The sequence below is a fragment of the Pinus tabuliformis genome, chromosome 7, assembly GCF_031772625.1.
Source record: "Pinus tabuliformis cultivar Carrire ecotype Pingquan chromosome 7, CPIR1, whole genome shotgun sequence".
Lineage (NCBI taxonomy): Eukaryota > Viridiplantae > Streptophyta > Pinopsida > Pinales > Pinaceae > Pinus > Pinus tabuliformis.
In genome coordinates, this window is record NC_142293.1 from 1,516,039,171 (window position 1) to 1,516,111,259 (window position 72,089).

General features: G+C 38.8%; 1 protein-coding gene across 1 annotated transcript; it reads left to right on the forward strand.

The window, feature by feature from the left end:
• The first annotated feature begins 14,568 nt into the window (after positions 1–14,568).
• On the forward strand, positions 14,569–58,446 carry LOC149253605 (uncharacterized). Its single transcript, XM_089454541.1, has 2 exons — positions 14,569–14,715; positions 58,000–58,446. The coding sequence occupies exons 1-2, from the start codon at positions 14,569–14,571 to the stop codon at positions 58,444–58,446; spliced, it is 594 nt and encodes a 197-aa protein (XP_089310667.1).
• Positions 58,447–72,089: the final 13,643 nt, after the last annotated feature.

Consider the following 72,089-nt stretch of genomic DNA (forward strand, 5'->3'; position numbering starts at 1 on the left):
GAACCATTAATTGTCCTCTAAAAAAGATGGAGATGGATAGAATTGTCAAGCCATGAATTAGATGAACACCAAAGGTGATAAGTCATAACATGTGCTTGGGGATCCTCTCCAGATTTGTCGTCAAATTTAGGACAATTGCCGGGAATCTTGGTCGGAACTGGTGGCCAATATGGATTATGAAGTATAGGGTCATTTGTCAACTTCGACACATTGGGCAGTTCCAAAGTCACAAGAAAAGGTAATTGAGGGTTAAAATACATCATGGGCCTTTGATAAGGGTTAGTGTTAGGGTTCCAACCAGAGCCTTGTTGCCCACATGGATTTTGTCCATAAGTGTTATAGTTGGGCAGATTAATGCCATAACTTGGTTGTTGACCTGGATTTTTTCCGCCAGCAAACCATGGGTTACCAGCTTGACCAATAGGGGCATCATATGGCTACTAAATTTTTTGATAAGGATTAACCTGAGGTTGTTGATAGTTCTGATACAGAGCACCCTAAGGTTGCCCTTGGGGTTGCTGAGGTACTTGGAGACTATATTGCGGCTGAGGTCCAAATTGTGCCTGGGGCCCAGGTTGCATCTGATAAATAGGTTGGGCTTGGAATCCAACCTGTGTTTGGGGACCGGGTTGAGTTTGGAGTCTAGCCTCAGTTTGGAGACCGGGTTGAGCTTGGGAACCAGCTTGCATCTGAGTGCTCGGTTGACTAAGAGTTGGATTGACTTGACCAGACTGATGTCCTTGTTGGAATTGGGGTTGACCCAAATGACCAAAAGGTTGGCCTTGTTGAAAATGAGGTTGACCTAACTGACTAGAAGGTTGGCCTTGTTGGAACTGAGGTTGACCTATCTGACCATGTTAATTTTAGGTATGTTCTATGCTAAAGCAATTTATTTAAATTTTCATAGTTAGCAATCACATCAGCATTAAGATAAACTGCAGATAGAACATAAATATAAATAGCAAAAGACAAGCCAAGACAAGAGGACACAAGATGTGGCGCGGGCCAGGGACAAACCCCACAACATGTGGGGAAACCCTTTGATCAAATCTTCTTTTATCTTCAAAGTTCAGCAGAGAAAGAGAGAGAGAGATAGTACATTTACAACAGAAGTCAACACTTTGACTTATCTAGATCTAGCATAGATCATTTCGTATAACGATGAGATCAGTTGAAGACATTCTGCTTCAACTAATTCTCCAAGGTGACTCCTTCACCTATCATTGTGCTGCCTCTCGTCCATTTGCTGCACATAACCGTGTGATATCATGTTGTACCGTCACAGTGTTGAGCCTTGATGACTGAGCTACCCTCATCTACTCTCATCATCATGATGCTCATTATTTATCATGCCCACTGTGCTACATGATCTCATGTATCATCATGCTGCCCATGCTCATGATCTCATTTATCATCATGCTGCCCATGTTCATGATCTCATTCGAACTAGATCATGACTTGGTCACTGATCATTCTTGACACAACTTCTTCCATTATGCTGAGAATGTAACTATTACTGTCATTACTACAACAACACTTGACATTGCTTGAAACCTTCGTCAATGCTTCTCATTGTGCCCAGACTTTCAGTAATTTCCAAAAATCCTTTTCAACATGATTATGTAAGATATATATGCTGAGACTGAGGTTGTACCTTAAGGATCATTGTGATCTCCATTAATCCGAGATAGGGAGAACAGTAAGGGTTCTAAGTTCTTTGTATCACATATACATTGATTGCTTATGAAGTAGATCCAATGAGATTGTGATCTTACCTTCCATCTAGGCTGAGACTGTGATGGTTACTGCCTCTGTCATGAATCTGAGACTATTCATTCTTGTCATTGTTTCTTCTAATTATGCTGAGACTATGTTATTGCTCCTTCTCATCATGATTAAAAGATCTCCTTGGACCGAGGCCTACACCTTTTTAATGCCATGACTATTATTTTCTTTCACTATCACTGTCACCATTGATATTGTGTCTCACCATTAAGTCTGTCTTCTACTCTTGACTATGACCATTGCGGCTCCTATGGCTACTGCAACTCACTACGGCTACTGCGGTTCACTGCGGCTCTTGCAGCTACTACGGCTCACTGCAGCTACTGCGGCTCCTTCCTCCATTGACTGTGGCTAAGGGCATCATGTAGATTTTTTTCATTGCTGTGCATAGTAGCTCCATTGCCAACGTAGATTTCCATGCTGTTCGATTTCAGCATATATATATCTCCATGAATCAAGGTATTACGTTGAATATGACTACAACTAGGGCATTCTTCATTAATGTATCTCCTTCACCAAAAACCCAGGACATGGAGAAGAGATCACATGAAGAATGTGTGTCCAAATGACTTCAAGCTTTGCCAATTTATACTAAAATGTATAGGTTGAATAGAAATGACGTTTGGTCTTCTTGAACCTACACAAGAGCTGGTCGGCTTGATAATAATTTCATAATAAAAATAAATTCATATCTCCATAAATACTTATAGGAATCGGATGATCTTTAGATCAATCCTACACCTCTCGATGAGAGGGATCCAATAAAAATATCAGTTGCCATAAATAAGCTGACCCACATGGAGTTTGGCTCTAGTTTCCAAATTTAACACTCCCTCTCAACTAGGGAGAACTCCATCCGCTGATCCATAAGTCCAACTGTACTATCTCTGCCATCAGTGCCCTGCACTGCTCTCTGCTCAGCTCTACTTATCTCTGCTGGCTCTGCCCATCTTTGCTATCTTTGCTAGCTTTGCTCTGCTCTACTTAGCTCTGTTGGCTCTGCTAGCTCTGCTCTGCTCAACTTTTCTCTGCTGAAGTATGAAGAAGAAGAATTGATCGAGGATGTCTCATACCATTCTCCACTGACCCAAAGTCAGTCTCAGAGTATGTACCACTGGTCCCAGACCAATCTTAACCGACCTGAAGTCAGCGTCATAGTAGGTACAACTCCTACCACTGGTCCCAAACCAGCATCGCAGGCTCAGAGAGTGTACCACTAGTCCTAGACCAGTCTCAACCGACCCGAAGTCAGCATCATAGTATGTACCACTCTCACTGGTCCCAGACCAGTCCTGCATTGAGACGAAGTCAGTCTCAGAGTGTGTACCACTCCTACCACTGGTCCCAGACCAGTATCACAGTCTTAGAGAGTGTACCACTGGTCCCAGACCAGTCTCAACTGACCCGAAGTCAGTGTCATAGTATGTACCACTCTCACTGGTCCCAGACTAGTACTACACTGACACGAAGTCAGTCTCAGAGTGCGTACCACTCCTACCACTGATCCTAGACCAGTATCACAGTCTTAGAGAGTGTACCACTGGTCCCAGACTAGTCTCAACCGACCCGAAGTCAGTGTCATAGTATGTACCACTCTCACTGGTCCCAGACTAGTACTGCACTAACACGAAGTTAGTCTCAGAGTGCATCATGGAAAATTTTAGGGGCTAATGTTCGCCCAGTGGGCTAATTTTCCATGATTTTTCCAAAAAAAAGATTCGCCAATTTCCAATTTTATAAAAGACGATTCACCCAAATTTTAGAATATAAAATTATTTTACCTTAAAATTCGCCAACATTATATAGAGACTATATAAAAAATAACTATAAATTTGAATAATTTTACAAATATATCAATAAACATTTATAATTTGCATATTAGGGATTAGCGAGATTCGCCAATGTTTTAAACTTCAAGAAAATTTTCCATCCTTAAAATTTTCCTTGGAGTGCATACCACTCCTACCACTGGTCCCAGACCAGTATTATTGATCCCAAATCAATGGAGGTCATCCTAGTGTAGGGAGTACGGTAGATACAACAATGCATCCATCGATACTACTATGGTCCCTAACTTCATTTCCCTGCTCATTGATCAGATGAGAGGTACTTCCCATGAGTCTCAGACTACATGGGTAGGATGCCTTGACAAGAGAACTTAATCAATCCCGTCCTCACAGGAGAACACATCAATCCTACTACAATCGCCATGGAGAACAAATCAATCTAGGCCTCATAGGAGAACACATCAATCCTGATACAATCGCCATGGAGAACACATAAATCTAGGCCTCACATGAGAACACATCAATCCTACTACAATAGCCATGTAGAACACATCAATCCAAGCCTCACAGGGGAACATATCAATCCTGCTACAATCGCCATGGAGAACACATCATCCAGGCCTCACAGGAGAACTAATCATCCTGCTACACAAGAGGGCGAATCATCCTGTTCCACAAGAGAGCGAATCATCTTGTCTCACAAGAGAGCGAATCATCTTGTCCCAGTGCGCACCACCAAGGGAGGATGAGTCACCTTGCGGTCATACGTTGCTCCAGTAAGAACCGCAAGCCCCTAGAGCTCCCAGAGCTCAATGTATGCAACATGTAGGACCCTTGTACAAGGGTCTCTTGACAAATCCAAGTCGTTCGGGAAAATCATAGATTTGATCTTCCCCTGGGGCTTTAGACAAAGTGCAACGACCTGTACATCATCTCAGTGTGATGGAGCCTCCTTGCTCATCGACTTACCATATCCTGGGTAAGGTAGTATCTGATGTCTATCTTCTGGAGAAATCGTTGAACAGAGGATTCCTCAATAATCGAATCCCACCTCTGGTTGCTACGGAGAATCACAATGGTATTCATCATGTGTACAAACAACTCACCGAGGATCTTCCCCAACCAGGCAGCTTCATACGAGATCATACTTGTAGATATGTATCTGGTCTCGACGGTGCTTATAACAACCGACTTCTACTTCCTGCTCATCCATGATATCGAAGCAAAATCCAAAGAGGAACAACGCTGAGAAGTGCTCCAATGATCCTCCACACTGCTTGCCCAATCAACATTCGAATAATCATGCAGTTTCATATTTCAGGCAGTGTATATCAATCCATGAGAGATTGTGCCCTGAAGACATCTCAGAGGATTCTTGGCACCAATCCAGTGAGGCTCAACCAAATATGAGCTCCCTGTGCTAACTGCAAAACATATGTCCAGACAGAAGTTCACGAAGAACTTTCCCAAGTCTAGTTCGACATCATTACTGTATAACTTCCTCGAGGTAGTCACAGGCTTGCAGTTTATCATTTCGCATCCGAAATCCAACTCCCTCTTACTTCTGCAAATGAGAGGGTCTGCAACTGTCAGAAATGGTCTGTCCGCATAAGGTTCCGGTATGAGAGGTCTATCATCCACAACCTATGGATAATGGTTTGGATCGGTTTCACTCCTTAGTGAATCTCAACTTCATCAAACAACTATCAGTCCTCTCATACTATGCCCAGGGTGTTTTGCTTCAAGCCATAGAGGGCTTTCTTCCACCTATATACATGAGATTCCTGTTCATGAATCTTAAACTCCATGGGTTGTTTCAAACCTGTGGACTTGCTACATGAGGGGAATGGTCCCCTTGTAGGATTTTCCTTCGGTACATCTCAGACATGTACTTTCATGCTCTCTTTGAATTCACGCTTCCCTGTCACCATCTGACTTACAAACCTCCGGTGTTGTATTAATGGACATGGTCCCTAGTGGACTTCCTGTAACTTAATATAGCCATGAAATCAAAACCATCTTTGAAAATTCTATTTTCGAACACGTACCTTTCCATTGACGAATGCCACCTTAAAAAATTCGACTTCCATTCCTGGGGTTCCTTGCTTCCTTGAAGAGTCGGTCATGTCCTTGATGACCTGCATCTCTTCCATTTAGACACTCCTTCGCATAAGGGCCGAACTTATAACCAAGACATCTATCTTTCCTTCCACCCTTAGATCCAAACTTCCCAATGAAGTGATCTTTAGGTAGGCCATCAAAAGTTCCACTATGCCATTCTGATAATATGCTCTGCTTCGACTTCACCCTTTTTGAATTATGAGGAACCCATTGATCCTTTTGTCTTGTCCCAACTGTCTTTGGTGATTTCTCTTTCACTCTTGCTTGCGCATTGTCTTCACCTTAGCTCTGATCCCATGTTAATTTTAGGTATGTTCTATGCTAAAGCAATTTATTTAAATTTTCACAGTTAGCAATCACATCAGCATTAAGATAAACAACAGATAGAACATAAATATAAATAGTAGAAGACAAGCCAAGACAAGAGGACACAAGATGTGGTGCGAGCCAGGGACAAACCCCACAATGTGTGTGGAAACCCTTTGATCGAATCTTCTTTTATCTTCAAATTTCAGCAGAGAAAGAGAGAGAGATAGTACATTTACAACAGAAGTCAACACTTTGACTTATCTAGATCTAGCATAGATCATTTCGTATAACGATGAGATCAGTTGAAGACATTCTGCTTCAACTGATTCTCCAAGGTGACTCCTTCACCTATCATCGTGTAAGGGTTCTAAGTTCTTTGTATCACATATACATTGATTGCTTATGAAGTAGATCCAACGAGATTGTGATATTACCTTCCATCTAGGCTGAGACTGTGATGGTTACTGCCTCTGTCATGAATTTGAGACTGTTCATTCTTGTCATTGTTTCTTCTAATTCTGCTGAGACTATGTTATTGCTCCTTCTCATCATTATTATAAGATCTCCTTGGACCGAGGCCTACACTGTTTTAATGCCAAGACTATTATGTTCTTTCACTATCATTGTCACCATTGATATTGTGTCTCACCATTAAGTCTGTCTTCTACTCTTGACTATGGCCACTGCTGCTCCTGCAGCTACTGCGGCTCACTGCGGCTACTACAGCTACTACGGCTTTTGTGGCTCGTGCGGCTACTGTGGCTCACTGTGGCTGCTGCAGCTCACTATGGCTACTGTGGCTCCTTCATTGATTGTGGCTAAGGGCATCACGTAGATTTTTTTCATTGCTGTGCGTAGTAGCTCCATTTCCAACGTAGATTTCCATGCTGTGCGATTTCAGCGTATATATATCTCCATGAATCAGGGTATTACATTGGCTGTGACTGCAGCTAGGGTATTCTTCATTAGTGTATCTCCTTCACCAAAAACCTAGGATGTGGAGAGGAGATCGCATGAAGAATGTGTGTCCAAATGACTTCAAGTCTTTGCCAATTTATACTAAAACGTATAGGTTGAATAGACATGACGTTTGGTCTTCTTGAGCCTACGCAAGACCTGGTCAGCTTGATAATAATTTCATAATCAAAATAAATTCATATCTCCATAAATACTTATCAGAATTAGATGATCTTTAGATCAATCCTACACCTCTCGACGAGAGGGATCCAATAAAAATATCATCTGCCATAAATAAACTGACTCACATGGAGTTTGGCCCTAGTTTCCAAATTTAACAGACCAGAAGGTTGGCCTTGTTGGAACTGAGATTGACCTATCTGACCAAAAGGTTGGCGTTGCTGGGCAAGAGGTTGGCCTTGCTGAAACTGAGGCTGTCCTACCTAAGTAGAGGGTTGTCATTGACTCTTCAAGTAGATTGCTTGGTCATTTTCTATTCCATTTGTGGTGTTTATCTACATGTTGTTTTCAGGTATAAGTGACTAGAAGAACAAGAGCTGGAGCAACATGATGAGGACTTCATCAAATGTCGAACTGAAGGTAGGCCTTCATAACACCAAATTTATAAGGAAATTTTCTTTGTTATTGTCTTTGTAGTGACTAGACCCACTCTAGGGCTAGAGGGGTTACCTCTGTCTGCAGAGGGAACTTACTTGTGTCACAAGTTGGCGACTCCACTTGGGAACATATGACTCTCTCTTTTGTCCAAAAGGATTGATGCTAGAAAGTTCTCAAACCAACTCTACTCAAACATCTCTCAAACCAAAATACATGTGAGGCTACTTCCACACTCCAATAACACTCTCTACCTCTACTCCTCTCTTAGAAACCTAAAGCTACCAAATTACATCTAGCTCTCATCCAGTTACATCCAAGCTAGCTGATCTCATTCATGGAGGAGATATTTATAGGAGGGAGAGGTCCCATAAGAGATGGAAGGAAGATCTTATCTCTTAGGGAGGTTACACAAAAGGTGGAACAACTATCCCAGAGGAGAGAGGCGAGCTCAACTGACCCAACAACCAGCCCTAGGACTGCCCATGAAGCAATTTCATCTCGAATTTTCGACGAGTTGTTAAAAAACTTTCCAAATATGGCTCATCACAGGTGAAACATAGGGACAGAGCGAAGACTTCGCTAGGGCTAGTGTTAACTTGACCATCTTCACAGGAGGAATAACTTCTGACCCGCGACGACCCAGAAACTTAAGAAAAAAGGGGTCTACTTCAGGGATAATGAACTGAGACATTCTTCCTGAGATTACAAGGAAGGTTTTGACACATCATTGGCAACATGACACATAATAGATGTCAGTAACATGGACCGGCAGTATCTGGGATCAGGGAATGCAGAGTCAGTGACAAATTACTGTGTAATAGGTACCACAAATCAAACATTATGTTTTGGAGGTTAAAACATTGCTCTATAGGGATATGTTGATGGAGATATGGCATGTGACAAAGATAACAGGAGGAAAACCACATGGTATGTGTTTACTGTAGGTGGAAAAAATTTCAGTTGGGTTTCAAAATTGCAAAACATTATTTCACTTTCAACAACGGAAGCAAAGTATGTTGCTGATACAGAGGCTAGTAAATAAATGATTTGGTTACAAAGTTTTATGAATTAGTTGGAAAAGAATCATGAAATGGGCAGGTTATATAGTGACAGCCATAGTGCCATTCATCTTGCAAAGAATTCAACCTTTCATTCTAAGACTAAACATATACAACTCAGGTATCATTTCATATGGTCAGTTTTGGATGATGGATAGTTGAAGTTGGAAAAGATACACACTAGCCAGAATCCTATAAATATGTTGACAAAGGTTGTAACTAGGGAGAAATTGAGCTGCTACTCAGTTTCAATTGGCCTTCAAGAATGATGATGAAGATGAGAAACAACCAGGTCCAAAGTGGAAGCATTGTCCAACAAGTGAAGCAATGATGGAGTTGATATAATCAGTCTCCAAGTGGGAGATTGTTGGATGTGGAGCCTGATTATCTTCCTGATTCATAGGTCTTGTTTTAGTCACATTTGGATCCTAATCCATGACGGGGGGTGTGGGGGGGGATTCCCCCCCCCCCCACTATTGCTGCCTAGGGGTCCAGGGGGGTGGAGGGGGGAGAGCTACATGTTTGGAGCCCCCCCCGGCAGGGGGGGTCTAAAATAGATGAAAAATTGCCTTATAAAATATTGTGATTTCATAGTCAATCTGAGTTGTTCATTAGGCAGATGATATGATAGTAGAAGTTATGTTAATTTTGGGTTTTTTGCCCTAGAAGGAAACACTCGGTTTATATGAGGGAATTGTATTGCGACTGTGTATTATTATTCTGAGTGAGAAAGAGAGAAGAGACTGTGTGAGTGCGAATAGGAAATTACAACAGATCTGCTGTAGGTTGTATCTCTTCATTTTGCTGGATAATATAAAAGTAAGGAATGACTGTTTCTCCGTGGACATAGCCCAATTTTGGTGAAACACGTATATCAATGTCTCTCTTGTTATATGCGTTTCCACAATATTTTGTGTATTTAATTGCTCCGTTAATTAATTTCTAACACATATAGCATGAGAAGGATTTCCTTGACCTCCTTTCTGTCTAACAAAACTTTGCTCTAAATAATTTTCATATGTTAGTGGGTGTCCATGGTGTGCATATATCATTAGGGAAATTTTGAGGTCTAAAATGGGTCTCAAAACAAAAATGTACAACACAAATCAACTTTATAAGAACTAATAGGATTCAATATGATGATGTCAACCATGGGGGATGATTCACAATTTTTGGAGTAAAAAGATAGAAATAATAATATTTTTTTTTTCAACTTGTATATTTAACTTATCTCCCTAGGATTTTACTCAAATTTCAAGTGGGAGCACCCATTGGATGAAAAATTTAATTTTGCATCCAAGGAGTAACCATGTTGAATACTTTTGATGGACCCTACTACAAAATATGCAACATGGGTACTCATTGGATGAAAAATTAAATTATGCATCCAATGAGTTCTCCCATATTGAGTAAAATCATAGGGAGATAAGTTGAAAATACGATTTGAAAATTTACTTCTTTTTTTTTTCCCTCCAAAACTTGATGAGGTAATTTAATATTATTTTATTATTTCCACTATTATTTTATAATATTCCTTAGGGGACCCATTTTAGACCTCAAAATTTATCTAATGTCACTAAACTTTCTTTTGATGTGCCTTATGTCAGGCACCTAGGCTGCAAGGGTATGTGGTTGTTTAATTGGTTCAAAAGTTGCAACATCTCCTATAACCTTTGAATCAATCAAACAATCACATTCTCTTGTACAATGGATGCCTGACATAGGGTACTTCAAAAGGAGGTTTAATGAATACATGCATACTATCATGGATACTTACTGGCATAAAAAGTCTTTTGAGTAGAGTTTTGTTGGATAGAAATAAGGCCAAGGAGGAAATGCATCTCATGTTTAACGAACTACAATTATTATTGAAAAATTTGGATAGGTGCCCAAAATGGATTCAAGATCACCTTGATCTACCTTTGAATTTGGGAAGTTCACTTGGCAACAATAATGTGCTAAAAACAGTAGAGATATTAGATACCTTAATTATATATGATTTCTCATGGAATTTCTAGCTACTTTAGTTCTCTTTCTTGGTTTTGTGTTATATGGTCAATTAGGATGCAATGGTCTAAAACCATGCATTGGTGTTTTTGATGATATTTATTTACGGTGTCTGCAATTTTTCTCATAACATTTGAATATTTTAGACAACCACATTCTCTTGCTATGTTTACCTTTGCTATAGTGATTTATGACTAAATAGTCTAGGGTGCTTGAGTCCTATATCAATGTGCAAAAGATTTATCTTGTTATTTGGCTTGCAAACCTCCATTGCCTTTGGAGTAATCCACCTGTCTTTTTCTTTGAGCTCTTTGTTGAGGCATTGATGACAAAAATTGGGTAAGGCACAAATTCCTTGAAAGATGGAAGCTTAGTTTGGTGGTAGAGGGGAGCGGCGAGTGGAAAACATGCTATAGGGGGGTATAAATAAGTTTAGGTTGCAAGAGCTTATATATGAGAAAGAAAAAGCCATAAATATGCATTAAGATAAAAAAGATGTAGAGAGCAAGAGTAAAATTTAAGAAGTAAGACAAGCCCAATTAAATTTGACTAGAATGGGTTGGGTAAGGAGCACTAGAGGAGAAAAATAACAGCAAAAAGAGGAAACATAACAATCCATACTTGGAGGACACACGATGGAAAGCTAAATAGATAGCAAGGAAAAGTGTGCTTTCCATTTAAAAGGCACTACTAGTAAAACCTAGAGGCCACCTTTCGTTGCTTTAAAACATGCCATAAGGGAAGGTCCATGTAGAGAAATTGTAATTATCTTTTGTGGGAGGGTAGATGGAGAAAATGGTGAATGATAACATCATATAGCCAAAAATAGATATAATATATTCTTGAGATCTCCATCTTATTTGTGCATTCATTTTTCAATAATTTTTAGGTTGATTTGACATCGTGTTGATGGAATGTTGCACAAGAAGTCGTGCAATAACATGTATCCATCATGTTCATTCGAGACGGTGCATGACCATGTCCTCATCCATTATTAATTGGTGGAATGGATCCCATGCACCCTCCCACCTAGTGTGCCTCAATCACCCCATCTGAGGGATGGTTTATCTTACCTTAGTAGGGTGTTGTGTTTGGACTTTTAATTCAGCACATGCGTATTATTATTTGAATTAAAATCCTCTCTTAAAGGAATATTTATTCCACCTTTATGAAAAATTAGGCCTTCAAAAGTCTTATTAAAGTTGGAAAATATTATCTTATTATTTTATTATTTATTATTGTCTTATTATTTAATTAGTTTGAAACCTTGTAGGTGCTTCAATTAAAGGTTATAGTGGAAATGGTGGAAATTAACCGCATATTATACTAGGTAATCATCAATTCCTTTAGTCATATATATACACCTAACCCTTAACTAGAGGTTATAGTGGTAGTGGTGGAAATTATATATATATATAACCTTCAACTAGAGGTTATAGTAGCAGGTAGCTATATATATAAGAGCTAGAGTAAGGTTGCTAGTAGTAGGCCAACCCACATATATACTCCTTAAAACAAATATTCAGAGGCACAAATCCATTATGACAATATTTATCAAAACGTTATAGCTCATCATGTCACTAGTGGGGATTTAAGCCTGGGTGGGGATGATAATGCCCATTCCACCCAAAAGTCCAAGAGAAACCCAATTGAAAATATAACACACACATCAACAAGAACAAGAATAATATTTACATTCCTTTAAATCTACATAGTTTATGTGTCTATTACATGGTTATGACCATACAACATTTGAGGCCAGAAACAAATAAAGCCTTGTAACACTGTTTTCTTATAGAATCCTTCTTTCTTGATTTCTTCTTGGTTTGTGAACTCAATGACATTAAAATCTAGAAGTAGGCATCTCACTGCTTGATAGGGCTAGTTCAGTTGTGGAGGTTTTCAATTCACTATCATTGGATGATATCCATGACTACTGTTGTGGTTGAAACATATTGATTGTATTTCATCTCTAGAGTATAAATTTCCTCTTGTAGTTTATTTATTTTGTCCAAAGAACTTTGATTTTTTCATTTTTTGGATTAGGCATTTGAAGCACCGATTCCATTCCTTTTGCATACTAATTCTACTGATCAATTTAGGTTGGTATATTCCCATGCACAATGTAAAGAAATTCAAATTTGGTTTACTTCCCCTTGCATATGAGAGCCAATATTCTTGATTTAGACATAAGACTTGAAATCCCACGAGTCAGGTACTTGCAATCCAGTGACAAGCTAGGGGATGCTTTCCTTTGTCTTGGTAGATTTATCTAATTTCCATATTAATCCACACAATATCCCAACTACTTATTTGATATTTTTTTGTTGTCGGTCGATCTAGGGTGTGCCTGTCCATGGGAAGCAACGTGCCAATGTTAATTGTAACTATCTTGACATCACATGGGTGTTGAGCTGACTTCATGGGGGTGTACATTTGACCCATTCCAACCATCTCTTATGTGTGTATAAATAATGGAGAGAAGGGGAAAAATTTGAGTGCATATTTCAAATCAATGATTTCCCATGCAAGATGTGGAGGGGAAAGAGATCCATTTGGGGATAAGTCTCATTTCTTTTAAAACTATATTTCATGGGATTATGCATGTTTTGATGAAATGTTTCCTTCTAATAATATTTTGAGAGGCAACCCAACTCCTTTGCTAGCAAATCACTAGTTGATTGTTCTACTACCTAAAAATGTTTATAGTTCGTACTTTTCAATCCTAGATAAGAGTTTTTTGTTTTTGTTTTTGTTTAATATAGCCCATAGATGAATATCTTTGGGAGTGATTTATTTCATAAACTTTAAGGGATAAGTTAGGAATTTTTCAAGATGGTCAAAATTTGAATCTACTTGTTTGTTTGATCTTTTCTCGAACCCTCAGCGGAAAGTTGGTTCTATCTTTTCATTGGAGCGAAGAATAAACCTTCCTTCTCTTGCAACCCCTTGAACAATCCAATATATTACAATATTCAATATTTGAATATTCAAAAGTTATTCATTTACATTGGATCTCTTTTCAATGTATTTTTTAAAAAGTATATTATTTCTTTTAAATTAATTATTATTAATCTTGTTTAGAAGTAGGTTTTTAATTTCCCTATTTTTACATTTTTTTTAAATGCGTTTTAAAAAAATGTTATTTTTCAAATGTAAAAATAATATTCAAAATAGATCTTAAATCAGATTTTATAATCTCATTTTATTAATTTATGTTTTTAAAATTTATTAGTCCCTACCTCGCTAGGGACTATAACATTTGCCTCGCAGTCAAGTTGTGTTGACTGTGCATTATTTGGTTGTGTTTTGCAATTTTAACCAAAGTTTTGGGAAAATACTTAATATTTCTATTTTTTCATAATTTCAAAAATAATTTTTGATTTTTTAGTAAATGTTATCTCTAATTTCCACTACTACATTTGGGCGGAAATTTTGACGGAGAAACCTATGGAACAATTTTAGTGTTGTTGTTTTTGTTTTCGTTTTGTTTTTTGTTTTTTTTGTTTTTTTTTTTGTTTTTGCTTTTTTGTTTTTGTTTTTTTTTGCTCCTGACTCCCATTGAATATCTGACGAAAGTTCTTAAACTGTCGAATATTCGACAAAATGTCCTATCCCGTCGATTATCCGACGTTTTCCTATAATCCCTCTTGTCGTCAAATAACCCATGATAGTTATTTTAGCATCAAATATCTTATGCTAAATCCAATATTAAAATGTGTTTTCCAATTTCCGACAAATGGGAAATAACCGTAGCATAATGTTCAATTCCACCATAAATGGCTTTTTGCACTAACAACGTCTAATATGGGACCACTTTACGTTGACTAGTTCAACTAATCAAAATAAATATAACATTAATATTATAATCAAATATATATTATTAATATATGTAATATAATTGTATTAGAGGTGGCTCTGAGGCGATGGTGAAGATCTGCGATGATGAAGGGTATGAGGTGATGGAGGTATGTGGCGATGGAGGGTCTGAGGTGATGGAGGTCTCTGGCGATGGAGGGTCTGAGATGATGGCGAAGGTCTGTGGTGATGAAGGGTCTACAGAGATGGTGAAGGTATGTGGTTCTCTTCTACAAGAGGATGTGAATCAGATCACTAATTGGTATCAAAGGATGGAGAGCACTAGGGCTTCGCTGCTCTCTACAACTGAGGGGATTGCCGACATTGAGGCTACGTCTCTCATCTAGTATGTTGAAGGACAGGTCCAGAACCATTGCATAGTGCCAAATGGGTTAGGGAACCTTGGGATCTCTTTCTGATTTCTTTCGATCATCAGATATGAACTGTCTATTGTCCATGAAAGAGAGGGGAATTTTTATCTTTTTTATCCCTTTTTTTTTGGGCTAGATCTGCAACAATAGAGTCGCAACATTGCTCACAAGGATATCCTCACTGCATTTCATGGGGTTGGATATATGCATATGTGACCACACACGCCGGAGATCCCAACAAATCTCTGGGTGTGTTCTCCTTGTCGACACTGATGGCCAATTTCCCCAGGCATTACCAGAAACACAAAAAGCCCATATAAAGATAAGCCGATATATCAATAGATTTGTCCTTATAGAGGCCGAATGGATTAGATCCAAATATTTTTTTGCTGCTATCTCCTGTCTCAGTAGATCAACTACAAGAACCTAAAAAAGGGATCAAATACAACACAACGGTATCAATCTTGGTAGTAGTGTATCCAATATACCACAAATCTCCCATGTCGAATCTAGGAATTTCTAGGAAAGTCGGATCAAGACCAAATCTGAGGCTAACGGAACCCTTCACTACGGCTCTGCCCTTAATCATAGGAGATCACAGAGAAATATGGAACACACAGTCACTGATATGCCCACATTGCAGCCTCCGTTGAAGGAAACATAATCGCCATAAACCACTGATCCAAAACCCGTACCTTACGCCCCCCAGGATCAGGAAGAACTAGATCAAGAAGAACATAACACTGTCCATTTTTTTTAAAAACCCCTGCTAGTAAATCAACATCAGTTTGGGTATAGGCATCTGACAAGGTTTTTCAATTGAAGCAGAACATCATGCTCAATCTGGGCTATCCAACACACCTGAAAAACCTGATCTGTGGTGGTAGATCTTTGCAGGATGATCAGAGTCTTCATGAATACAACATTCTTCCCACAACCACCATCATCCTAAATCTGAGACTGAGATGCAGAGAAACAAGATCAAGTAAGTCAAAGGCAACACGAGGGGTTGCTGGCTCTAGCTTACCCAAGGGTACATAACCAAACCAAGAACATATAAAGGGTGGTCTCTCCTACAAGATCATTCTTACAGTTGAACCAGCAACTACATCAAATCCAGAACAAGCACTCAACACTCTGAGTCCCTACATAGTGGAGCAATTGAAACATGTCCCAGAACTGATCATAGATATTCCAAAAAAAAGATCTCTACATAAATTATGAAGCTTAAGCCATCATCTACATATTTAATAGTTTTTGGCCAAAACCAATGGATCTTTTCCATTAGATCTTCACAAATTGGACAACTAACTGCAACTACACCTTTTCTCCAAATGATTCTTCATCATAAATTTTGCATCATTGGAGGATTGAGAAATTATCCTTCAGGAAGGCCCATGGTTTTGGGGATTGACGAGACTTTTCATTACTCCATGGTTCCCAAATTTTGATGCAAACACCATGATTGTATCAAGAATGACGGTTTGGGTTAGTATTCATAACCCCCCCTACATTTCTGGCATAACCAAGTACTAGAAGGCATTGGGAATATTTTAAAACAATACATAAATACATACACACAAAGAATGGAGGAACGAATCTATAATTTCACACGAATATGTGTATAAGCGGATCTCAGTAAAGGCCTTCCAGATCACATTCTATTAACAAACAACAAGAAAATTTGGGCTCAGTTCCTATATTTCAAGAACACAACCTTCCATTAGGGGAATTTTGAGGTCTAACATGGACCTCCTAAGGAAATTATAAAATAATAGTGGAAATAATAAAATAAGATTAGATTACATCTTCAAATTTTAGAGGAAAAAAGAAAAAACCTATTTTTTCAACTTATCTCCCTATGGGTTTACTCAAATTTCAAGCGAAAACACTCGTTGGATGCAAAATTTGATTCTTCATCCAAGGAGTACCCATTTTGCATACTTTCGATGGACCCTACTACATGAAAAATGAGAAATACATGAAAAACGTGTTTGCAATCACATGTTTTCATATATTTCTCATTTTTCATGTAGTAGGGTCTATCGAAAGTATGCAACATGGGTACTCCTTGGATGGTGAATTAAATTTTGCATCCAACAAGTACTCCCGCTCGAAATTTGAGTAAAACCTTAGGGAGATAAGTTGAAAATACAAGTTGAAAAAGTAGTTTTATTATTTTTTAATCTTTTTACCTTTTTACTCCAAAAATGGTGAATCATCCCCCATGGTTAACATCATCATCTTGAATCCTATTGGTTCTTATAAAGTTTAGTTTGGTTGTACATTTTTCTTAGGAGGCCCATTTTAGACCTCAAAAGTCCCCTAATGAGATGCCGAATATGCCGGAAAACTTGACATCTACAAAACACATGCCCCGATGCCAAGAAAGAATCATGAAGAAAGAAGAAACTAGGAAAGCAACCCAAAGGATGGAAATTTCCCTCAAATGAGTCAGATGAGGAAGAGGACGAAGCAGAAAAGGCTCCCATTCCTAATGTGGAAAATCAAAATACGCAAGGAAAAGAAGGAAAGGAGGAAGCTTCACAAGAACAAGCTGATTTACAGGTCACTACGGCACAACTAGCTAGGATACCTGAAGCAAAGGATTCTAGTGGATACAAATGTCATCATGCAACTAAAAATTCTGATTTAGACAAGGAAATTTCAAGAATAGAAGAAAGAAATCAACTAGCCATTGTCTCATCCACTCCATCTCAAGGAGAATAGCCAAAGGTTGTTAACCTTTTCTCTTCAATATGTTTAGTTGATTAATTAGTATGAACTTATGATCAATAGTTTTTGACTAGATGATGGAATGCTTGCAAGCGTTTACAACATGTAATTTTGTTTTCATTAATAAAATTATGATTTTTCCTTGGGAAACAAAATATATGTAATATTAACATTAATGTAATATTATATGTATGCCCTAACATCATATAACTTTGACATAGTTGTTATATATATTAGTTGTGATTGTTTTGAAAGATTGTAGGCTTATTTTGAGGTTAATTTTTGAACAAAATCATCACTGAAAGTTTGGTGACAAAAAATGTCACATAGAAATCCTCAAGGAGACCAAGAATGTGGGGGATCAACATCGAGGGCTTATGTGGATGGAAAATGTTATTGCCCTTGTAGAAATTGCAAGAGTTTAAGGTCAAAGAGAATTCTAATAAAATCAAATAAAAAACATTGTAGAGACTATGGACATGCTAAAGGCAGACATGAATATCATCCATTTGTAAGTTATTTATTATATCTTTGTATTGTAGATCATTTTTATAAATGTTTATACGTGTACTGTATTTTAGATTGTATGTCTTTGTATTGTAAATTGTATTATCTTTCTATTGTAAATGTAATTTATAATATTATTTTGGGAGGTGTTTGAACTATGTTGTCATCTTGATGTGGACTAGAAATATTATTTGATTATTTTCATTATGGTCGATTAAGGGGTTAGGTCAAATTAGGGGTTAATTAATTTACGATTATGGATAAGGGGTTAATTACTTTATGGGCTTAGGGATAAGGTTTTGTGTCAGATAATCGACATATGTACCATAGAATATATGATGATTACTAAATTGTCGACTATTCAACATAATTCTAACGGTGATTTGATGAGCGCCAATCTGTCGGATAATTGATGCTAATAAGTCACATATCCATTTGTACTAGTGTTCCCATTGGCTGAGGAAGCTCTAATGGGACATAATTCCCTTGGAGGGCATTTTATTTTTGTTTTTTTACAGTGTCTAACAATTAATTTTAAAATTAAAATAAAAGTAAGTTTATAAGTGGCCATTGCGTTGGTGAGTGCTCTAACACTGGCACTGTTATGTTAGTGCTCTACTCAATGATGCAAGAATTGATGCGATTGCAGACACTGTTATGTTAGTGCTCTAATCAATGGTGCCAATTGATGCAGTTGTAAGTTGTTTGCATAGGCCCCCAGGGAGGAGGGGGTGGCAGATGAACAAATGTAAAATTAATATTATTATATTTCCATATGTGGAGGATAGAGTATGTGTGGTAGAACTGGGGTCCTTTGCATAATGAGTGCTATGACATTGATCAACGATGCTATAGTTGGTGTGGCTTTTTTTTGCGAAAATTTTACTGTGTAGAGGACAAAGTATGTGTGGGAGACCTGGGGGTCCTTTGCATAAACGGGGGAGTAGAGGGAACTAGTATAATTTTTTTAACAATTATCATAATCATTGGACTATAAAAGATACTCTTATTATGAAATATTAAATAAATTGTGTTTTCAGCGTTATGTTAGTTCTTTTCTCAATGATTTGAGAATTGATGCAGTTGCAAGTTTTTGTGTAGGCCCTGGGAAGGGGGTTTGGGAGAATTGGGGATTATTTGCATAGGTGGGGGTACTAAATAAACTGTGTTTTCAATCCATGTGTAGAAGAAGCGTTGTGTAGTAAAACGAAGTGTTCCAATTCAATATTTGCACTGAAAGGAGCTGGTACATGGTATTAGTTGCATTCTTGGTTCCCCAAATGTGCGGAAAGATTTGTGCAAGGTTTATTAAAATAATAAACATACAATTTTTTTTTAATTATTATTTAGGAACGTATTTTGCGATATAAAAGTAATTGTTTGGAGGGAGCTGTGCAAAGGTGGTTGTGCAAAGTTGACTATTTGGAGGAAGCGCATTAAAATTGGAAACTAGGGCGAAATTCCACTTTGGAAAACACATTTGATGGATATGACTATTGCATTGAATTCCTCTTTTTGAGAGGACCAAAATCAACCTAAATATAATCAAAGTTGGATAAGGGAAAGTGTATTTTTGAATTTTAAGCCCACATGTGCATATTTGATTAGGTTGGCCCTAAAGAAAATTAGACATCCTTTGAAGGCTATAAATATAAGTGACTTCAACCTCATTTGGACATTATCATGAGACATTATTCTATTCTCCTTTTTTTAAGCTTGCATAGGTTTGAGGAAAATCCAGGGAGGAATGGGTTCGCAAGAAGGTGAAATTGTAGGGTCCAAAGATCACATCTCTATTTTAGGGTTTTGGGCCTCAGTCACAGGCATGTCACAGAGAGATATCAGTTGTAGTCACTCACTAGCTAGATCATCTTTGCATCTAAAGCCTTTTAGTTTCACACACAACATGTCCTCCATGTGACTGAAAACTAGGGTTTGGTTTTTCAGTTGTCTAAAGTTTTCGCTCATTGATCACAATGTTCGATAGTTGACCACAGACAATGGAAGTTCATTACAGGCTTCCGAATCAGTGTTTTTGAGTATGATCATGGTTGGGTTCATCTCATGGATATTTTTTAGTTGATTTTTGCTAGATAGTTGTATGGATGAAATATGGATCATTGTACTCTATTTTGCTGAATCATTTGATGACAATCTAATAAGAAGAGGAATTTGAAAGGGTTTTCCCCATACTAGGTTTTTCTATGGTCTCTCTATGTGTGGACGCTTTTCTTCTATTATTCCTTTATGTTATGTTGCATTAATCATGATGATATTGTTCTTTCTACATAGTTATATATGTTTCTAAATAATGATGTAAATACGAATAACTTAATAAAAGTATTTTCCATAATTATTCACTGAACCAACACGTATTCACTACATTTACTATGTATACTTTCCTTGCTATAAACCAAATCTTAATTTTTGGAAGTAATTTCAGATCCTATATGTCAATTTGTGCCTTGGATGCCTTGTTTCCTTTGTCGGATTACCCAAATATTAAATTAACTTTGTAAACTAAAATAAGTAAATTAGGTAATGGTTTATCTGTTGTTTTGCGTTAAACTAAAACTAACATTCCAAAATTATTATAAGCTTTCCTACATAATAAAATCTTCGATTGCAAACTCTGTAATAATCTTAACAAAACTTTGAGTATCCAGAAAATTTATAGGATCACTACATTGCCAAAAATAATATTTCTCTGAACATCACCAGAAGACTATGATTGAATAACACTATCCATTTCCATGTTTCATTTTCATACAAGCACAACATAAAAGAAATAAGTTTGAAACTATTTAGTCAAGAAATAACATTCAAAATAGATTGAATATGGCATCGAAGAAACAAAAACGAGTCCATTCACATAGCTATCACTTTGCTTGCAACCTAATGCATGGCCTGTGTGATAGTGCATTATTTATAGGTGTGGAATTGAAGGTTTATAACTAACGTTTCTAACTGAGGACAACAAAGCTCTCCATAGATCAACTACCTACAACCCCTTTCAGGTGGGTCTGTGATTTCAACCATTGTGTCTCATTGATCTCGCACTGCCCCTTGCAACTACTTAGGCATAATCTACAATAATTACATAATAAAATATGTTATAAACACCATTGTTATAATGCACAAATAACAAGTTTGAATATGCAATATTAAATTTGATAAATGAAAATTGATACTGTATATTGGCAACAAAGTGATTGTGTAGGATTGTATGTTAGTTTTGAACTTTTCTACAGTCATACTCTACACTCATGCATGTGTTCTGAGAAAAAATCTACAAAATCATTTAGTGCAGAATGTAGGGGTCTACAGAATCAAAGCTTGAAATCTTCCTCCGCACAATGGACTTCCTCTGTACTTCACACATCTGCTTAATTTCAACAACATAATGATAAACAAATCTTGTATAGAATGATCCAATTTTCTCTACACTCTACATAACCTTTACTCAATTGACTATTGATATTCGAGAATAGAGAAATGTGCATGATTTATAATTAAAATATTGGGAAAAGAAAATATGAATTACTTAATACTAAAAATTAGCAATAAAATCATTATTTATAATTAAAATATTAGAAATAATATTGTATAGGTCCACCGCTTGCCTCGGTGTTATTGCGAACAACAAATATGGATTATTTAATACTAAAATATTAGCAATAAAAGCCTTCAATGCAGAGTCCGAAGATCCACACAATGAAATATTCCAAGCTTCCTCCGCTCAATGAACTTTGTTTGCACTTCCACACATGTGCATAATTTCAGAAAGATAACCATAAACAAAGCTTCCTCATCCAATTGGAATAATGTTATTGGTGAAGTTTTACTGGTGATTGTAATAAATGCGGGAGGCACATGCTGTAGATGTAAAAGATGTGGAAATACAAAATCACATTATGTAGAATTGGAATAAATAATAAGAAGAAGAAGAAGAAGAAGAAAAAAAAGACGCTTTCATTGTGCGGACAATGGTTTTCTCAGTTTCGTACACTGCATAATGCCATTAACTATTCGGTATCTTATTGGCGAATCGACAGATAGACACATAATCGAGAATGTAAATGATATTACCTCTAAAATAACATCGATATAGTAGTGGATGTGATTGTTGACAACTTGTAAGCTCGCTATCATTATTAGAAAAAAAATCACATTTAATTTGTTTCATACATGGAGTAATTGGTTTCCGAATTTTGAGATTTGCTTTTAAACTATTTATGTTATTTTTCGAAAATGTATGCTTTTATGTTTTTGAATTGTTATTTATTGAAATTTTTATGTCAAACATATTTCACACTCATAATAGTAACAAATAGTGGAAACAGAAAAAACAAAAAATTTAGTACTATCAACAAATACTCCAATATCAAAAATCCCAATATGGGCATATGGGAATATGGGATTCCAACATCTTGTATGGGTTATCATTACAAGATATTGCATAATGGATATGAAATGATTGTGCGGCGTTGTATATTATCTTTGAATTTTTCTACACTTAGTTTTTGCACTCACACACATGTTTCAAGAAAAAATATACAAAAGTCTTTAGTGAAAAGTACACAGATACACACAATGAAAGCTTGAAAGCTTCCTCGACATAATGAAATTCCTCCACACTTCTGCACATGTGCCTAATTTCAGCAAGATAACCAAAAATAAAATTTATGCTCAATGATCCAAACATTGATACGGTTACAGGTTCTTTACATTCCAAAATAATTCAACCTTTACTCAATTGACTAGTGATATTGCGAAATACAGAAATTTGGATTATTTATAACTAAATTATTGTGAAGAGAAAATATGGATTATTCAATACTAAAATATTAGCGATAAAACCATTACTTATAATCAAAACATTAACAATAATATGATATAGGTGCACTAGATTTCTTGTTCTTATTGCAAAAAATGGGGTCCTTTGCATAGATAGGGGTGCTCTAACAATGACACTAAGCGTTCAGTATGAAAGACAGAGATTCACACCATGAAATATTGAAAGCTTCCTCTGCACTTTCACACATATTCCCAATGTAAAGAAAATTTCCATAAACAAAGCATGTCGCCAAAGATGCAATAATTGATGCGCTTGATAAACAAGCAATACCTCTATATTATGAAAAGTAATTTGGAGTGCTCTTCCATCAAAAGTTAATATGGAGATATGAATTATTTATGACTAAAATACTAGCAAAAATATCGTATAAGTCCAATTCTTGCTTCCATGTTACTGCGAACAAGTATGCATTATTTAATACTAAAATATTAGTAATAGAATCCTTTAGTGCGAAGTGTGGAGATCTGCACAATGATATATTTCTCCACACAATGTATTTCCTCTGTACTTCCATACATGTGCCTAATTTGAAACACATTCACAAATACGAAGATATGCATTATTTACAATTAAAATATTATCAATAATATAAGTATAAAATATACATTATTTAATACTAAAATATTAGTAATAAAAGTCTTTAGTGCGAAGTGCAGAGATCCGCACAATGAAAGCTTCCTCTGCACTTCCGCACATGTGCCTAATTTGAAACATATTCGGAAATATGAAGATATGCATTATTTATAATTAAAATATTATCAATAATATAAGCATAAACAATCTGATTGCAAACAACAAATATGGATTGTGTTTTAATATTAAAATATCAATAAATATTCGCAAAATGAACCTTGTCTGCACTTCCACACATATGCCTAATTTCAGAAACATAACTATAAACACAACTTCTACTCAATGAAATGCAGTTTTGTATGAAAAATTGTCCACACTCAATACAACCGTTATTTAATTGGTTGTTGATACCTATAAAAGACAGAGATCATGAATTTTAATTTGTTTAACTATGAACAAATTTTGAAATAATATTATCATGTTTCATTGTGCGGAGATTTTACTGTGTGCATGACAGGGTAAGTAACTAAAACATTAGCAATATTTTATGTCACTCTTCATTGCACACAATGTCAGAAACATTTGTAAATGAAACAAGATAACAATATATGCCACAAAAAGAAAAGAAAAGGAAGATTAGTATTGGTAGTGCATTGTGTTGTGGGTGTGCGGAGGTTATGAAAAGAACAAATGCATGTGCAGAATGAGAGATGCGTGGAATTTGTGCGACTGAAACGCGTTATTGAGTATAGAAGTAGCTATCTATGGAAGTACCTAGAGCTTTTGAGTGTGCGTAAAGAATTGGGGCTCCTTTGCATATAAGAGAGTGCTAAATAAACCGTGTTGTGTGGTAAAACGAAGTGAGACAATTCTTTGCAAACAAAAAATATGGATTATGTTTTAATACTAAAATATTAGCAATGAAAACCTTCAATGTGGAGTGCGAAGATCCACACAATGAAAACTTGAAAGCTTATTCTGCACAATGAATCAATTAAATAGTAATAGTATGCATTATTTAGAATTAAAATACTATCAATAATATAAGCATAACCAATGTTATTGCGAACAACAAATATGGATTATTTTTTGATATCAAAATATTAGCAATCAAAGCCTTAAGTGCGAATTGTGGAGATCCACACAATGAAAGCCTAAAAGCTTCCCTTGCATAGTGAACCTTCTTCACATTTTTGAATATCCCGTAACAAAGATTTTGCTCAATGAAATGCGGTTTTGTACTAAATCAATTAAATAACAATAGTATACATTATTTACAATTAAAATATTGTCAATAATATAAGCATAAAAAATTTTATTGCGAACAAAAAATATGGATTATGTTTTAGTACTAAAATATTAGCAATGAAAGCCTTCAATACAGAGTGTAGAGATCCGCATAATGAAAACTTGAAAGCTTCTTCTACACAATCATACTTTCTCTGCACATCCCATAAACAAATCTTCTGCTCAATGAAATGCAATTTTGTACATAATTGTATGGGTGCTTTGCACAACCTTTACTTAATTGACTATTGGTATCTATAAAAGACCAATATCTCTGAAGGGTTCTTTGAGCAAAAGGGAATACAAAGATATTCATTATTTATAACTAAAATATTACTAATATTATTAGTAATAAAAGTGTTTAGTGCAAGGTGAAAATATCCGCACAAAGAGAACTTCCACACAAGAGCCTAAACAAAGAGATATTCAAAAATACGAAGACAATAATTATTTACAATTAAAATATTCCCAATAATATTGTACGGGTCAACCGCTTACTAAAATATTAACAATAAAAGCCTTTAATGTGAAAGTATTTATCAACTAATAACAAATTCCACTGTTAATGGTTGATCAAAAGGAATTATTGAGTACAAAAGTAGCTACCTGCGGAAGTGGCTAGGGATTTCACTCTGCAAGAAACCTTTCTTCGCACAATGGACTTCTTGCGCACTTCCTCACAAGAGCCTAAACAAAGAGATATTTAGAAATACAAAGATAAACATTATTTACAACTAAAATATTATCAATAATATCATATATGTTAATCATCAGTTATTAAAATATTAGCAATAAAATCCTTTAATGTGAACATATTTATCAATTAATAAGATAGACTAAAAAGCATTATTGTATATGGAAGTAGCTATCTACAGAAGCAACCAAAATTTTCACTTTGTAAAAAGCTTCATGCAAAGAAAATCAATTAAATAATGATAAAGACAAAAACTATATTGCATCACAACTATTAATATTATTATTAATATTCTTAAAATATATTCAAATAAATTTTAAATTAAAAAATTAATTAACTCACCTATTAATGTATCCCTTCAAACCTTATTATGTTTAAAGTATTTCCTAGGCTAAAAAAATAATTATTTTCATTTGAATTAAAATTTGTCTTCATAGATGAATATCTCAATCAATAATACCCAAGACATTCCCCAACTTCAAAAAATACATTAACCAAATTATATTCATTTGAATTAAAATTTGACTTCATAGATGACTATGTCAATCAAATATATCAAATAAATTTCTATTTGAAAAAGGTTGCTTAACAAAATTATATTCATTTGAATTAAAATTTGACTTCGTAGATGAATATCTCAATCAATATACAAAGGCTTTCCCTAACTTAAAAAAAAGTGGTTTAACTAATTTAATGTTTGGATAGTTAGTTTGCTTGATATTTTATGTTGTTAATTAGCTAATTAAAATACTAGATTTTTATTAATTTGTGATTATTACAAGTCTTATTAGTGTGGTTAGTAAATTAAAAAGTGTGATTAAATTATTAAATATTTTTTTTATTATCAATTTTATAAACATTTGGTAATTTTTTTTAATCATAATTTTGTGTATTCGAAAAACCAAAACATTATTGCGCAATTAAAATACTAACTTATATTATACTAATATGAATATAATTTTGATTTTTTATTTGAACACAATCTTAATCCTAAAAGTGTGAAATTTATTCTTATTTTCTAATATTTGTAATACAATTTTATTTTATTATTTTAAAATAAATATTATTTAAATCAAATATAATTATAATTTTGAGTCTTTTGAGGTAGTTTAATTGGTGATGACTATGAAAATAAATTGTTATGTGCGAAGAGGTTCAAGGTTCAACTTCTCCATTTCGCCTGTACTTGCGGAAGAGGCATATCCATAAGTACCTAGAGGGAATCAATCTCGTGTCATGCAAGTTTTAGTACAAGACCAACTTAGTTTCTAATCTCTCTCTCTCTCTCTCTCTCTCTCTATATATATATATATATATATATAGGATCCTTTGATTAATTAGAAAAAAGTTACATATGGATTGGATTTCGAAAAGAGGACCAAGATCTTGGAGATTCTTTATACCTAGATTTTGGCTAAGACTGGCAAATTACCTATCAATTAGAAACTAACTATTACAATCATCACTAAGAAAACTCCTTGAAGATTCGAGGATTCAAGGGAGGATATGCCTTCTGACATTGGCATGATTTTCCTTGAGTTGACTCATTCTTCATAGTCTGCTTGGATCAATGCCTTATCGCTCTTGCGACCTTGGTTTTTGGATTCTTTGTCTTTCCTGGAGACCACCTTGAAATCTTTCGGGTGAACCCAAAGACAAGACTTTGAAGAACTCAAGCTTGACTAGTCTTCTTCCTTGCACCAGAAATAGGCCTTACAAAGAATCCTTGTGTGATGAGATGACATGTACTTCATATCTTTTCCGTGTCATTCTTCTGCAAGGGAAATCAACTATGGATCATCTAGATCCATATCTTTCGGTAGGGATTGAGCTTCAACTTCTTCTGATAGAGAGAAAACAATTTCTTGCAGTAATGGGTTTTGTTGGTACTCTTCTAGAAACTGTCACATGGGCTCTGGAGGATTTAATAAGGGCTCATGGGTTATTCCTTCTATTGGTTGTAGGTTTAATTGAATATTATCTTTCTCCATAGACTCCTTTGGAAATGCGAGAGAATTTAACCTATTTCCACATATAGGGATTTGGTTAGGATTTGAGGCACCTTGAGAACTCAAATTTTTTCTTCCTTTGGGGATGCTTCCCAAATCATCTTGCTCTTTTTAGAGGGGTGTTCTTCAGGTGATTCCTTTGCATTCATAGAAAAATCCCTAATAAAATGTCTGCATTCATAATAATGTTTGCATCTAAAGGGGCATGTTCATAATAGAAAGGCTACTCCCAAATACTATCATAATAATAAAGTTCTATTGAAGTTGGAAGAGGTTGAGAGATATTCATATAAACACAAATATAATGTACACTTCCCTCTATTACTAGCCTCTGATACCTTGACAAAGCTACCAATGACATTTTTTATGCCTTTAAGGGTTTCCTCCTCCCGATATCCCTATATTCCAAGCTGGAGAAAATGACATTGAAGAATCATTTTTTCCCCTTGTTACACAACATTTTGTCACTGTCCCTATACTCCCCATTCCTTGATCTTGGAGGACCTCTACAATGAACCCTACATGCTCTCCCTTCACGAAGAAACTCCCATTGTGTCCCTCTTCATGAGCAGAACAATTCCCTTTCACACCATTTCCCCCAAATCTTCTATTTTTTCTAGTTTACAAGACCGGTGCTAATGACCCTTGTCCTCCTCGCGTCGATATGCGGGGATTAACACTGTCCCTAGAACTGACCGGAGCGACTGAGCTTTTTTCTAGTTGCGCCAGTCCTCTTATGGAAAGTTTTTTAAATAAGAAGCTGAAGCTTCCAACGCTAGAAGCTTCGTAACAGAAGTATGGTAAATGTTTTGGCTGGAAGGGGTCAAGGATGTTAGTTTGGGATCCTTTCCCCTATAAGGATGAAACTAATTCAAGAGATAAGACCTTCTCCCATGAGAAGAGGATCCATCTCCCATCCATTCATGCTATATAAACTTTCATTTCTCCCAAGCACAAGCTAGTGGTGAAGTGTTAATGTTGGTGTGCTAGTGCTAATTAAGTTTGGAGTAAGCAACAAGCTATTCATAGTTGTATCTCTCTAGTTGTGTGAGGGAGAAGTGTGAATTTGGTTTAGTGTGAAGCCTAAAGGGAAGAGCCTTAAAACTATAATTGTTTGGGCCATCATGGAATGCTAACGAAAGTGCGTGGGAACTTGGTTTTGTCGGAGGAGAATGACAATGCCAAGGCAATGGTTGTAACCTCTTCTTGATTCAATATATATGCAACTATCAATTGATTTCCTACATGATGTATCATTTTTCATGTTCATGGCTTAATGTTTCTTGACTTGTTAAGTAGGCTGAATTACAATTTGTCTATTATCACAGTTGTTGTTTGCTATTGTTTAATTGTTTCAGGTGTTCGAAGAAGGGAACAAGAGATAGCTGGAGCGAGCAAGCAAGGTCATCACCAAACGGGATAAGTGTACTAAGAGGTAGGCCCTCTTAATTGGTTCTAACCTAAGGAAATCTTCCATATAATGTATTGGTTGTCATAGACCCATTATCGGGCTAGAGGAATTGTTTGTGTCCACACTCAAAATTTTACTTCACCACACCCCTCGCTCTAGTTTTACTTTACACTAGAGGTTCCATTTATTTTGGATCCATCGAATCAAATACTTTTCATAATGAAATAGTCCGATAAAAAAGAATATAAAAACCATTTTTAAACTCTTCAAAACTCTCAAACACCATTTTAGAACCACCAAATATAGGTTATACCTTATGCTCGGTCCTGGTGTTTACCAAATCCAATTCTCATTTGGCGATTATACAATGGATAAATGGGAAGATCCTTTAAATCACATCTCAAAAATAATATAGGCAACACTTTATATAATTGCAGTGTCTAATTTACTATCATTAAACATTATCATAAATCTATTTTGACCAAAGCAAAATTCTGACCACTACCCTACATTACTTCTTTCACATCATCATAAAAGTCATGAAAATTGAAAAATACCTTAATAAAATGCGATCATGAAAATGGATATAATCTTGAGTCTTGGAAATCAATAATTTATGGAGTCATTCATTAAGTTTCCTTCTTCCTACCCTCTTCAATGTTCTTTCTTTTTTGTTTCTCTCGTCATTTACCTCTCTATATTTTCTTATTTTAATCCCATTAATTCCTTTCTTGTTAATTCTTTTTGTGTTTCTATAACCTTGCCTTCCTCCACCCCAAGTCTACTCTTTCTCTATCCATTTCCCTTTTTTTCTTCTCCTTAAAGTTTTTATATGTTTCTTTTCTTGAATAAACATTTTCTCTCTTTATTTAATTTTTACCATCAAACCTTTTTATCACCTTTCACTTTTTTAGCTATTTAAATTATTTAATTTTAAACTCAAACTTTTTTTTATTTTTTCATTAATTTGATTAATAAACTTTTCCTTATTTTTATCCATTGTAAATTTTCTTTTATTTTTTCATCTCATTAATTTTCAAGAATGTTTCCTCCATCTTTGTCAATTTAATTCAATTTATTCTTTTAATACCATTTGTAATTAATTTTGTTTTTTCCAATTCCATATTTATTTGCCCATCTTCTTAATGGCTATTATCACTTTCTCTTTAAATCTACAACTTGAAAATCTCTTTAGACATGTTTTTCTTCTTGTCTTGATAACAAGGTAGAGTGTCCACCCATAAAATTTGATGTTTCCCACTCATACACAATTTATTTCAAAACATAAACAAACATGAAATTAAAATTAAAATTAATCGGTAATTTCACTTGGTTTAGGATACACAAACCCTCTTGAGAAATAAACAAACATGATATTTAAGACGTTAAAATGACCACTCAAGGATAACATTTGGTTTGGGCTATATCAAACCTTAACATTTTGGATTTTTTTAGTGTGTCTTTTATATTACCACAAGTTTCAAACCTTGATTTTCTTACAAAAAATCCAATCACACTAATAATATTCAAGTATAAACTAATGCAACCATATAAATTAAATAGTTGGTAAATGTGGATAAGAAACAAAATACTTAACTCATAATACATCTTACATTACCAATATATAAAAAAATCATAAAATTATATATATATATATATATATATATATATATATATATATATATATATATATATATATATATATATATATATTAATGCAACCATGGTCACGTCCACGAGAAATAACTGCTACATGTTCACGGGCAATAATATTACATTACCAATATATATATAAAATCATAAAAAATAATCAATATATATATATTTTAAGGCAATCATGGTTCATGGTCTACATGTCCACGGGCACTGATATACACAGATCTACCAAAGACGGCCAAATATATTGGTCCTAACCCCAAGGGCATCAAAGATATTTGACCTCGTGACCTCCCAATAGGCAAAGTACTTGGCAACGAAGGCTCGACCAATTGAGCTATCCCTTAGGGCTTAATTAAATTATAGCTTATTTTCATTATTATTATTATTATTTTCCTGTAGAAAAAGTCGTACTTTTATTCATAAGACAAAATTACATTTTGTAGATGCTAAAGAGCATATGCAGATGATCTGTTCTTGTTTTCACAGAAACCAAAATAATGAAAAATAAAAATAAAAATGCTATTCTTTTCTCCCTTTCTTTTTCTCCACCTTTCACCATCCTCTAGTGTTGGGGGTAGCAGTTATAATGGATAGCTGATTTTCGGTTATAGTTGTGGGAGAGTCCTTGTCTGACTCAGATCCTTCTGATCCATGAGTTCTCATGTTGCCAGATATTTCCTTTCCTATTGGCTAGAAAGCTTGTTGCTGCAAAGGGTTACTGGGGGCATCCTCTTTCTTCAGTGAGCTGTTATGGACTTTTTGTTCATCCATTTCTGCTTTATATCCTGTAGTCTCTATTGTGTCTTCTTCTTCATCCAATGGCTCTGTATGTTTCCATCCTTTAGGCTTCCTCTATTGCTTCTTGTTCCATTCGGGGGTGTTTCTTTCCTATGGACAAGCACTGAGGAGGTGGCCTGTTTGTAGACATCCACGACATCAGAATGTTGTGTTTTCGTAATCCAAGGGTCGAATCCACTGTGTGTTATTGAAGTTCAGTGTTATGCTTTCTGGTAGTCCCTAGCTGAGATCTAATTCAACACATATTCTGGCGAAAGTAAATATTCCTTTTGTGAGTCTGTCTCCATCAGTCTTTAGAAATTTTCCCAAGGTATTCCCAATGGTAATTAATACCTTGTGGTGCCAGAAGTGTAATGGAAGGTTGTGGAACCTAACCCAGACTGGCATCTTTGATACCACCTTTGTGTTGGAATCAAAATCTAGAAACCAAGGGGTCATGAAGAGCCCTGCGCTGCCCCAGAACCATGGTCCCTTGTTGAGGATATATTCCTTTTCCTGTTTTGTATTAAATCTTACTATAAAAAAACCCTTGGGGCATAAGTATATTTTGCAATTTGGTGTCCATGTAGTGTGAATCCAGTGGTGAAGAACATCAGATTTAGGCCAAAATCCGTTAAATCTATAAATAACTGAGTGGGCATAAAGATTTGAGTACAAAGCATTTACCTCAGGCATTGCAATGGTGAGAGCAGGATTCTCCGTTTTTTGCTCTACAATATAAGGCCCGAGAAGTTCAAGCATTGTTGCTGGTTTGGTCTGCACTTTCCCTTTACCCTTGACAACATCTTTGAAGGATCCTGTTTTCTTTGAGCTGGTCCCAGAACATCCACCCCGCAGGTGGAGTTTGATGATGATGGTCGAGTCTGAAGTTATATTACATCTTGAAGGGTGCAGTTATCTTGTAGGTTGTGTCCCATATGGGTCAGATTTTGCTCATGCACTGGTATATCAAGGAATTTTGGTATTTTATATCTTAGATCTTGGATCCTACAGCCATTCCAAAGCCTCAAGCAGTAATGCCTGCCTTCCAGAGTTTTGATAAAGAACTGTGTGAGATCCGTCACTGTAGGGTGTGAATTCGACTTAGGATGACCTCGTTATGTTTCCCAGGTCGTCCTGTTCCAAACCACTAGATCTCCACCGTTCTGCTTGCCTTTTAGGCCTTCTTCTGCATTTTGGGCCTATGATTCAGGGCAGAGAGGTATCTTGGCAGTTGCATGCCCCCAGATCTATACTGTGTGTTAGGACTGTGATCCAGGGAAAAATGGAGTCTTTGTGTGAGCAGGCCTCCAGATCTGGGCTTGATGTGGGTTGTTATGTCTGTTGTGTGCCAGATATATTAGATCAATGGCAGATCTGAGGTTAATATACCCTTCTGTGGTGAGAGGGATCAACCCGGATCCATGCAAAAGCCTTACAGGGACTGCGATATCAGATTTTGATTTGTGGAGAAGGTACGAGGAGGACAGGTTGTCCCAGGTCTCAGATCTGGTAGTATATTGACTAGTAGATCTAACATCTTCGTAGATGTCCCCTTTCCTCCTCTCGTAGCTTTTGTTGCTCAGAGAACCCAGTATAGCTGCGTGTCGCTAGAGGTGTCGTGCTCTGTCCCACTCTGTGATGGGCTTGGACACTGCGACGCCATTGGATCTGCTTTTGTTCGTTGCCTCCCGTCCTCCATCAATGCATATGAGGGCACGCGAGGGTTCATGGCTCAGTCGCTAGGGTTCTTGGAGTTCAACCGCAAAGCCTAGTTGAATTAGTCTTCATGCCATTATCATCATCATCATTATTATTATTATTATTATTAATAAAGATGAATTCCATTATATTTTAAAAAATATGATACAATCTTAATTATGTAGATTCACCTCTACTTTATTTTATATATATATATATATATATATATATATATATAGATATATTAACAATAGTGAGAAATATTTTATGAAACCTGCACTTGAATTGCAACAAAAACTAAGAAGTTTACAAAATTTATAAAACAAAACTTTATGACAACATAAATATTTCTCGGAAGTTCCATCTCCATGATGGCAAAACTAGAAACTACAACATTTATATTGACCTATTTACAAGTATATATCTTGCAAAATTGACCGCAAAGGAACACACTTTTATAGTATTTTTTCATTTGCTAGGAGGGGAATTCCTTGACACTGAGTCCTCCAATTCAATGTTTATAATTCCTTTTGCTAGTTGTGGTCCCATGTTGAGCTTGCCCTATTCATGTTATCCACTCGATGTCTAAGAGCATCAATTTCATCATTCTGATGATCCATTTGATATTGCATGGAAATAAACTTATCTGCGTGATTCACTACCTAGAGGGAGAGCTACCAGATAACCTGCAAAAACAAGTGACAGTCTATATTACTGGCTACACACAGGTGATGGCAATGAGGATACTCTAGGGGATATTCCGCATAATCATTATGCCTGTGAGGTTCCTTTAAATCCCAATTGTCATTCCTTCGCTTATTCTCGAGCTTTTCCCTTTGCAAGATAAGTTTAGAGCCTAGCAAGAAATTCCAAAAAAAATGCAGATATACAACTCCTAAAAAATTTGCAGACCAAATTGGAAAGTTTAACCAAGTTTGGAAGTAAAATATTACTCAATTTGATGCCTCTATCCAATACTACCTATGTGGAATTTCAATTTTATTTTTACTAGAGGTGGCTTCGACACAATCTAGGATGAAGCGTGGTTGTAGGTCTAAAATTATTAGGGCTAGAGAAGCTGTACCTTAGTCCTTGCTTCTCCTTCCAAAAACAAAGACTCTAAGGAGGGAGAAGAGTTAGCTTGGCTTCCTTACCCTATGAGTGACAAGCCATTATTGGAAGATAAATACTGAGCTTGGTGGACTTGGTTCCCTCCTCCATCCTCCATGAATGCTTGTTCGCATGGCCTCAATCCCTTTCGCCGAAGTTGTTGTTTTTTTGTTTTTTTTTTTTCAAGTATGAAAAAAGATTATGTTTTTATATATCAAGTAAAAATAATACATATAAATGATATTGTATAATGTCAACATCATCATAGTTCATTTCTTGTACTGTCACAATAACAGTCCATTCATTTTCTAGCTATACATTTCATCTATCTAAGTATGTGTCTATGTACATAGAGGTAGTAAACAAAAAAATTGTACCAAATATTGTTCCATTTTGATAAAAATGAATCCCCCATATATCTATTGTAATGTATGCTATGTACATATAAAATCAAAACAATAGTCACAAAGCCACCATCTGAATATAACAAAAAACCAAATATTAGCATTTAAGATCCCATGCAAGTGTTGTTGTTATCCCGGAAGTGGAAGCATCCCCACATCTACTATGTTGTCATCCAACTTTATTTCGATATGTATCCTGTTCAAAGCATCCTGTAACCCCATCTTGGACATGCAATCCACATTTTGATTAAATTCCCGTCCAATATGCAACATTGTTGAGTCTCTGAAAGAGGCCCAAAGATTCTCATTCTGTCTGAGCCATCCGTGTAGCATTGGTTGATATATTTTTGTGCTGCCCTGCACATGTTCAATGATTGTCTAAGAATCACCAAATATGTGGATGGAGGGAATGTTAAGAAAGGTAGAAAACCTAAGAAGACCTCATAGGGCCATTGCTTCATCCTTCATATTCGTGCCCCTACCAGCACACCAATGGACCCAGTATTCTTATTCCTTTGATATTATGATAAAAAATCCACACCCACAAATGCCCCTTTGTGCCGCACCATAAAAAAACCCACTGGATACTCAATCCCACTATTTATAGCCTTCTTAGGGCCACTAACCTGTGCATTTCCAAAGGTATACCATCTTATCATACGATAAATAACCTACTTATCATTTTCCTTATAGTTCTCAAATATAATTCTATTACGCCATCGCCATATTTCCCAAAATAAAGCTAACGATATTGTCCGCCATGGGGATATTTGTTTACTCCACCAGATCAAGCAATCAATGATGTTATCATATTGGTTGTATGTAAAACCAATCTAACTAGCAATATAACTCCAAAATTATACAAGTTATAGGGCACTTTAAAACTATATGAATATTATCCTCCTCCACATTCCTACATAGTAAACATAACCATGGCCCCTGCTAGTTCCTCTTTTGTAGGTTTTCCCATGTTAGGTTCTTTTCTTTTTTCCAAACAAGATAGAAAAATAATATGATATTAATGGGAATCTTTGTTTTCCAGAATTTATAAAAACAACATATCTATGTGTTGTGCACCTCCTGGTATCAGAGGGTATTATATACGTCTGCCACCACTATGTCTCCTTCCTTCATCTTGCTAACCCATGTAATATGATCTCTACCCGCTTCTCCCCCGACTCCAACTAATTTCATCTCGGTCTTGATCTGCTCCTATTCCCGTGCCATCTGGCTCTCCAGGCCCAACTCCCTCGACCTTTTCCATATTGGAATGTAACCATGCCATTCACGAATGACCTGGTTCCAGAAGAAGATACGACTATTAATGCATTGTATAAGGCCATATGATATGCTTATGTCCCTTCCCATTCCACGAATATGGTCCAGTCCAATCATGACCTGGTTCCCTGACCCAAGTATCCAACACAGTTTCTACAAAAGACATTTTTTGATTTTGTTTAAACTAAGCCATATGGCCTATCCCAAGGTAGTCCCAATGTATCCTCTATGCATCCAAACAATAAACTCTTTGTCCTTCAAGTACTTATGTCTTATAATATTACCCCATATGTTGGCCCCAAATGAACCTCTCCACAATGTCTTCTGAAGCAATGGCCATCCAAATCGCCTTAGGTTCAATATACCCTATCCACCTAGTCTTTTGGGCATATAAATGTAATCCAACTTAACCAGATGGTATTTGGTAGTGTGGGTGGCTCCAGACCAGATATATTGTGTCATAATCCAGTTCAGATACTTAATAATAGAGTGAGGGAGATAGTATAAATGGGCCCAGTATACTCCCAACTGCGTGATCATCAATTGGGTGAGGGTAATACGACCACCTAGTGATAAGCATCTTAATTTCCACCCAATGATATTTTTATAGAATCTATCAACAAGCCACATCCAATCATTAATCCTGTACCGACAGGGATTGATATGATAACCTAGGTATTTCATGTGCCCCGCCAATGCTGCAACCCCTACCCCGAAAATTCTATGGATGTATGCAATGTCTTCCATATCACATGTGCCATATAGAATGATAGACTTCTGTAGATTCATGATAAGGCCCGTGGAATTTCCAAATTTTGCAAAGATATGAAATAAAGCCAACCATGCAAACCTATTGATCATCCCCATGATCAGCACATCGTCAACAAAGAAACTATGGGAAATCTTGATATCTCATCCCAAGACCAGCACACCAAAGTTACCCCCAACCACAACTTTTTTGATATGTAAACTGAGCCCATCCTTTACCAATATAAATAATAATGGCGAAAGTGAGAAACCTTGTCTGAGGCCCCCGCCCAACCTCAAAAAAACAAGTGGGGTAGCCATTAATAACCACAACATACCTTACATTTGTGACGCAAGCCATGATCCACTCAGCACGCCTGGCCTGGACACCAATTTTATGTAGAACCATCCTCAGATATCCCCAAGCAAGGCAGTCACATGCCTTCTATAAGTCAACCTTCATAACAACATCATTTAATTTTTTGACATGGATCAAATGTATGCATTCCTGGGTAATAGCCACCGCATCATGAATTTGTCTGTTCTGTAAAAACCCAAACTGCTCAAGAGATATGTACCTTGATAGAGTGTGCTTAATCCTAGTCGCAATAGTCTTAGAAATAATCTTATATATAAGATTACACAGAGAAATGGGACGATAATCCGAGAAAGTATCAAAGGAAGCCCTCTTTTGGATAAGAGAAATGTAGGTTGAATTTATATGAAGATGGATATAGCCCCTGATTCTAGATTCTTCCACCATACCAAGAAGACCCCCCTGAAATATGTCAAAGAAATGTGTGAATGATTCGTCCGTCCAACCATCAAGTCCCGGGCTCTTGTCTCCTTTTAATGATTTGAGCACCCCCAGAATTTCCTCCCCCGTGACCGCCTTGAATAGGGCCATGTTTTCATCCTTATGGAACGTGTTGGGATATACATCCACCCCCAAAATATGGTCCTCAACATAGTCTAGCTCCCTGTAGCTATAGGCCCATTCAAAATGTTGTACAACTGCTCTACATATATCCTACTGCGTCTGAACCCAGTTCCCCTCTATGTCAGAAATATCCCAAATGGAGTTTATATTTCTTCTATGATTGGAAAACTTGTGATTTTTTTGTGTTTCTATCCACTTCCCGAATCCAAATGGCCCTACTCTTTAGGCACCATGTCATCTCCCAAATTTGAAGGATTTGTTTTCTTTTAAGCTCTAGAGAATGTATCTTGTCCCAAACAATAGTCGGGGGGTTATGCATTAACAATAGTGGGCACAAGTTATCCAAGGCCGCCAATATATCATTTAAATCTTTTTTCAGTTGTGTGCACTTCCTCCTCTCCCATGCTTTAACCTAAACCTTAAGGGCCCGAAGCTTCTCCAGTATATTCACCATGGGAGATATATCTCGTTCCTTATCCCTATTCCAGGCATCCTGCACCAATTTATCAAAATCCGGGTCCTCCAACCATACACGGTTAAACTTTTGACATCCCATATATGAGATCCCCACACCTCCAGTTAAGAATAATGGGTCGATGGTCATAAATAAAATTGTTCACAATGTCTGATTAGACAGAATCGAGCCTCTCTACTACTTGTCCATGTAGTAGAAATTGATCCAGTATTTTAGCCACATATCCATCATCCGCTCTCCCATTGTCCCAAGTAGGAAAAGTCATAGAGGGGCATATGTCCATGAAGTTATAATCGATGATTATATCTTTAATCTGGTCAGCCATGGCATCAACATTTCTAGACCTTCCCCATACCTCATCCAAACCAATGGTACAATTCAGATCCCTAACAATGACCAGTGAAACCAGTCCCAAAACCTCTGATGCTACTAGCTTTCTCCAAAAAATGTCCCAGTCCCTGTACGGGGCATATATATTCAATATATGAATTTTCCTTGGTAAACCTCTGCTATTTATAGCAAGAAGAATGCCCGCAAAACATGAAAAGCCTTCATAGTGACCCATCGTGGATCCCATAGAGAAACTAGATCCCCCAAAAGGCCTACAACATCTATGGCTGCCATATGCTAGTTAGGGAGAATCTTCCTGAAATATTTTATCACCTAATCAGCCAAATGCATAGTCTCCTGAAGAAGGATGATATAAGGGTGAGTCAAAAGGAAAAGATCTTTGAGGGCCAAAAATTTAGGAGTAGCCCCCAGACCCTTGATATTTATAGAAAGGATAAAATTCATGACAGCCCATGAGTGAGCATATTTGCTCTAAGGGCCCGAGGAGAGATGGATGAGGTGATAGGTACATCAATCAAAGTATGAGGGTCAGACAGGCTAAATGGAAGAGGTTGAGTGCGTCCTCTAAAATTTCTACTGTCCTGACTCTGTTTCCCGCGGACAGTGATGTTTCCGCTGAGGTAGGGCTGAGTGGGGAGATGATGAGCGAGGTGGCTTATGAATCGTGAGAGTACGAAGGTCCAAGGTCTTCTTTTGGAGCAGGAAATCTGAATCTCTATCCACCGAATTGGTAGGAGAATATATGGGTGATCTAGGAGAAGTAGGTCGGGTCCTAGAGACAGGAGAAGGATGTGAGGCGATTGGGGGGGGGGCGAGGGGCGGGGGAGGTGCAGGGATATACATAATATGTGAAGAGGGTGTGTAATATGTCGTCATATGGGGTGGTACAATATTCGAATGAGGTGGGTCAACATAGGAAAGAAGGGGAATCCTATCCGACGAGGACGGTGTGGTGTCATCAATCGCAGGTGTACCAGAACCTTTTGAAGTCCAGGGGATGAAGGCACGAAAATAGGGGTGGACTCAACACATTTCACAGGTGGAAAATCGGAGGATGGGAAAGGTATGCAATAAGACGATGTACCTGATGTGACATGTGCATGGCCCGGATGATTAGTCACTGCTCGTCCAATCACTGGTATATCATAACGACCACCAACCTTAACCTTCACACCAACATAATTCCATCGATGTGTCATATGACATCCACCCATCTTGCGTAGACACTGAGCCATAAGATGCCCAATATGATGACAAACAAGACAATGGAATGGAACACCCTAGAAATCCAGCCTCTGCACTAGATGGGTGCCTTCCCATTGTAGTTCGATGTTGATCTGAATTGGATCCATAGAAGACTATCAAAGAACCATGACTATATCAGGTCGAACAAATTTCTAAAGAATTACAGAATAGTGATCAAAAACACCTTGAACCAGTGGCAATGGCATCCAACGTGGAACGACGAGGACCTCGGTCAAAGCGCACTGACCGAGGCCCATGGAGACTGCGTGAGAGGCCGAATTAGCCCCTAGGAGCCCTGGATCGGAAAATGGAGGTGATTTTAATCACGCATCGCTGGGCGAACAGGGCCAAAATGGAAAAGCTTGAGCACTTGGTCACATGGGGGAGCTGGAGGACCGCGGGTGGAAAAGGGAAAAAGCGCTAATCGTATAAGGCGGGACCCATGCTCTGGAAACGGTGGTTTTGATCAGGGCGCCCTTAAACAGTAAGAGGTTTTGGACAAAAGCGGAGTGATTCCATACAATGATCAACGCGTGACAGGCGTAGGTGAGAGAAAACCACCGTTGATCGCACTCAATCAGTCGAGCAAGTCAACCGCGTGAAACGTGTGTATGGCGTCGGATCTGGAGGGCCCAGATCGAACAGCTGAGATCACACTTGATGGAAGAAGCGAAATCGACATGGAATTAAGCCGCATTTTAGAGGGGATTTGAAATCCATTTGACCGCCACGGTGGAGGAAGAACGCATCCACGACGTAACTAAAGAAATGAACCGACGAAGCATGTTGGAACCATTTAGAGGAAGACAAGTGGCAACTCCTTGAGCGCTGATGATGATGTTGAACAGGGAACTCCAAGTGCAACTGCAGAAGGTGAATTGACAAAGGCGGAAAAGGAACTGAACATGCATAGGGATCGAATGGCTAACGCCATGAACAAAGGCAGTCGAATCAGGGAGTTGAGTTAGACACAGAGAGACAGAAGTCGAGAGGTGAAGAAGTGGAACAGTGAACCCTGAAAGGAGGACTGAACATAGAGAACAGTAAAGCAGAGCAGAGGAGACAGAGGGCCGAGCTGATTAGCAGCAGCATCGAGCACCAGAGAGCTTGAAGATTCAAGCCATCCCATAGAGGATCTGTCCGAGCTGAGCACCACATTGGGCTCTTGCCATTGTAGACCAGAAGGTCATGGAGTTGGTAGGAGGAAGAAGAGTCTGTGTACTCCAGTGGCTTGGGAAATCCAAGGACCACCTGTCAAGCAAAGCCTGCTTTAGGTGAACTCACATTGTCCCTGTATTGTAAATTCTCTGCCCAAAGGCACAATAAAACAAGGCCACCATTGAAATCTAGACCGGAGACGTAGCCCTGGAGCATAGGGTGAAATCCTTATTAAAATTGCTTGTGTCTTTGTGTTTGCTTACTGTATTTCTCTGTTGTCTTTCCATTTTATTGTCTGTGTATTGGCAATCTGATCGATCCGTTGCTTTAATAACACAGAACACACACCAACACATGAGTCTGTAATACCTTAGTTTAATAAATCTTCAAATGATGTCATTCATAGTGTAAATATCAGATCAAGAGGTATCAGAGCTCAAGGTTGTAAGATTAGACAAGCTTGTGTTGGTTTAGCTGTGAATGCTCACAAGATCAAAGCTCAAATTAGGAGAAGGAGAGTTGGTGGAAACTAATCTTGAAATTGGGAGAGTCTATTCTCGAAGGACAATGTCAGAAGAAGGTTCCCTAGGGCCAGACCCTCAATTCATAGAGAGCTTTCTAGCTATAAAGTCTATGGTAGAAGAAATGTACAGAGACTTTAGAAAGCAAAAGGTGGAAGATGCATCAGGCTCTAAACAAGATAAAGAAGAAGAAGAGTCTCACTTCCATGACAACTCCAAAGGAAAGGGGAAAGAGGAAAGCTTTCTCACACCTCCTAATAGCCCTGTGCATAATAATGATATAGATGAGGTATTTGTACAAGCTACTCATCTAGAAGCTAGAGGAAAGAATGGAAGTCCAGAAGTTGGGGGGACCATCCCAACCCACTGTAAGCAAGAGTAAGGAGAAAATAAAATAGAAGTGGAAGGCAAGGAACGCTAACACTGCACAGAAAGCTAAAGCTTCATGCATTCACTGTAAAAAGAAGGGGCATGATGATGATCATTGTTGGATTCTGCATCCAGAGCTGAGGCCTAAGAAGTCTGAGGGCAAGAAGAAGAAGACAACTGTAGCTATTCAGAAAGATTTGGGGTCAGACTTGGGAGATGAAACAACTATAGCAGCCACAAGTATAAAAGGTAAGAATTTTGAAGCATATACTAGTAATTATGCTCAATCTGTTATTGATGAAGAAAATGAGAGAAAAAGACATTAACTTTTCCATATTCGAGTTATTTCCAAAAATCAAAAGATTGATACTTTGTTTGATAGTGGCTTACAAGTAAATTTAATTTCTGAAGCAATTGTAAAGAAATTGGGATTAGCAACTACGCCTCACAAGAAACCATACCTATTAGGATGGTTGAATCATAAAGCACAACTACAAGTGACTAGACAGTGCAAACTCAAGTTTTCTTTTGGGTCAGCATTTGTAGATGAGGTTGAGTTAGACATAATTCCTTTGGATATGTGTGGAATTGTTTTAGGAAGTCCTTACTTGTATGATAGAAAGGCTATTTTCTATAGAGCAGAGAACAAGTATCTACTTGTCAAAGATGGAATCGAATACTTTGTAAGAGCTCATAAGCTCAAGAATAATTATACTCTCATAAACTCAGGACAGATGAAAAGAATGATTAATTCATGCAAACAATTCTTACTAATGGCTGTAAAGGAAAAGAAACCTGATAAAACCAATGTATTTGAGGGCCGTAATGCTGAACAACAAGATGATATAAAAAAGGTTGTTTCAGAGGATGATGTTTTGTTTCAAGAACCTAAAGGTCTGCCACCCAAAAGGGGAATAGTACATGATATTATTTTGCAGCAAGATGTTCCATTGCCTAACATTGGGATGTACAGGTTGTCTGCTTTAGAGAATATTGAAATCAAGAAGCAGGTGCAGGAGTTGCTCGAGAAGGGCTTCATTAGGCCTAGTACATCACCATGTGGGTCACCAATTGTTTTGGTGAGAAAGAAAGATGGCTCTTGGAGAATGTGCATAGATTACCGAGCACTGAATAAGATAACAATCAAGAATCATTATCCCCTTCCTCGCATAGATGATCTTTTAGATCAATTAAAGGAAGCCGTTTATTTCACCAAGTTGGATTTGCACAGTGGATACCATCAAATCAAAGTTGCAGAGCAAGATGCATGGAAGACTGGTTTCAAAACAAAGCAGGGATTGTATGAATGGCTGGTTATGCCTTTTGGCTTGACCAATGCTCCTGCTACTTTCATGAGATTAATGAATGATGTACTCAGACCTTTTCTTGATGATTTTGTCACTGTGTATCTGGATGACATTATGATTTTTAGTAAAATGTGGGAAGAACATTTAAAGCATGTTAAACAGATATTGGATGTTTTGAAAAGAGAAAAACTTTATGTTAAACTCTCAAAATGTGAATTTGGAAAAACATCTCTAAATTACTTGGGTCATATAGTAGGGGGAGGTGAATTGAAAATAGATCCCTCTAAAGTGGCAGTCATTGTGAACTGGCCTAAACCCAGGTCTGCTACAAAGGTGAGAAGCTTCTTAGGAGCAACACAATATTGGAGCAAGTTTATTTCTAACTTCTCCTCGATTAGAACTCCCTTACATGCTGTAACAAGATTGAATAAGGTGTTTCAGTGGGGAGGCAAACATCAGAAAGCCTTCAACACCTTGAAAGAAAAAATTAGTACAACACCTGTACTAGCACTGCCTGATTTACAAAGACCATTTGAGATCCAAACTGATGCCAGTGACTATGCCATGGGAGCAGTGTTGACACAGCACGGTAAACCCATATGTTATCATTCTGAGACTTTTAATCCTGCAGTAGTTAACTATCCTACATATGATAAAGAATTGTATGCATTAGTTTAGAGTGTGAAAAAGTGGAAGCATTACTTAATGGGAAAAGAGACAATAATACATATTGATCATCAACCACTTCAATATCTACACTACCAAACTAAGCTGTAGCAATCAAGACATTACATATGGATGGGTTTTCTACAACAGTTTCATTTAGTCATCAGATATAAAAAGGGCATACATAACAAGGTTGTAGACATGTTATCTAGACCCATTATAATAGCATCTACCATACTTAAGCATAATTCAGTGCTATATGAAAGCTACATAGAACAATATGCTTAGAATATGGACTTTAAAGATGTATATGCAACTTTGAGTCAAGGAAAAAGAGTAGAAGAATTGGACTATCATATAAAGGACTGAATCTTATATCATTCTGGGAAACTCTACATTCCACAAACCGAAAGAGTAAAAATAATTAGGGAAGCACACATTTATCTGATATCAGGTCACTTTAGGGTAAGTAAAACAGTTACACAGCTGCAAAGATTATGCTATTGGCCGAAAATGAATGAGACAGTTTCTAGGTATGTAAGAGGGTGTGCCATGTGTGCTAAAAGCAAGCCCAGCAATAGAAAACTTGGCTTGTACACTCGCTTGCCAGTTCCTTCTCACCCTTGGGTAAGTGTTTCCATGGATTTTGTTGGAGGACTGCCTAAATCTAGGAAAGGTCATGATTATCTATATGTTGTTGTGGATAGGTTCAACAAAATGTGCATTTTGATACCTTGTAGTAAACAGATTACAGCTGAACAGACTGCAAAATTGTTCTTTGAACATGTATGGGTTCATTTTGGATTACCCACTTCCATTGTATCTGATTGAGACACCCGATTTGTGGGGAAGTTTTAGTTGAGTCTGTGGGAACTGATGGACACCAAACTGAAGAAAAACATGACTTTTCATCCACAAACAGATGGCCAGACAGAAGTAGTAAACATGACAATGATCTAGTTACTGAGAGGATATTGCAGTAAACATCCTAAGCTTTGGGATGAACACTTTTGTTATGTGCAGCATGCTTACAACAGAGCCAAACACTCCTCTACACAGAGATCTCCTTTTGAGACCTGTTTTGGTTTCATACCAAGGTCTCCTTTGGATTTTGTCTTTGGTAAAGACACCATGGTTGAAGGACATAGTGATGTGGACAAGGAAACTAGGTTCATTGAACAGATCCAGGAGATCCACCAGGCAGTATAGGAACAACTGGAAAGGATCCAGGCCAAGTACAAGGCTAGGCATGATAAGCATCGGATGGAGCATAGTTTTCAAGTTGGAGACCAAGTCTAGTTGTATATCAGCAAGGACATAATGCAAGGTGAAGGTAAAAAGCTAAAACCTATCAGGTATGGACCTTTTAGGATACTTGAGAAGATTGGTGAAAATGATTTTCGCCTTGATTTACCAGCTTACATGCACATCTACTCAGTCATAAATGCAGATTGCTTGAGATTGTTTGAACTTTCAATGATTGAGGACCCTGAAGAGCAAGGTCAATTACCTTCTATTGATGACCTGCTACCTGAGTATCTTAATGAGTTGCAGGAAGACACAGTGCTGGACAGGAAGGTGAGGACAACGCGTAGGGGAGATGCTGAGTACCTCAAGATTGGGCTCAAAGGTTCAAATCCGAGCATCGCAAAGTGGATTGAGATTGGACAAGTGAAGAAACAATATCCTCACTTAGTCGATGCTTAAAAACCAACTTTCGGTGGTCCAAAAGCTTTTTCAGTGGGAAGGTCGTGATTCGAATTGGATCCATAGAAGACTGTCAAAGAACCATGACTGTATCAGGTCGAACAAATCTATAAAGAATTCTAGAACAACGATCAAAAACACCTTGAACAAGTGGCAATGGCATCCAACGTGGAACGACGAGGACCTTGGTCAAAGCGCGCTGACCGAGGCCCATGGAGACTGCACGGGAGGCCGAATTAGCCCCTGGGAGCCCCGAATCGGGAAACGGAGGTGATTTTTGAGGCACGATCGCGCATCACTAGGTGAACAGGGCCAAAATGGAAAATTCCAAGCACTCGGTCGCGTGGGGGAACCGGAGGACCGCGGGCGGAAAAGGGAAAAAGTGCTAATCATACAAGGCGGGACCCGTGCTCTGGAAACTGACGGTTTTGATCGGGGCATCCTTAAACGGTAAGAGGTTTTGGACGAAAGCGGAGCGATTCCATACAACGATCGATGTGTGGCAGGCGAAGGTGAGAGAAAACTGTCATTGATCACGCGCTATGGGTCGAGCAAGTCAACCACGCAAAACGTGCGTATGGCGTTGGATCTAGAGGGCCCAGATTGGATGGCTGAGATCGCGCCCGATGGAAGAAGCAGAATCGACAGGGAATTAAGCCACGTTTTAGAGGGGATTTGAAATTCATTTGACCACCACGGTGGAGGAAGAATGCATCCATGACATAACTGAAGAAACGAACTGACGAAGCATGCTGGCACCATTTAGAGGAAGACAAGTGGCAACTCCTTGAGCACTGATGATGACGCCGAACAGGGAACTCCAAGCGCAGCCACAGAAGGTGAATCGACAGAGGCGGAAGAGGAACCAAACAGGCATAGGGATTGAATGGCTAAAGCCATGAATAGAGGCAGTCGAATCAGGGAGTCGAGTTAGACACAGAGAGACAGAAGTCGAGAGACGAAGAAGTGGAACAGTGAACCCTGAGAGGAGGACTGAACACAAAGAACAGTAAAACAGAGCAGAGGAGACAGAGGGCCGAGTTGATTAGCAGTAGCATCGAGCACTAGAAAGCTTGAAGATTCAAGCCATCCCATAGAGGATCTGTCCAGGCTAAGCACCACATTGGGCTCTTGCCATTGTAGACCAGAAGGTCACAAAGCTGGTAGGAGGAAGAAGAGTCTGTGTACTCCAGTGGCTTGGGAAATCTGAGGACCACCCTGCCAAGCAAACCCTGCTTCAGGTGAATTCACATTGAGTCCCTATATTTTAAATTCTCTGCCCAAAGGCACAATAAAACAAGGCCACCACTGAAAGCTAGACCGAAGACGTAGCCCTGGAGCATAGGGTGAACTCCTTATTAAAATTGCTTGTGTCTTTGTGTTTGCTTACTATATTTCTCTGTTGTCTTTCCATTTTGTTGTTTGTGTATTGGCAATCTGATCGATCCGTTTCTTCAATAACACAGAACACACACCAACACATGAGTCTGTAATACCTTAGTTTAATAAATCTTCAACTGATGTCATTCATAGGGTGAATATCAGTTCAGATGTGGTCTGGGAAACCCCCAATGTATTCCTTTTCTATTAGAATCCATGCAATTCTTTTATCCCGAGCAGCCAAACACTGTGGGTCGACGTAAACAAACTTCCCAATCGCATTGCCAATGTCCATGAATAATTGCTGAGTCCAGAATTCAATAAGAAAACCAGGCAATTTAACCCAAGTAAGTTTTTTTTTAGGCATCTCCTTCAGGGTATTGAAACCAACATACCAAGAATGTAAATCCAAGAAACTCCACCCATTGATCCATGGAAGTGCCTTAATTTTGAATAGATCGTCCTGGCTGAGGAAATGAAAGCTGTACCATCCGCTCATCAAACACACCATCGAAGGCATATAACCCAACAAAGACTTCCATATGGTTTCTACCCAGCTCCGCATTTCGTCCACACCCAATTCAACAAAATGCCATTTACCAACAAGCACCCTCTTCTATAGACAGTTAACTTGGTTGATCAATACATCATGGACGAAATAGACAATAGACGCCAGGGTGGTAATTTTAATAGAGCGATGCTTATTCCAGGCATGCTTGTCTCTATCGTCCTGTATCTCCCCATGTGATCGGGGATTGCATGTCCACCACCTGGAAGGTCCATCAGGGCACCCACCGAGCGCCAAGTATCCTGGTCGATAGGTCCACCATCCCGATCTGACCGAGAGAATAACCGATAGTTCGATTTAGCCTTCAGCGTGGTCCGTATGTAGGCCTCGTGTGCCAATGTGTCAGACTCAAAAGGATCCATCATGTACCAAATGCAAATGGAAACAAGGGGGCGCAAAATCTAAGGATTTAAAAATAAGAAAACAATCATAAAAACATGTCAATGTAGTAGGTCAGTCCACAGGTAGATCCAACAGAAAATCCCAACAGGAATGTCTTGGGATCCCCAATCATTGGGCATATTGTCAGAACCCATGCTATATTATACCTGCATAACGGCAAACGAAATGGGAAGGAAATAGAAGTGTGCATATAAAATATGGGTAACCCAATTTAGAGCTACAACACGCACTTACCAATGCCCAAAATGTCATAATCATCATGCCAGAGAATACTGAGGATGGTGACCCATGTCATATCAATTAAGTATATCCCAACGCCCTCCTACAAAAAATTCAAATAATGTCGAAAAATAGTTAATTGGCCACCGGAAGACCCAATTCCTCCCAGTGCATCAGAAACCATTACAGATCATGCAAGAAATACAACACCCGACCAGAGCCAAGGGAGGAAAAACTAGAAATGTTTATCCTTCGCAACGACAACAACAATAACAGCGCAAACAAGTCCACCCCCTGTTACACAACTGGAACCCAAATTCCTTGCAAGGCCTAGAAATAATGAACGAATTAACCCAATGTTGCGAGAGTGCATAGTAGTTTATAGGGATCAAGCAAGATCCCATTCCTTGGTTATGGTTTGGGCAGGCCAGAGAAAGGATATCAGTCCAGATAGGCATTTGGACACCTGAAAGTGGAAGGGATAAGGGTCCGAATTATGAAAATTAGGATGTAGATGGCTATAATGAAAATCATTAGAATGTGCATAATCTTCGATTGTAAAATGGAGAACAAAACATCCACGTTAAAAACGAGCATTCTAGATCCAGTTTAGGAAATGTAGAACCAACCTAAATAAACCAAAATATATCCCCACGTCCTAAGGACGATAGACAAAGGGAAAATAAAAATGGTCAAATGCAAATCCCAAATCGAAACAAACCAAGAGAAAAAATGTCGATATATGAGAAATCTAAGTCCAGTATACTATGATCCCACCACTAGGTAGCAATAAAAAGCCCGCATGTAACCACCCCAGCTAATATCTAAGCGACCTATCAGTCCTATCAACCCAGGATTCCAAACATGATACAGGTATGAATACAGTACCCATGACATAGTAGGCCAAGATACCACAGCCTGTTCGGAAGTGTAGATGTACATACCAGGTTGTCTGTGATGGATTGCGAGGTGTGAGATTCTGCCACCCATCTAAACGAAAGAAAGAAAGAAAGAAAGCCAAGCTAAGCTCCTTCAATATCAGGTGCTCCATTTCACATCACTATACAACTCCACAGGTCTATGCAGCTACTCAGGCTCTGATTTACTCCATGCAACTTGGCACGCATGCTCCATGCAACTCTACACAAATTTTCTCACAGTAACAGAGCATAAAACTGGTGGGAGCACATTGGGGAGGCATCAGTGTCGAGGAAAGAAAATGTTTACTCTTTCGCTGGGAGGATGTGAGACTCACACTTGGGATTTAATGACCATGATTGTCCGAGCAGACTTACTGATACCTGAGTACAAGAGGGCGCATGGCTATAATTCTAGCCTGACACCCCCTCCCATATAACATCTCCAATTAAGGTACTCACATTCAATAACATTGAATACACCCAAATTGGAATAATGCCCTTGAGTTTTATTAGAAAATAGAGAGAAAGTAGAGAGATCCATTAAACACAGCACCCAACACAATATGTTTTATTGATCTCACAGATATTACATATATAGGAATACATGATCTTTCTAGATCTGAGAATGGTGGATCTAGATTACTAAAAATAGCTAGTACACCTATTAACCTAGGAACTCACACAATACAACTTTGGACAACTTGGAAGTCATGGAAGCATTACTTCCAACACCCTCCCTTAATGCTTACATGTATAAATTATAAAAAAACCCATATTATAACAATAAATAAATCTTTTTCAGATTTGTCTAATATGGTCATCATCAACACCCACATCCACTCTGGAATCTCGCAAACACTGCTCTTTCACCACCATATCTTCGAGCTATCACTTGACCTCCATTTAAAACATAACCGCCTCTAACCATCGTTTATGGACTTTACAACATTGACAACTCAGCACGTCGGGGCTTCCGTGATAAGAGCCATCAAGTAATGAGCCATCCTATGGACCAACCACCATCTGTAGGATATTTCGCTTTCAGATATCCGTCAGTTGATAGGATTGAGGTTTGGATACTGAATGTTCTCAAGCGTTGATCAATCAACTTGAACTTACATGAACTGATGTTTTGGACACCGGTGCTTCTAGTTTAAGAACCACCAACCCTTTTTATAACCAAAATTACTAACACACAAGAATTGACGTTTCAGACACAAGTGCTTCCAGTTTAAGAACCATCAATCCTTTTAAAAACACACCACCAAAACAATCTCACATTTTTTTTAATCTTCATTATAACATATAAAATAATAATATAACAAAACCACTTCAAACCACGAATCCCCACACAAACAGTCCTTCCACTTCCCAGCTTTTTCCCTTCTGGCCCACGCCACCAAACTCTTCGCCTTTGCCTCGCCTTGACATCAGGTAAAGGAATATAAATTTGTTTGTCAAAACGACCAAGAGTTCTCTCGGTGCAGCATTTCTGCGGGCGATCTCCTATTTTGATTGTTGTGCATTCAAAGGCTCATCCTCCACAGTGAATGGGCACAAACTGAACGAGATGAAAAAAAAACTTATCATTTGCTGAACGCTGAAATCTGGCCATTGCTTGAGTAATTCCGAGTCAAATAATCTCTGGTAGCCATAATTTTGTTTCCATGAGCCCGTTTAACAACAGATCTATACGACGCGTCCAATCTGCGGCCTTATGACGCAAAAAAATCTCATGACTGATTCTGTTGTAAAATAAACCCTCCACCGTAGCTGTCCACAATGGTTTTTGACTATGACGATGCAGTTTCACTGATCCGTTGGGATTCCACCTCCAGAATAATTGATTTGTCTGATAGGAGTGCTTTCTGATGGGGTTTGAGTTCTTCAGCAAATGCATGGACGGATGAGGCTGATACTATGAAGAAAATCACCGCACTTTGACCTGATTACTGTAATCCTTTGACAACAGCACGTGAATGATGTTCTTGGACACCGATTTCACACCCCGATTTCTTCTCACGATCACGCCCAACAATCTTGCTTGGACTCTAGATCTACACACGCAACAATAATTTTACACACAGAAACACTAAAATCAAACACTCTCTTACCTTATTTATTTACATAGAAATAAACTCAAGGCTTCTCTCACATTTTCCTGGCCCTCCCTTGAGGGAGTCAGGCCAGAATCAGCTCTGATACCATATTAGAAAATAGAGAGAAAGCAGAGAGATCCATTAAACACAACACCCAACACAATATGTCTTATTCATCTCACAGATATTACATATATAAGAATACATGATCTTTTGGTAGATCTAGATTACTAAAAATAGCTAGTATACTTATTAACTTAGGAATGCACACAATACAACTCATGACAACTTGGAAGTCATGGAAGCATTACTTCCAACAAGTTTATGAATTGAACTATGTTCGCACAGTGGTTAAATCTGAAGTATTTGAGATCTGGAATCATAGAGATATATGATGAATATTTTACACTTTATGGGATGATTTTCCAGCGCCCTTTCCCATTAACTTCTATATGACTTTTTTCAGACCGTGGGCTTGATTAGCTTGTTGGTCTGCCATTTTATTTTGGCTTTTTAGGATGTGATAAAATCTTTTATGCTGAAAAGATTCCAACCTGCTCTTGATCCTTTGCAAAAGTAGGTTTAGTTTGTCGGTTTTGGAGGGTGTGTGTTTTTGAAAAAGATGAATGGATGTGAGAGAGTTTCTTTTAATAGTAATTCTAGAGATTCTGAGGTCTTTGGTTAAGGACAATTTTAGGAAAACACCATACCATTCTGCGATGTTATTGGCTTCTTTGCCAAGCCCCCATGAAAACCCAATTTCTTGATGCTCAATGGGGTCCCCTAGGATCCCTCCCCCTCTTTCCATCCATGTTTATTTTAGAGATTTTTAACATACAAGATTTGTTATAATATCATGACTTACTAATATTCCAAACAAAAGAAACCCCATTTCATGTTAATATGACACTTCCATATCACATTTTTTTTTCTTTTCTAAATTAATATATTTAATTAGAATAACAAAAAGGCAAATAAATCTAGATATTTAGTTTGTGATTATTATATAAAATATTTTATATAGATTAAATCCTTACTATTTATCTAACAATTATTGATAATTAAATTAATTTTTTGTAAATTTTATTTTAAAATAAGTCTATAAACATATTTATAAAATGTTATTTATCATTAAAAAAAATATTTTTTTAAACACACATGGACAGCAAGAGAGATACGAAAGATAAAACATGCAATACAATTTTATTAACATGAGATATACATTTATAGTACAATACGTGACTCTTGGGTTTCAGATCCCAAGGTCTCTTGGGCTGCTTTGGTCTATTCGGCTTCCACACTAACCCATTTAGGATTAGGTGTCCAACATTCCCCCCCTTAATCCGAAGGGTTATGTATGAGTCCAAGAAGAGAGCTGTAATACAAAATGTGCAAAAAATGCATGGCAGCACTAGGCTGAATGTGCTCTATGAAATGTTGGTATAAAGGGCAGTGGTTTAAGAATGACCACCAACACTGGAACGCTTAGTGCAGTTCCCGGAACTCTTCCAAAACTGGCAAGAAACTGAAGTTTTCTGCTAGAGGAAGTGATCCTATTCTTTTAAAGAGGGAAACCTTCAACCATAAAAGGGAGGTCTCACCCCGCATAAAAGGTAAAACTTCAACCTGAAAGGGGAAGTCTCAACCTGTGATGGTTTAAGGATGACCAACAACTCTGGAATGCTTAATGCAATTCCTGGAACTCTTCCAAAACTGGCAAGAAGCTGGAGTCTTCTGCTAGAGGAAGTGTTCTCAATTGTGTTTCTGGAATGCTTCCGAAACTGGCAAGAAGCTGAAGTCTTCTGCTAGAGGAAGTGTCCCAGATTGCCAACTGAAGGCATGTTCAGGGGCATCTTTGTCTTTGGCTACAACTCTGAAACTGGTGTGGCAGGTTGTGGCTCAGGCTCGCTTGATGTGACTTTGAAGCTTGTAGATGACCATCATTTCCCCCCCTATCAGATACAAGGTGAGATGATGGAGAAAACTCGACTGTAGGACTGTTCAATATTCTGGAACACGTTCTGACATGTGTTTGGAATATCTTCTTGGCTGTTGATGCCCATTGCCAAGAAGCGATCCATCCAAGATGAATCTTTGTTCTTGCAGGACGTTTGTTTTTGAAGCATCTGTGTGAAGAATGGCTAGTTTTATGACAGTGCTTACATGGATGAAGATCAAAACAGTGATCTTTCAAATGGCCAACTCAGTCACAGTGTTGGCATTTCACGATCTGTTGTTGTTGTTGTGGAAGAGGGGCAGAATCTGGAACAGCTGGAGGTGAACTGTCATGAGGAGCAGGTGAACTGTCATGAATGAATCCAGCACTCTGAAACTGAATGGGCTTGGCATAGTCTGGAATATGAAAGGACAAGTCCTTGTCATATCCAAGACCAGTTCTGTGCTTGTTGTGGACAAGTTGTTCCCAAGGTCTAATGATGGGCTTGGGAAGTGCAGACTGAGTTTCTGCATCTACATATACAATTGCTGCTTTATTTGAATGAACTGTAACATTATTGACTTGCTGCTGATGGGTGGTTGTTTCAATGTTTTGAACAAAAACAGGTTCAGGATGATGTCTATTTTGATGTAGCTCTTCTTGCTGTAGCTGTGATTCAAGCTGCAAAAAATCAATCTTTCCCTGTGCATTTTGTGGACATGTCTGAATTTCTGAAAGAGATCCTATGCTGATTTGTAATGTGTCATCAACAGTAGATTGTATAAGAGTTTTCATGAATTCTAATACTTCACTGATTCTGGCCATTTTTCTTCAATGTCAGATTTACACCTTAAAAACTGATCACAATTATTACTTAGTGCAGAAAAGTAACCGTACACAGCAATATCTTGAAGGAAACAACCAAGAGTATATATTCAGAGTGATTCGATTTGGAAGGCCTCAATACATTTTTGGCACAAGCGTTTAAACCATTGTAGTCTTATATACATCTGAGCTTTGAACAATGACTCGAGTATTTCACCAAACTGTCTTTCGTTTCATCTTTACACAAACCATTTACTCTTTGCTTTCTGAACAAGTTGACTACAAGAAGCAACTATTTACCTTTGCCGGACACCAGAAAAGAAAATATTACGATATTTTGGTGATGGGTGTAAAGCACTCAGAGCGAGAATTCTGCTACACAGAATTTACATGAGCAGGATGGCCGAACAGACTGTTCAATTCTCAATTTGAATTCAAATCAACTGCAAAACAACTGAAGAAAATTTCTTCTGTCGGAGGTGGTGGTAAGATTACCCAGCTGCTCAACTTATATAGCGAGACTGCACGCTTATCACTACAAACACACGCATCTCCAGACAAAACGGAGCGGACAATTCGAATTAAAAACAAGATTTCGTGTTGCAGTTTCAAACCAAAGAATTCTTCAGGCTACCCGTATAACAGGATCAAGAGAATATCTGGAATCTCCTCTACAACAATCTTTTGAGGAGATTTTGCATCTACCATGTAGACTCTGCGGGCGAACACTTCATCTTTGTAACAGCGAAAACACAAAATAATGTACCATATACAGTCGCAACAATTACACTGAGGGCCACGTTGTATGGCAGAACAGGTGGCTACAATGACCCAAGAAATGTGGAATCCTTCACAGAGATATAATGTTGATGGACGCTGTCAATCAAAATCCACAAATCACTTTCTTCTCAACAAAGTGTTTGAGTAGGAGATGAAGGGAGGTCAAGAAAGCAGAGAAAACGCAAAAACTCAATCCACCATAAACACTAGATGGATTCTGTCAAAAGAAAAAAAAGATTTATCAGAAGAAATATACAGGGAAGGGATCCGCAATCCCACTCCCGATCAAATTGATGAGATTGCCAGTCGACTGCGGACGTATGGTACCATTCAAGGAAAGAGCGTGCACTACTTGTTTCAAAATCGCAAAGCTGGCGAACGGAGATAGAAAGAAGAGAGAGTGTCACTCCATTAATGACCAGTCAGCTTCAAGGCTATGCGAGAATTACACCACAACTCCATTACCAATTCCATTTTGCAAAGTAACTCTCCACTCGCTCTTGGCATATTTAAAGAGAGATAGTGGGCAACTTTGCCTTTTGGCAAAGTCTGGTAGTCTTGTATTCGTAAATTGGCATGTAACTCTGGTTCTTTCATATTTTTATTGGGCCGGCCATGGCTAATAGTAAGACTCTGGTGATCACCCCCATCATTCTCCAGAAGCGGAAGTTCAAGCCATCGGATGATGATATTGTCTGGCCTCCCACTGTCATAATTCAGAATACAAGGCTCGCGAAGAATGAAGATAGTCGATGGACTGGCCTGTGTGTCTTTTATTTTGCCTCAGTTGTATTTCCCTCTGAGAAACGTGATAATGAAATATTGTTGTTCACGGCGCAATCACGCAGTGAATTTCTTGACACGTTTTGCTTTTGTTTTCCTCAGTTTTCATGAAAGCTATAGCGCCTTAGTCAACTTAATTATGTGCAGCATTACCATCCTCACCCTAACACAAAATATGAAAATAATGCAAGCATCTAGTAACTTTAGTTATGCATTCCAGTACTCAGCAAGATCAACAAGTGTTGAAACATTAGAACAAATATAAACAAACAATAGATGTTCCGAGTGCCGTCAAAAGCACTGAAACAAAATTCACTCTGTTGTTGCTAAGAATATTTTGCCCATAGATTTTCTTGACAGTTGGCCCTGGTTATTTGGCTCAGCTTTTTGATTCATAGACACATCCTCAATACGACGCAAATTTAATCCTAAAATTGGCACACAGTCCCAGCAAATGAAGTTACGGCAACAATGTGAGCTAGCGCAAGGGAGATTCTGCCTTTCAGTGTCTCTTCAGTGCTCACGGTCATCACAAAAGAAAATAATAGTAGGAGAGGACACGATTTTCTGTTGTTGTCCCTTCAAATGCACCAGCGGCAAGAAGAATGAGCTCACGATCATCACAAAATTAGAGAATAATTTACCTTCAGTACTCAATGCATCCTTCAGCTGAGAAAATTGTCTCTACACTTATGCTTAACTCGTCCTCTTCAAGGGTCCCGAGCTATGCTACAGCAGCCTTACTTTCCTTTCAAATTCACCTTCTTTCTTGAGAGTTGTAATGTCAGGTTCACTACGCTTCCGCCCAACGATTCTATGCACCAGGCCAATGCAACGGACAGGCCAGCATCATGATTATAGGAGTTATGATTATTGCAGGAGTAGAGTGTGGAGGAGGGTCAACATATGACCGGTGCTTGCATTGTTTAAAACAACATTGAACACAGGATTAGGTGGTTTGGATAATGCCAACCGAGAGCTGATATACAGTGCTAATAACCAGGAGTGGATTCAAACAATGGCAGCGTATCACAAAAAGGCGTGGTATGGAATATCCCGGAAGTGCACCAGCATACAATATTTGGAGCGATACAAGAATGCACAGCCTTCAATTCAGCGCAGAGAAGTAATGCAGCCAGAAGATTCAGCACAGAATATGTGGCAGGAAAACAGGAGTTACAGAGAATATAAAACGTCTATGACACTCACACAGTGTTTGCAGTAGGTCTTTTAACAGAGGGCCTTCATCATAGAGATTCGACGCGGGAGGTGAGCAGTCATCACAGAGGTTCAACGATCCAGTTCTAGAAGACCAAGAGACGTTACACTCGTAAAAAACATGCCAACAATGATAATTCAGAGGTGTGTTCTTGCTAGGGCGGCAGAGATGGCAGGTCTAAACAAGGAGCATTTTTAGAAGGCAGGTGAATAAAAATGGCGCTGGGAAATAACAGGTTGTAGCTAAAATTTAGCTGAGAAAATATTCATGACAAAATATTCATGAAATGCAGAATAGATGGCAGAAATGATCTGCACATAAAGGCCATAAGACAAATGGCTCACATTAATTATGCAGGTCAGGAATACGCCTGCTCTGATACCATGTTAAACACACATGGACAGCAAGAGAGATACGAAAGATAAAACATGCAATACAATTTTATTAACATGAGATGTACATTTATAGTACAATACGTGACTCTTGGGTTTCAAATCCCAAGGTCTCTTGGACTGCTTTGGTCTATTCGACTTCCACACTAACCCATTTAGGATTAGGTGTCCAACATATTTAAATGAAAAAATGCCTTTAAAAATAATTATAATAAAATATTGAGTCAAAATATTTGTTCAAGTTTAATTTTTTTAATTAAAAAAATTATTGCATTGGATTAAAATCATTGTCAGATTTTTGTTCACTCTAAAGGACACTAGTTGTTTTTAGAATGGACACTTCAACTATTATCAAAGGATATATATATATATATATATAAAGACTAAAAACTAACAAAGAAAGAGCTATAAATAAATTTTTATACTCTAAAGATTTAAAGTAGTTTTCCATTATGACAGAAAATAAAAATTGACATAAAAATTGAAAAGCAATTACATCAAATTTAATTATATATAATGATGGTTATAATGGCTATAATAAATTCTCTGCCCCCTTTCAGGTTCAAATCTCACAGATCTCAGGCAAGACCATTCTGCAATGGGTCTACCCTTCAGATCTGGTGCAGGAACTCAAGGTAAAACTGGAACGCCGATTCGGGATCCCCTCTGCCCTACAGAGACTTCTATTTCAAGGTAAACAACTCGATGATCCTCTTCCCCTCTCTTCTTACAGCATAAAAAATAATAGCTCTTTAGTGTTTTCCCTTCGCTTGAGAGGCGGCGCTACAGGTCAATCTTCTTCTGCTCCTCCCTTCTCCTACAAAGCTGCAGTACACTCTGAGATTCCCTTTTCCCCTGAGGCTCCCAAACCCAAGCCTTTCCTGGTTGACAAGTTAGAGGAGGTTCCCTCTGTTGAGATCTCCCACCCTAACCTTGCATATTACCTTCAAAAATTTGCTGAAAGGGCCATCATCTGCAGATTCAACGGGCTTTGGCCATGCTCTAAGGACCTCTATGACTGGATCCATGTCAACTGGACTCACCATTGCAAGGTCAGCTTCTGCTCAAAAGGATATTTTATAGTTCTGTTTGACAATCCTAAGCATTATGAACAGGCCTTAGAAGAAGGTCCTTGGTTTATGGGTACAACAGGACTCTTCTTAACTCCATGGTTCCCAGATTTTGACCCAGCATCTGCAGTCATCACCAAAGCGCCTGTCTGGATCAGACTTCCAAATTTACCAGCTCACCTGTGGCATTTAGCAGTCTATAGGTGTATAGGCAACACCTTGGGCCGCTTTTTAATGGGAGATTCTATGCGGGAACATCAAGGTCTCTACACATATGCCAAAATATGTGTGGAGCTAGATCTAAGAAAGGGTTTGCCAGATCAAATCAATCTCAAGATCAATGATTTTGTTTGGACCCAGAACTTGGACTTCGAGAACACTGCCTTCCGTTGCCGCCATTGTCACCTAACAGGGCACCTGCAGAATTCTTGCCCATCGCTCCCTGCAAAAGCGAAAAAGGGCAACATTGCAAAGACCAAACCCAAACGCTAGGCCCCTTGTCCTCCGCCGCTAGCAGTGAGCTCTGATTCCTCAAGCTCGGAAGATGAGGAGAGTGATGCAGAACAGGACCAGGCACCTCAATCGATGGATCCGCCCATTGATACTCCTGCGCACACCTCTGTCTCAGCAATCTCCCAGAAACGCATCCATGAGACCTCCTCTTCTGAATCAGATAAGGAGATCCCCCTGTTGGAAAATTCCAGTCTTCAAGTTGTTTTAGCTCATTCTCCCCAGGATGGCTGGATAAAAGTCAATAAAAAGAAAGGGAAAAAACATCGTGTTGAGAATTATGCCCCTGTGGGGTAAAAGTCAGTTTTTGCTCTCAAGTTAACTAATGTAGCTCCTTGTATGGTTCATTCCTTTTCCGGGACCGAGGTTGATAGTTTCATCATTTCCGGTCGGCCGGTTTCTTGTCTCTCTTGATTGTACTATATTTTACTCAATAGAAATAGTTTAATTTTACTGAGAAAAAAAATGGCTATAATAAATTAAAATTTAATTATGAATAATACTTAATATAATAAGAACAAACCCCTTGGCTCATTGAGTGGAGCGAAAGAAGTTCATTGATTTTTTTGGGAGGAACCCTAGCTCTGCAGCCGCCGCCATGCCCTCGGCCGCCAAGGTTTCTCAGATCGCCTCTGCTGCGAATGGAATCGAGTGCCGCAGGCACAGATCAAGGGATTTATCCCCCACTGCAGGTGCACAGGATGCTCATTATGTGAATGCTGTGGCCGCAAACAAGATTACTCGCGCGGATCTCTTTGCAGAGTGCCCTGGAGTAGCACGGCATCAACTCCCCGCTTTCACAAAAAGCTCATGGAGCCATCCTCAGCCTGTTGGCGCAGCAGCCAAGGGTGCTCCAGCAGAACCCACGCAGCGTATCCACTGATCTTGGATACTGGGAAGGAAAAGCCTGCTTCGATGGGCGGTATGCCTCCTCCGCAAATGAGGCAAATCCAAAATACGAAAACCAATCTTCACGCATGTTGCCTCTCTGCACAGATCTGCAATGGAAAGAGGCATTTGGTCTTTTCTGCATCATTCCAGATACAAATCAAGCTCATTACAGGCAAAACTATGCTACAATGGGTTAACCAGACGGATCTAGTGCAGAATCTCAAGCATACGCTGAGCATCAAACTGGGAATCCCCTTTGCAGCTCAACGGCTTCTCCATGAAGGTAAACAACTTGAGGATCCCTATCCCATTTCTTTTTTCGGCATTGAGAAAGATGCATGCATTATTTTAACCCTTCGTTTGAGGGGAGGAGCTGCTGGAGAGTCTTCCTCAGCTAAGGCATTTTCTTATAAAGATGCAGTCCATGCTAATAAGCCTGAAAAGACAGATCCGCCAGTTCAGGCTTCTCCCAAGCCCTTTCTGGTTGACAAATCGGAAGAGGTCCCCTCTGTTGAGATCTCTTACCCTGACTTAGCAGATGACACTCAGCAATTTGCTGAAAGGGCCATCATCTGCAGATTCAATGGTCTCTGGCCACGCTCAAAGGATCTTTATGATTGGATCAAGGACAACTGGACTCACCGATGCAAGATTTACTTCTGTGCAAAGGGATATTTTATAGTGTTGTTCGACAATCTCGAGGACTACATAGAGGCCTTAGAAGAAGGCCCTTGGTTCATGGGTTCGGCAGGCCTCTTCTTAACTCCATGGTTCCCAGACTTTGATCCAGCTTCTGCAGTTATCACAAAAGCCCCTGTATGGATCAGACTTCCAAATCTCCCAATTCACCTGTGGCGCACAGAGGTATACAGGCAAATAGGCAACACTTTGGGTTGCTTCTTAATGGGAGATTACGAGAGGGAAAAGCAGGGTCTTTACACATATGCCAGAATTTGTGTGGAGCTAGATTTAAGCAAGGGATTGCCAGAGCAAATCAATCTCAAGATCAAGGACTCTGTTTGGACTCAGCTTCTAGACTACGAGAACACTGCCTTTCGGTGCCGCCATTGTCACCTTACAGGACACCTGCAGAACTCCTGCCCATCGCTGACATCAAGAACGAAAAAGGGATTCAACGCAAAATCCAAGCCCAAGCGTTGGGCTCCCTGCCCTCCTCCGCCGACTGGGAGCCCCAGCTCCCCAGGTTCGAAGGATGGGGATAGCGATTCAGAACCAGATCAGGAGCCTCAGCCGATGAATCCTCCCATGGATACCATGGGCCATCCCCCGGACACAGCAATCGCCCTGAAGCGCAGCCATGAGACCTCCTCAGAATCTGAAAAGGAATTCCAGATGTCAGAGTTTCCCAGCCTACAAGTTGTCCTAGCTCATCCTCCCCAGGATGGCTGGACAAAAGTCATCAAAAAGAAAGGGAAAAAATAATGCGTTATAGCTTCTACCCCTATGGGGTAAAGATCATTTGGGATGTCTGTGATTACATGCTATCTGATGTTGACATTAGTTTGAATCTTTTCACCGGGACCGAGGTTGATGGATACATCATTTCCGGTCTGCCGGTCTCTTGCTTTGCCTGATTGTACTATATTTTCTACTTAATAGAATTAGTCTTTACCGAGAAAAAAAATACTTAATATAATAAATATAAGTAATTATAAGTAACGATAAATATAATAAATTAAAATTTATTTGATGAATATAATAAATTAAAAGTAATAAATGAGAGAATGTAGTTATATTTAAACCAAATCCACGTGGTGGCAATGCACTATTGCTTTTGCCCATGTGGCTCTTGTTTTCAATTTTGCGGTTTGTTGGCTTTTGGAAATGATGTAATCTAATTTAATTTAACATAAGATCTTAGTGGCATACTCCCTTATGACGTGAATATCCATCTTAGTAGGATCAATAGCCTGTACCTAGTGAACACCATCAAGTTCCCTCCTTAGTCTGTCTTTAGATGTAGCATAAAGTATCATTGCCGTGATGCGGGATCTGTTGGGAGACCTATAAATAATGCCACAACATTCATAAATTCAGATGAAATTCTCAAGTAAACCTCATAGAAGAATACAACCAACATTCCATTTGGTCTAGTTTTTTCACATTCTTTATAGCTAAACCACAACCCAATCTACTAATTTGGTGAAATATTTCCTACTAAAAAACCTTACCTAAACAACAGAGAACAAAAAATATATAAGTAACTGAAATACTAACTAGGAAATGAAGAAGATCTTTCTCTTTTGACAATTATCCACAATGTCATAGCTGAAATCAAATACTACATATCTGCAGTCATTATTCGAAAGGGATGTTGTAAAATTGTCATAAATTTCTACAACCCCTCTCGTTTTATCGACCAACACTTTCTTGGATTTCTCATCGATATTGAAGACAATGTAATGATGAGCCTACTTCCTCTTCAACTCCTAAAACAAACTCAGACATTTGTTGGATACCCTATGCTTGTTGTTCCCTGAATACAAAAAAACATCAATCCAATTAATGACTTGCATAACCCTGGATATGTGGGCCCAACTTTATGCTAACACAATGGAATTCCATCTAACAATATTCCTTACACAAACTAACACACGGCCAACTAAAAATAGGTCCGATACGTACCTTTGAGGTTTTATAGGTCATGCCTACCAAGTTTTGATATATTTCCTTAAGTGAGCCATTTGTATGTAGTTCAAATATGTAGTTTCATTCTCATTCTCCTTGTGATGTTGCATTGCATATTAGAAACAATTTTAGAAGGGTACGTATATAAAAGTCAAGTTTAGGTAGCTTTGTGCCAACATCTATATTTAAGAAAACCTAGTATACAATCTATTTTAGATTCAATACAAAACGAGGGATTTAGATGGATTTGCCCTGAAATATATGTTCAATGCACCCCACTCCCTACAAGGTATCGTGGTTGCAAAAAGGCCATTAGCTGTTGGTGGACGAACAGTGTGAAGAATTCCATATTTGCAGGTATAATGACAATGTTATTTGTGATATTATGCCAATGGACGTATGTCATATACTGCTAGGAAGGCCACGGCAGTATGACCGGAAGGTAGTGCATGATGGGAAGACAAATTGTTACAAGTTTGTCAAAGATGGGATCAAGCACACACTTGTGCCCATCAAGGAGGAGGAGACAATGGAAACAAGCGGGATGAAAGTGTTATTAATAGGTGGAAAACAATTGTTGAAGCATATTGACGATAGTGAAGTGAACTATGCTATTGTGAGAAGGGCGAAAACGGTGCTGTTGTACACGGAGGTGACAGATTTGCCTGCAGAAATTCAGAAAATGCTGCAAGAATTCAACGATATTGTAGTGGACGACTTACCAGATAAATTGCCTCCCAAGAGAAGTATAAGTCATCATATTGACTTTATACTTGGAGCAAGTCTCCCCAACAAGGTAGCATACCGGATGAGCCCCAAAGATAACGAGGAAATCAGAAAACAGGTGCAGGAATTGCTGGATAAATGGCTGATGAGGGAGAGTTTGAGCCCCTGCGCAGTTCCAACAGTTCTCGCTCCCAAGAAAGGAGAAGAATGGTGAATGTACACAAATTCGAGGGCCATCAATAAAATTACCATCAGGTACAGATTTCCACTGCCACGGATGGACGACATGATGGACTGCCTGAGTGGGGCAGCATATTTCTTGAAGATTGATCTGAAGAGTGGTTATCATCAGATTCGAATCAAGGAAGGGGATGAGTGGAAGACAACCTTCAAGACCAATGAAGGACTGTATGAGTGGCTAGTAATGCCATTCGGATTGAGTAACGCCCCCAGTACCTTTATGCGACTGATGAACGAAATGCTGAAAGAGTTCATTGGAAAGTTTGTAATAGTGTATCTTGATGATATATTAATTTTCAGCAAGACGAGGGAGGAACACTTTCGACATGTTCGAAGTGTGCTGGAAAAATTGCAGCAGAATAAGCCACTGATAAATCTGAAAAAAAAATAAAAAAAATAAAAAAAAAAAATCACTTTTCTGCAAAGAGAACTGGTTTATCTGGGTTTTGTGATTGCAGAGAACAAGTTGAAGATGGACCCATAGAAGATTGCAGCAATTGTTAACTGGCCATCCCCAAAAAGTCTGTTCGAGGTACGTAGTTTTCATGAGCTGGCAAGTTTTTACCGTAAATTTATAAGGAATTTTAGTGATATCTGCGCGCCTATGTTGGATACTATAAAGAAGGCAAGTCAGCGTTTTCGTTGGACTGAGGCAACAGAGAAGAGCTTTCAGCTATTGAAGAAGAAGATCACAGAAAGACCGATCCTAAGATTGCCAGATTTTAATAAGCTTTTTCAGGTTCGTTGTGATGCAAGCGGTACGGCCATTAGAGTTGTACTTAGCCAAGAAGACAAACCTGTTGCGTTTTGCAGCGAGAAGTTGAATGAGAGCAGGCAAAAGTATTCGTCCTATGACAAATAATTCTAAGCTGTCGTCCAAGCATTGAAGCATTAGAGACACTATCTGTTGGGGAGTGAGTTTGTTTTATTTTCTGATAATTCTGCACTGCAATACGTGATGCAATAGCATAAGCTAAATCACAAGCATGCCAAGTGGGTTGAATATCTACAGAGTTTCACTTTTGTGTTGAAACACATTAGCGGGCAGGCCAACAAGGTGGCAGATGCATTGAGCAGAAGAGCCTTGCTCTTGCAGGAGAGTGATACAAGTGTCGGGCTTTGAGCATTTGAAAGACTTGTATCAGACCGACATGGATTTCAAAGAGGCTTATGAAGCCTGTCAGAATCCTTTGCTGAGAAACAATAGTCCACGGTTGGACTATAATTTGTAGGAGAAGCTATTGTTTAAAGGGGGACAGTTATGCATTCCTGATTGTTCGATGAGAGAGAATATCATTCAAGAGAAGCACAATGGAGGTCTAGCCGAGCATTTCAGCATAGACAAAACATTAGATCAACTCAACCATTTTTATTATTGGCCAAGAATGCGAAGGGATGTGCAGAGATTTGTGACCAGATGTAAAGTGTGTCAGTTGGCGAAAGGACACAGTCATAATACGGGACTCTACTCACCATTGCCCATTCCGAGTAGACCGTGGGACTCAATCAATTTGGACTTCGTCTTGGGTCTATCAAGGACGCAATGGGGTTATGATTCGGTGATGGTAGCAGTAGACCAGCTTTCAAAGATGGCACATTTCATCCCTTGTAAGAAAACCAGCAATGCCACTCACATGGCCCACTTATTTTTCATAGAGATCGTCAAGCTACATGGCCAACCTAAGTCCATTATTTCCGACAAGGATGCGACGTTTACAGGGCACTTCTAGCGCACCTTGTGGAAGAAGATGGACACACAGTTAAGTTTCAGCTCTGCTTATCACCCGCAGACCACGGGAAAACAAAGGTGGTAAACAAGAGCTTGGGGAACTTGCTACAAAGTTTTATCGGGGAAAATTCACGAATATGGGATCGTGTACTTGCTTAGGCGGAGTTCGCTTACAACGACTCACCCAACCGCAGCACAAGGTACAGTCCTTTTCAGATTTTATATGGCATGCATCCTCGCGGAGTGCATGAGTTACGAGATCTAGGACATCAAGAAAGACGGAGTGCTGATGGAGAAGATTTTGCCAAGGCAATGAATGACCTACACGAGTAGGTGAAAAAGAATTTGTAGGACAATAGTCAAAAGTATAAGCAACGGAAATATCTGAAATGGCGAGAGGTACAGTTTAATGTGGGGGATGAAGTCCTCGCGCATTTGCGAAAGGAATGTTTTCCTAGAGGTACATATAACAAACTAGAGTACAAAAAGATTGGCCCTTGTAAAATTCTACAAAAATTTTCAGCAAATGCATATGAATTACAACTTCCATCCGGAATAGGCATCTCGCCCATCTTCAATGTGGCAGACCTGTTTCCATATACTACCAATCCTGAGGAAGATAATACCGCACAGCCTACACGGGACACACAGGAAGGGAGTGAGACTTGGATGAGACAAATGCCTTCTGCTCAGCCCCTTGAGATCGAGAGGATCCTCGACACTCAGGTTGCCAAGCGAACTTAGCAGAAATAATATCTGCAATATCTGGTCAAGTGGAAGAACCGTCCCATTGAGGACAATTCATGTCTTAACGCCAGACAAATACAGCAGGCGGGTTATTCAGTCGAGAAGCTCATGGACCGGAGTCATGAATTTTTCTTATCCCGGGACCCTGATGCAAGAGCATCCAGCGAAGGGTACCATGACTAGGTGTTTGGTCTCAACTAAGGAGGACAGGTTCATTGTCATTTAGTTTCATTTACATTTGTTGATCAAAACAGTGTCTAGGAACTAGTTTTTTATTTTATTATTAGTTAAGGGATATTAGGAACAATACAGTTAGGTTAGGGTTATTACCGTCACCTTGTTCTGTCTTTTTATTAATCTATCTTACCGTTGTCTTTTCATTTAAAAAAAAAAATATATATTGTAAATCCTACAGCACAAGAAACCCAAAATAGTTATCAATTATGTAACTATAAAAGCAATTGAAGGATAACTGTGAACAGTTCGAGTAACTGTCTGAGTATAATACAAAAACCAACGTAATACATTTTGAAGGGGTTCAATGCACGAGAACAGGAATACAAAAAGGAGACAATAATTTTCAAACATCTGAATATCTGAATCCATCTGTAATCAATTTGTCTATGACATTTATTTTCTTTCCTCTAATTACTGTGTGTAAACTAAATAGCACTAATGTGCGTTCCCATCTATTTCTTTCTTTCTATTAAACAGAGACATAGCTACTGAATTTAACAAAGAAGTCATACAAGCGTTCCCAGCTGCTCTCATATTCATGCTGCTCATCATGTTGCATCTTCCATGGTCTTATTCATCATCAACCTGCCCATGCTCATGATCTCATTCATCATTATGTTGCCTATGCTCATATCATCATGCATCATTATGCTACCCATGCTCATATCATCATGCTGCTTATTATGTTGCCCATGATCTCATACATCATGTTGTCTTCCTTCGGAGACAGATGCTCCAGCTTTTTCGGAAGCTCCCGACAGTTCTGAATTTTCCGGTAGTTCTGACAGTTCTGATATTTCCGGCTTTTCCGATATTTCCGACGTTTCCGACTTTTCTGATTTTTCCGGCTTTTCTGGCTTTTCTGGCTGTTCCGGCAGTTTCAACTTTTCCAACTTTTCTGGCTTTTCTAGCTTTTCCGGCTTTTCCGGCAGTTCCAACTTTTCCGACAGTTCCGACTATTCTGGCAGTTCCGACTTTTCTGACAGTTCCGGTTTTTCCGACAGTTCCAGCTTTTCCTTAGGGTCTCTCCTCCTACTAAAACCCAAAGACAAGTAGAGAAAGGAAGAGATCCAAGTGTGTGTTGCAATGACTTGAAGTCCTCTTCTATTTATACTAAAACGTAGAGGTTGAATAGACATGACTGTTGGGCTTCTGAGCCTACATAAACTGTTGGCCGACTTAACAATTTGTCCATAACATAAATAAATTCATAACTTCATAAATACTTATCGGAATCAGATGATCTTTAGATCAATCCTACACCTCTCAATGAGAGGGATCCAATAAAAATATCAGTTGCCATAAATAATATGACCCACATGAAGTTTGGCCCTAGTTGCCAATTTTAACAGGATTGGAACACCCAGTTGCGCCATGCGCTGAAATGCTATAATATGACTGCTGAAGCAGAGGATGAGGATCCCAAGAATATCAATATCCCAGAAGCAGAAGGCCACCGCGAGGTTGAAGGTCTGCAGATAGAGAACCTGGATTCACAGCACCGCTAAAGACTAGGCAGGTCAACATTGGTACTGAAGCAAAGCCTAAATTCACGAAGATCAGAGATTATTGGGATGATGCCACAGTGGATAAAGTTGCTGAGTTACTCTGCGAGTACTAGGATCTTTTTCCTACCAAATTTTTGAACTTCAAAGGCATCATAGGTGATTTGGGAGTGATAAAAATAACCTTGAAACCAGATACGAATCCCGTCAAGCAGAGGCCATATCGCCTTAATCCCAAATATAAATAAAATGTATGTTTAGAGCTGGATAAGATGCTTGTGGCATGCATTATTGAAGTAGTGGAGGAATCTGATTGGGTGAGCCCAATGGTAGTTCAGGAAAAGAAGCTGCAGGGAGAGATAAGGATTTTCGTAGATCTATGAAAGCTTAATGATGCCTGCATTCATGATCATTTCCCGACATCGTTTACGATGAGGTACTGGACAATGTTGGAGGACAGGAGACATACTCCTTTACTGATGGGTTCTTTGGATACCATCAGATCAAAATTGCACCAGAAGATAGGAGTAAACAACCTTCGTGACGGAGTGGGGGTGTTTTCAGTACACAGTGATGCCCTTTATTCTCATGCGTAGTCATCGTGGCGTTCAAAGAATTTATTCACAGATTCTTGGAGGTATATTTTGATGATTGGACAGTGTTTGGGATAGTAAAGCGCCATGTAGACAGTCTGTACTTAATGTTGGATACGTGCCGAAGGTATCAAACTACGCTAAACCTAAAGAAGTTCTTGTTTTGTGTCCCCTTTGGGATCTTGCTGGGGCATGTGGTATGCAAGCAAGGACTCACGGTGGACCCTGTAAAAATTGCAGTAATAATCAATTTTGAAGCCCCAAGGAGTGTTAAACAGTTGCGCACAACACTGTGCCATATTGGCTACTATCAAAAGTTCATCAAGGCTTATGCTCAGATTACCACGCCTATGGAGAAGTTGCTGAAGAAGGACGCTACATTCTGTTGGGATGAAAAATGTCATTGCAGTCTAGATGTATTGAAAGAAAAGATGGTTACCGCATCGATTCGGGTCTTCCCGTATTGGAAGAAGGAATTTCATGTGCACGTTGATGTCTCGTGTATTGCATTGTGGGCAGTGCTGACACAGGCTAGTGAAGGGTATATGGATCATCCTATAGCATTTGCGAGCAGGAAGTTGTCAAAGGTTGAAAATAATTATTCGACAACAGATAGTGAAGGATTGGCGATGGTGTACGTGCTCCAAAATCCCAGGAATTACCTATTGGGCAGACATTTTAAGATGTACACAGACCATTCTGTGTTGATGTATCTAGTCAATAACCCTGTGTTGGGGGGAAGATATGCAAATGGTTTCTGTTATTTCAAGAATATGATTTTGAAGTCATTGTGAAGCCAGGAAGGTGGAATGCAGACCTTGACCATCTGTTGCTCATTGAGATAGGAGAGAAGCCTACTAATTTGGAAGAAGGGTTGCCAGACGCGCCGCTCTTCACGGTGCACGTAGCGGATAACCACTTCGCGGATATTATCCACCTCTTGACTACAAGAACGCTCCAGAAGGATACATCAGTCAGCAGAAGAAAGGGTAGTGCACGCAGCCGATTTCTCAGTAATTGTAGACCATTTGTATAAGATGGGATCGGACGAGATACTTCGACGATATGTGCCCGATTTTGAACGAAATAGTATCCTTGTTGAAGCTCATGGAGGAGCTGTGGGAGGGCATTATGCAAGGAAAGCAACAGCGTAGAAGGTTTTGTGCGCTGAGTTATGGTGGTCGACACTGCTTAAAGATTCTAAAGCATATTGTCGGGCATGCGATGCATGTCAGAGAACGGGCAAACTATCACGAAGGAATGAGTTGTCTCTGTATCTGCAGGTGTCATTGCATCCATTTGAGAAATGGAAAATTGATTTTGTAGGACAGATTCAGCGCCCAGGCAAGAAAACAGGTGCGCGTTATATCATCATCATGGCTGAATATTTTCCCAGATGGGCGGAGGCACAACTTGTAAAGCATTGTATAGGGGCAACAATAGCAAATTTTTTGTTTTAATATGTCTTGACCAGGTTTGATTTCCCGAAGGTTTTGATGAGAGATCGCGGTACGCATTTTCTCAATGAAACGATCAACGCGTTGATAGAAGAGTTCTAGGTTTACCATCAGAAAAGTACACCATATCATCCTCAGGCCAATGGAATAGTTGAGACTTTCAATAAGATATTGGAGAATGTGATGACAAAGATTTGCAATGCGCAGCGGAATGATTGGGACATGTGCATACCAGTATTATTATGGGCATACAGAACTACTTGCAAAAATCCCACAGGTCAGACACATTTTCGGTTGGTTTATGGCGTAGAGGTTGTGATGTCCATGGAGTATATCATGCCTAGTCTACGCATAGCGGCTTTCACAGGAATGGCAGAAAGTGGAGCCTTAGAAGAATGACTCACACAGCTAATGGAGGTCGAGGAAGACAGGGTTTTGGCTGGATTCCATTAGTAGGTTCAGAAAGAACGTGAAAAAGCTTGGCATGATCGGCACATCAAACTACACACCTTCAAGGTAAATGACTTGGTTTTATTATATGACAGTAAGTTCGCTAAGTTTCCAGGAAAGTTTCAGATGCATTGGATGGGGCCATATGCCATCAAATAAATTACAGATGGTGGTGCAGTTCCGCGCTTGAAGTTGAATGGAGAACCATTTCCGAGAAGGGTAAATGGAAGTTGATTGAAGCCATACACAGGGGATCCAACCCAATGAGTACATGACGGCAACGCAGTCTTAGCACTCTAGGAAAATGCAAGAGAGCGCTGGACTATAAACTACATTGCCTGGTTTATATAACTACGCGACGCAGGGGTTGCGCGAAAAAGGGTAATGCCACAATATCAGAAGGCACGTGAAATAAGTTGCACTGGGGAGATACCATGCAGCACAACCCAAAAATGACCGCTATAGTCACTGTTCATGATTTGACAGTCAGGAGACGGTTAAGAGGAGCGGGGGCGGAGACATTTAAGGTTGAATTTAAGATTGAAATATTTGGATATCTGTCACCAAATCAGCGTTTATGGATGGATTTTTGGGGGGAACGGTCGAAATTGAATTCAAAATTCCCCTATAAATTACGTGTGGCTGTCCAACAAAGAACATTTTGCATCCTTAGAATTTTTGAGTTGTGTTGTCCATCGCTTATGAATCGTGAGTTCTTTGAAGATTTGATCACAAGCCCCGTGTTTGATAGATTTCCTGAGTTAAATAGAAAATTCATTTGCGACATCATGTTAAGACCAAGTCTCGCTAAGACTGCAAGCACGAGGAACTATCGCCTCTGAAGGAGCTCCTCTAGAGGTTGTGAGAATGGAGGCTCTGGATTCTGTGCCTATGACGTCGAGATCGCCTACGATGAAGCCTACACAAGAGACTCAAAAGCCAGAGAAAGACAAGTAGAGGAATTTGATGCCAGTGCGTGAGTCACCGAGGAAGCACTCTGCTACCCAAACCCAGAAGAAAGATAAACAGTTGGCGAAGGATAAGGAGAAAGTTGTAGATTTGGAGGCCGAAGAGGGCGCGGAGGATATAGATGCCGAGGGCGTGGAGCCCATCTCCAAATTTCCAGATTACATCCCTTCACGTAAGGGAAAGGTGAAGGTCACTAAGGACCCAAATGCGACAAAATTCCTCATCAATACACCCCTACTACCAGAAGGCATCACCTTTGAAGGCCCGCGCCTGGCGCAGATTCCCCATTTGAAAATGGAAGACTGGGATTTGGCGGACCATGAGAGGTTCCCCCACCTCGCAATGGAGAACTACATGAAGTGGGTGTACTATAAAGAATCTGGTGTCACCGCGTTGGAGCCAGTCGAGTGGATTCGTGGAGTGAATCAGTCGGGGTTGTTGAACCTGTTGTGGGTGCCCCACTACCACTGCTCCAAAATCAATATCATCGTTATCAAGCAATTGTTGACCCTAGTACATGATGGATGTTTGTGGCTGAGCGCACCGATCCCAATCACAGACATGTTGATCCATCAGATCACGCTCTTGCCACATTTAGGCTTGAATCCGGCCAAGGAGTTTGGCGGAAAAACCAGTGAGCGCGACCTGGCAAAAAGGATGAAGGAGAAGTTCAAGCTAGTTAAGAAGTTGCGCAGGTACTCCATCACGTCTATCACTGACCCCGCGATACAAATTGCCACACAGATCTTCGCTGGTAAGGTCATGAGGAAATGTCGCGCGAACAAGGGTTCGATGCCAGTAATCTCGTTAGCTACATAGTGTGCGGAAGGCGTGCAGTTTAATTGGTCATGTTACCTCTGCAACGAGTTCCTTGCAAATTGTTGCGAGGCTCGAGATGAAAACAAAACTTTCCACTATGTGTGGTTGTTTCTCTCCATCATGCTAGTAGCGTGGGAGCTGCCAGAGGATAGCCAGTTTCCTCCCTTGGAGAAAGGATTATCGAAGGCTACACAATTTGCCTCTCTTTGGGCCACAAAGGAATCCGTGCAGGTCACGGAGACCTAAAAATAAAATAATAAAAAATTGGGTGTTGATGGAGGCGAGAATTCGCATGGCCATCAACCAGAAGCCACATTTGTCCCTGACTATGTTCGAGCAATTATCAGAGTACGCGGAGTTGAAGGCAGACTTCCACCGCGTATATATCAGGGCACGGAAGGATCCGCAGCAAAAGTGGTTTGATCTGCCTTATCTTTCCACAAACGATGTCATTCAAGAGGTTATCAAGCGTTGGCTGGCAGATTGGCACTCTCCGTCCAATCTGGCCACGTGTACCAGCAAAAGCATGGAGAAGAAGAAGGAGGCAGCAACGCAGGAGGTCCAAAAGTTGTTCGTGCAGCGAAGAAAGGAGGCTGAGGAGAAGGCATGGCTA

Bases quoted from the DNA above. Each gene is read 5' to 3' on its own strand.
- LOC149253605 (XM_089454541.1), top strand. From the start codon at position 14,569: ATGGTGAAGATCTGCGATGATGAAGGGTATGAGGTGATGGAGGTATGT. The intron at 14,716-57,999 runs GTATGTGGTTCT...CATTATGAACAG, and splicing joins GGTCTACAGAGATGGTGAAG to GCCTTAGAAGAAGGTCCTTG.